This window comes from Serinus canaria, chromosome 2 (genome assembly GCF_022539315.1).
Source record: "Serinus canaria isolate serCan28SL12 chromosome 2, serCan2020, whole genome shotgun sequence".
In the NCBI taxonomy this organism is placed as follows: Eukaryota; Metazoa; Chordata; class Aves; order Passeriformes; family Fringillidae; genus Serinus; species Serinus canaria.
Genome location: NC_066315.1, coordinates 124,944,578 through 125,016,666, shown reverse-complemented (window position 1 = coordinate 125,016,666; position 72,089 = coordinate 124,944,578). Strand labels below are relative to the sequence as shown.

At 40.6% G+C, this 72,089-nt stretch overlaps 1 protein-coding gene and 1 long non-coding RNA gene across 2 annotated transcripts in view; one reads left to right on the top strand and one right to left on the bottom strand.

The window, feature by feature from the left end:
• Positions 1-1,745, top strand: part of LOC127059291 (uncharacterized) — a 12,581-nt gene extending 10,836 nt beyond the window's left edge. Inside the window, exons 2-3 of the long non-coding RNA XR_007776953.1 lie at positions 729-987; positions 1,398-1,745. This is a non-coding gene — a long non-coding RNA (uncharacterized LOC127059291). The remainder of the gene's footprint in view (positions 1-728; positions 988-1,397) is intronic.
• A 19,536-nt stretch (positions 1,746-21,281) lies between these two features.
• LOC103813316 (carbonic anhydrase 2) lies at positions 21,282-38,227 on the bottom strand. The gene is made up of 7 exons (XM_009086571.4): positions 38,056-38,227; positions 37,354-37,551; positions 27,901-28,019; positions 26,416-26,508; positions 25,582-25,644; positions 24,388-24,543; positions 21,282-22,131 (listed from the first exon to the last, which is right to left on the bottom strand). Exons 1-7 carry the CDS (start codon positions 38,087-38,089, stop codon positions 22,012-22,014), a joined length of 783 nt encoding a protein of 260 aa, XP_009084819.1. The 5' UTR covers positions 38,090-38,227; the 3' UTR covers positions 21,282-22,011.
• Positions 38,228-72,089: the final 33,862 nt, after the last annotated feature.

Below are 72,089 nucleotides of genomic sequence, written 5' to 3'. Positions count from 1 at the left end.
CTGGAATGTCACTGCAATGCTGAGCATAAGGAAGATTAAGGACTCAGGACCCTCTGTCTGAAAAGCAAAATAGAAATTAACTGGGACTTTGGCTTTAGCTAGTTAAGCATTCAAAATGCAACCCTTCGCTTTGCCTTATTTTAGAGTTGTCCAAGTCTGCAGTCTTATGTTCTCACTAGCAAAATCTCTAAAGTTTTACTCCTAAGTATGTTGGAAATGCCTCATATGCCATTCTAAGGACCCAGATGATGCATAGCTCACTCAGGCTTTGCAGGGGAGGTTCTTTCTATCTCTCTTGCTCAACTCAGAAACAGTTTAGACCACATCTATTAGAAAAGGATGTGCACAAGATATAGAGGCTGCTGGTGGTTACAGTACCTCAGATCTAATGACCTGTAATGGTTAAGGCATTCACAGAAGGGGGAACAAGGCCCCCAGTACATTTTCTAAGAGAGAACCTGATAGTAGACTGGAGGGGAATTTTCTCAACTTCCACTTTCCAGGGAATAATTAAATATTTACTAGGTCAGAGGAAGGAAAGAAGAGTAATATGAGAACACTAAGGGGCTTAGCCACAGGCTTCTTGTGGAAAAGAGTACTTCTTTTCAAATATTTAAATTTTGAATTGGAAGAGAGTGCAGAAAGTGAGATTCTTCTCTTCTCCCAGATGAAAATCATAAGAAAACATTGAGCTATAGTGACGTGTTCACTCATGTCTTTTTTTCTAGGGCACAGTGAATATTTAATGCAATACAAGGATGGATATAACTTCTGCAACAGTGACTGAAAAGAATCTTTTCTACCTGAGTACCATTGGTAAAGTAATTTGGGTGTGGAAAACATAGATTCAACCTCCTACAGCACAGGAATGAATCGATTCTAGATGTACTTTATTGTATAAATATCCAGCCAAGCCCACAATTGGAACAGAGCCACTGTTTAGGCCATACTTGATGAGAAGGTCTGGCAGAAGGGACTCACAACCAGGTAAAATCTGGTGTTTGAAACCAGTACCAGAGCAGGGGACTCCACACAGGCTAGAGATGTGGTCTAAACCTCATCAGTTTCTGCTGGCTAACATGTGCCACCTGTCCAGCTTGCTGAATTTGGGGATATTTTATGTCTAGAGCCTACATTTTTCCATGTATTGCACATCTAGCAACTCAGGGCTGAGGTAGCCTAACAACTGGGTCTTTTTACAGTGAGTGAGAACTTCCCTGTAAACCTAGGTCTGGATTTTGCATTTTCAGTCTGCTCTGCAAATGGCTGTATTTCAGGAAGGAAAGACAGAATAATTGTTGCTATTTTATACTGTTGCTAAGAAGCCAAGTTTTCTGGACATCTTCCAGAGGTGAGTGGGCCAGCTGCCAAGAAAACTTTGCTTCTTGCACATCCAGGTTTTACTCCTGTGTTTCATGGTGTTGCTGTTCCAATGGATGGAGCTGTCAAGAGAGATTATGGCCAGACTTTCACTGCCCTTCAGGTACCATGAATCCACAAGGCCTGCAATCTTCAACAGGAGCTGGTATTTAAAATCCAGTAAAATAGGAGTTAGGCACCAATGAAGTTCCAGCTGAGCCCTCTCAGTGGATGTTACATGCAACTAAAGGGTTAACCATTCAAGGTGGTGACTTCAGGGTTATATATAGAAGACTTTTCTCAGCAGTTGCAAAATGGTGTGGCCACAAATGGACCACAAGCCCACACTGGAGGCAACTGTCTGCAATCATGCACATGAAATGAACTCTTTCCTCACTGTGAGTCTTTGAGTATTTAGACAAATGGCTAGACAATTTCACTGTTTAGTCAGCTTTTCAGAAGAGAGAAACTGGTCACTGTAAAAACTAAAAAAAAAAAAAAAAAAACAAAAACCCACAAAAAAAAATTTCTATTTTTAAAAAGACTCTTTAGAAAATGAGCTTGAACAAAACATTTCAGCTCTTTGCAACCGTGAGTGATTCAGTTCCATAGGAAGATATTGTATCAAAGAGAAGAATATTATCTTTAACTGCTCCTCCACCCTGCCATTCCTGACTCCTCTCCTGACTTTGAGAAGCAGTCGGCATCAGCAGGGTGAATCATCCCTGCTGCACACAGCCCTGCTTGGCAAACTGCAGACAGCCATCCCCTGGGACTCTGCTCCAGTTTGCACGTTTATCCCCACTGGAGGCCCTAGCTAAAATAAGGAACACCACATCTGCAATGTGCATTTATGCTGCTTCCTGACAAAATAAGTGTAGATGGACATAAAATAATCTTTGTGAGGTTGAAGGTAGGATGTTTGGGGAATGGGGATATCTGAAGAATCTTTTAAACTTTGTGAAGTCTGGTAAAGAGCATAGGGTAAAAGTGTGGTCAGCAGAGGAGTTTGTTTGGAAGCTTGTTGGAGTATTTGCAGGAAACACAAAAGGGTTTATATATTTGCAGTCAAAGGTTACATTAAAGTTGAACATACTCTAGCAATGTTTATTTCTCACTTCTAATTTGGGAAGTTTACTCAGTTCTCATGTATGTCAAATAAGAAAGTTTATCCACACTTCATTTTTTATTATTCAGTTCTTTGCAGAGTCAATAACTTTTCATTGTTTCTTTCTTAAGGATATAGAACTTATCCCATGACTAGAAGCTGACATTCTAGGAGTTTTATAGTATAAAATATGCCAGCCTCTGAGTGAGGTAACTGTAGTGGAAAATATGTTTTCTAAGAGTTTGTGGAGCAGTATGCAGCTACATCTGGCAAAGAAGTGAATGCTTGCATTTTCCATTGATGTCAGCTCTCGGGACATCATCTTGAAAATGGGAAGCTGACTGAAGAAGTATTGCAGTCTGACAGTGAGTGGGTAGATTTAAAACAGATTAAGAATTGGTGACATAAGAAAACATAGCCTGAAAGGATGGTGGTTTTAATGCATCTTGGTATTTGCTGTGTATTCAGAGCTACTCTCGTAAGTGTTTTGAATGGTTTTGCCACATTTATAACGAAAATGCTCTGCTTCACCAATCCTACATCCCAGAATTATTTTAATTGTGCTGTTAGGCAGGTATTTTTGAGGGGCTTTTTCCCTTTAAAAGTCCTCACAAATGGATAGTCAATGCCAGCCCATCTCTAATCACTCTTCCGTGACTATCTGAGATTATTTTATCGGCCGTCCTGTACCTAAAGGCTGTGTGGTGATAGGAAAGGGGGGAAGATTTCAAACTGAAAAAGGGTAGGTTTAGATCAGATATTAGGAAGAAATTCTTTACTGTGGAGTGGTGAGGCACAGGAACAGGGTGCCCAGAGAAGGTGTGGGAGCCCCCTCCCTGGAAGTGTTCAACACCAGGTTGGATAATGTCCTGGTCTAGAGGAAGGTGCCTGTGACAGGAGCATTAGAACTGGATGATTTTTAGGTCTCTTCCAACCCAAACTATTCTATGATTCCCTGATCTAAAGAGATGGAATGATATTAATTCTGTTGCTTCCAAGGGTGTCTTACTGGATCACACTATTCTCTTCTTGACATGTTGCTTTCTATACCCCCTACAACTGAAGACACTTCACTTTGAACTGCCAAATCTATCTAAAATCACATGTTTTTTTTTTTTTTTTTCTGTTATGTGGAATCAGTTCATTCACTAACCAAAAGTCACCTTGAAATGCTCTGAATGTCCTTGATTCCCTCAAATGTGCATTTGATTCCCTGGTTCAGTGATCATTGCTTGTAAAAGCATCAAGGGAAATACACAAAAAGAAAAAAAGTGTTAATGATGGCTCACAAGAGGAGGTTTCCAGCAGCAGTTTGATCAAAAGGATCCAAGTCAGATCCCATTTAAGAGCAGGAATAAATTGTGGAGCTCTTTTTAGCTATTCCATCCTGTGACTCACTGTGCAAAGCAGTGTTGCTTCTAAGATATCTTTCTGTTTCACCCAGCAGTAGAACTAGATCAGGAAGTAAAGAGCAGCAGGATGCAGGGAATTAACAGCTATGTAAAATCTCACCATTTATGAAACTTTTTAAAATAATAAACTGAACCACTTAAATGGCAAAGTTTTCACTTTTGTCATCTTTTAAGAGGCTTCTGGTGTTCCTTAATTTCTTATCCAAATGAAATTCATTGCAGAAAATAAAGCCATTTTTCAGTTTGTTGTAGGCTGACAAAAATGTGCTTACTTATTCACCGCTTTGCCTTAGTGCTCCTTTTCTTTCATTCTGTAGAGGGCTCAGACATTTCATTCCCCAAAGGAAGGATTCTGGATCAGCTGGGACGAGATGTTCTCATGGAAATATTCAAATATGCAATTATTATCTGATATGTCCTCACATGTTCTTAAAGCTCACTAAGTCATATGATAGTCTGTTCTCCTGTGGAAAAGCCAGCCTACAATCTTCCCTTTCCCACTTTCGTGGGAGATTCTAAAAAGTGGTCGGGGTGTAATGTCAGCTCAGCTGGTTAGAGCAGAGCAGTAACACCAGGGCTGTGGATTTGACCCCCATATGGTCCATTCACTTAATGGTCGGACTCAATGATCCTTGTGGATCCCATCCAACGCAGAATATTCTGGGAAATCTGTGTGGGTGAGGTGGATGGCCTCACTCGAGCAGAGGGGTACATTGTTGCTGTTTCTAAAAGCCCCATGACTTTCTGTAAGAAGAGACTTTAGGTTTTTTCATCAGTGCTGATGACTTTTTAAACCACCTCCTAAGGGCATAGGAGCAGGAAATTCCCAAATGTCAGCAATCAAGCAGGAAAGGCAGAACAGGAATCTTCTCTTGAAAATAAGGCAAAAAGGAAAGAAGTACCTCAGTGGATATGGGAAGAACACAGAGAGGTTGCTTGCCACTGTAGGGATAAAATTCATGTGGCCAGAGCTCAGCTGGAGATAAAGCCGGTCAGAAATGTGGGGGACAATAAAAATATTTTTTCAAATATATAAATGGCAAAAGGCAGAATAAAAACAACATCAGCCCATTACAGGGTGAGGATGGCCACCTCAAAAACAGGAACAGACAAAGCAGAGTGTTTAACTCATTCTTTATCTCTGCCTTCAACAAAGATGACAGAACAAGGGAGTCTCAATGCCTGACCTGAAGGACCATGACTGCAAAAATTATCAACTTCCCTTCAATCCTGATGCTGCTGCTCCACCTAGATCCCTACAATCCATGGGGCCTGATGGCATTTATCTGAGAATCTCCAAAGAGCTGGCTGATGTCATTACAAAACCTCTCTTGATAATTTTTGAGAGGTCTTGGGAATCCAGAGAGGTCCCACCTGACTGGAAGCTGACTAACCTTGCACAAGTTTTCGACGAGGGCAAGAAGGAGAACCCTGGACACTACAGGTTTGTCAGTCTCCCTTCAGTGCCTGGTAAAGTTATGGAGAAGATTATTCTGGGTGGTATTAAAATACACATGAAATAGAATGCAATTATTGGTCACAACCAGCACAGCTTCATGAGAGGACAATCCTGCTTGTCAAACTTTATTTCCCTTTTTAACAAGGTAACCCATCGGGTTGACAAAGGGAAGTCAGTTGATGTGATCTTTCTGGATCTTAGTAGAGTTTTTGATAAGGTCATAAAATTCTTCGGGACAAAATCTCCAGCTCACAGCTGGATAAACCCATCCTGTGATGGGTGAGCAGCTGGTTCACGGGTCAGGCACAAAGGGTTGCAGGGAATGGGGTGACATCAGACTGGGGACCTGTCACTAGGGGGGTTCCAAGGGCTCCACCTTAGGCTCGGTGCTCTTTAATATCTTCATGAATGATCTGGATGCAGGACTGGAAGGGACACTGAGCAAGTTTCCAGATACAAAAATGGGAGGAGCTGTTGACTCCCTCAAAGCCAGGGAGGCCCTGCAGAGACCTCGATAAATCAGAGAACTGGGTAATCACCAACCATATGAGGTTAAACAAGGGAAAAGTGCCAGATTCTGCACCAGCATGGGGCAGCCCAGGATGTACAGATGGAGTGGGGAATGAGAGGCTGGAAAGCAGTGCAGGGGAAAGGGACCTGGGGGTCCTGGTCAAGGGAAAGCTGAACACGAGTCAGCAGTGCCCTGGCAGCCAGGAGGGCCAACCCTGTCCTGGGAGATATCAGGCACAGCAACTGGTCAGGCCCTTGAAAGGAACAAGTTTTCAGAATCCCTGAAACCTTTGTCTTTATGTGAGAGCAGGAGGGAGAAGAGGCTCCTGGAGGTCGGCTGCAAGTGTATGAGTGCATCCCTCTTCTCTACTGTGAAAAACATTCACCAAGAGCTTCCTATTCCCAGAAACACAAGGACTGAACAACTGTCTGACCCCTTCACCTGTCAAATCAGAAACAATTCTGCCTCTTGTGTGTTACTGACAGGACTCCCTCATGTCATTCTTCCCTAAATTTCAAACCTCTGGAATATTCTGTCAGTGTAATTGCTTTCTTTAGATCTCTGTGCTGTAAAAGTGAAAGGAAAATGGCCACGACAGAAAGTCTGAGCTGGTCTTTCTGAATTCCTCAAGGTTTTGCCATGTTTTACCAATGATATATTGTATCCTTTGTTTCGTTTTACAGCTTAAAAAAGTGGCCACTGAATCTATATAATTTTTTTTCCAAAATACATAATTCAAAGTTGACCATATAAACTGAAAATATATTAAGATTAAAGTGGCCTAATCTAAGCATTAATTCTAGAAATATCCCATGCTTTAGTCCCTAATTTGAGTCTTCTGGTTTGTACAATGAATAACTGAAAATGCAACAGATCACATTGATTATCACTAGACTCTTAAACCCAAGAGGATTTCTGCCACAGGACTGACAACCAAGAAATTTCAACAAGAAAACTTTTCCAAGCAAATGTTATGCAGATATCTCATGAAGGACTATCAATCCAGAAGGATAATCCCATGTTGTCAACAAACTTTGAGCTGGGAGCTGTTATCCAGACTGCGCAGAGAACACATTAACTAGGAAAACTAATTTTGATGGGTTTGCACCACAAGTTCCTGACAGATGCATGATAACAGAACTCTTTATAAACCCTCTTATTAACTGCTTCATGAAGCTAGTGGTAGTATTTCAGTATATATTTATTTTATTTCACACCACCTGTCCTCTAAGGGTTTTTTTTTCAAGACAGGGAAAAACCCCCAAAGAACTCAGAGAAATGTATGTGAAAAGTAGTTTCTAATCTTGCTTCTTAAGTGCATTCTTAAATCCCACTGAATACAGACAGATATGAGCAGAGTATCTTTTTGTTTGTTTGTAAAATGTCCATGGAGATATGCACAGTGAGTGTAACATGAGAGACAGGCCAATAGCTTTATTCTGCTGAAAGAATTGACTTGGAGTTTTAAGTGGCTATCAGGGAAAAATCTGATTTAAAGTACTTGTAAAAGTCTCTTTTACAATGGAAGTATTTTTCGGTTTCTACTGAAGAAGAAATAATATATCTCCAGCAATGCTTGTCGAAAAGTTGTTACTATGAAGCTTCACAGGCCTAGAAGCAAATTAAAATCTCTTTGGCTTGGCTTACAGAGCCACACAAGGCAAAAGAATGTACAAGGCACACTTTTCCCCTCTGCATTGCCTGTGCCTCTCTGAGGTGACAGCCCAAAGTAAAAGAGGCTTCTTAGGAGTCACACTCAAAAGGAGCAAGAATACTGTTGGCCCTTGACTGCAATCATCCCCACTACCCCATGGCCAAGCTGAAGTGGTTATCATACACTGGTAGGAGCTGGCCTGGGGAAAAAACTCACCTCAGATGGCTCAGCAATACTGGGATTTGGTAAACACTTCTCTGCAATCGTGTCCATGATGTACATGATGCTCCCAGAGGTGAGTACAGTGGGTCAGGGATTTGGAAGGGGCTTGGTACTGGGGCAGTGGCTCAGCAGGGAAGAGTGAAGACAGGTCTGCACTGAGAGGAGGGAGGGTGAATGTCCTCCAGTGTGGATATTCCTACTCTACATCTGATGCTCTTCCTGTTGGAAAGTCCACCAACTTCCAGTGGGTTAGGTATGACCTACAGATTGGTTTAATACTCTGCCTTGAAGGTGAACTTTCTGGTCATTAAAAATGCATTTTTAGGAGAGTGTAAAATCAGATAGAATGAGAAGGTTCATCTGTATTAGACAGTGTGCCTTGAGGTTGTTCACACAATGGGAGAGCACTTAGAGGAGTTAGACCACACAAGAATTCACCTTCACCATGAATTCTCGGTGATCTATCTCTGTATTAGAGGTGTTCCTCAATGAAACTGATTATCAAAGTGGATTTTTGTAAAATATAAAGTTTATTTGGTCTTTTTCTGAAACATAAACACGCTTTTGTCTTGGAAATCCCTATTAATTGCTTATCCTAAACATATGTGCCTCTCTCAGGGATACTGGTCCCCTCCCCCGTATCAGACTGTGAACTTTCGTTAACCCAGCCCTTCCCATTCCCTAAAATGTCTCTTTGACCTGAGCTGTAAAGCAGTTGACCTTCCCACCTCCAGCTCCCTCATTCATATGCGCTTCCTCCAAGATATCTACATGACACAGGCCATCTTTATGGGCAAACATAAAGAGCAGTCAGACTTAAGTACCTAATAACAATGCCTATGTTTTAAAAGCCCCCAGCGTCTGAAAAGTATCGCTGTAGCCTGTGTAATACATGACATTGCAGAGCACCTCTGACTCTCCACATGAGGAGGCTTACAGGGAGCTGGGACAGCCATTCTCATCTCTGGATAGGTGAAAACTTTGGAGTGAAGATGTGCAGAATTGTCACAAATATTCCCCCTAAAGAAGCTTACTTAAAAAACCCCAGAAGGTAGGCAAAGCATCCTCTGTACTTGTATTCTGAAAGCTTTGTCCTTTGGTACAATAAAGAAACCCAGGAGTCTATAGTTACATTTATTTTCCTCACAGTGTCTCCAGATGGAGAGGTATGGACACGGTGCAAACCTGTCTTCTGAGCAGCAGGCACATCTTGCAGTTTTAGGTCTTGACAAGTTTAATGGACCTCTAATATTTCCTGCTGCTTTTGAAAGACTTTTGGAAAGGGATTTATTCCTTCACCGTCATATAACCCTTAGACAAACACTCACTACTTCAAAAAAAAATCTCAAAATATCTGTTTTGTGAGTGAAATACACTTGCTTGGCACAGATATAAATAGGAGCAAATATACAATAGGAGAGAAGACACTACTTAAATACATTTTATTTTGAGCAATAATAAATTTGTTGCTATCAGCTATCCATAAAATATGTATGTTTCACATGCCTCACATAGAAAAAATTATGACATGAAATAGGCCAGCAAATAGCATTAGTTCTTCTTTTGGCATCTGATATTTGGTGCCACCATATGTCTATCCTGCACGCTGAGATTTGTTTCCTTCATCTAATATTACCATTTTTCCCCACAGCTGGTTTTGTAGAAGATAAGGAATCTTAATGCAATGGCTGCTTGCATTTGTCCTGCCAGGCTTTGCTTGCTGCAATGGAATCATTATACATCTCATTAAATGGTCAAGGTCAAACCAGCAGCTAAGATCTCTTGTATGTGGTTCTCTGTGGGTGGCTAAATGAATGAAGATTTCAATAAATATTTGATGTCTTCTGAGAGATGAGAAGTAGCTTTCTTTGTTCATACAGAAGGTCCTTGGCTAGAACTGATTTTTAAGGGAACAGCCAGCCTGTAATATATGTTGAAAGGCAATTTTCTTGGATCCCGAAGCTAAAATATTGGCAGACCTTCGTGTAAGGATAATGCCTTTGCTCATATGATTTATAGTGCCTGATGCATGAATTCGGCTGGCATGGCTGAGCATCAGTTCCTGTTAGAGCTTGTATCTAAGAATCACAGATAACCTGCTAGAGCTTGAATCTGACTAATACTTGCTAAGAGCAGCAGACCTCTCTCCAATTAAATCCTTCAAAGACACGTTGATGGTCATGACATTCCTTTTCTGTCCTCTAGGGTCCCTAGAGGACCGACCAATCAGTTATTTGTGAAATCCCTTGAGGGAATTCTCAGATGGCAGAGACATGGGAGATTCATCTCTTTGCAGCCAGTGACACATTTTTCTCTGAGTAGGAGCCACTGTGGCCATACCTGAGAAGTGATTCTGCCTGGAGTCCTGTCATATATTAAGGTTTCTTGTTATATTTCCCAGAAGGATTAATTGTTGGGTGACAAAAACCTGGAGCTATTTGGGACTGTCTGGATGTAGGTGCTGAGTCAAGCACGGGCCAAGGAAGTGAACTGTCAGTAACAGAGTGACCTGGATTTTTTTCATGGGGTGTTCCTCCATTTCCCCCCAAAATGCTTTGTCAGGTCTCACAGAGTCTCGCCGATCTCAGAAATCAGCACGTTTTAACCATGCCAAAGCATGGCCCTGGTCCAGGATCTGGATCAGCGATCAGTTTATCTTATATTGTGTGATCAGTTGTGCAACAAAACTGTCAGACCTCTGCTTCTGTTCTGCCTGGTAGCCAATGGAAAGCTGTGGCTCTTACTGTGCCTGTGAGAGGCTCAGGTAGAATAAGTCTGGGAAGGAATAACCTCTCTTTCACCCTTCACAACCCCCTGTGACAATGGCTGTAGAGAATCTGTTCACTGGAAGATTAGCTCAGGATAGCTGTCTTTAGGATGTAAATGTTCTGCATTTCAAAACAGGACAAAAGAACTTCAGTTGATTGCGAGGCTGAACTTTGTAGAGACTGCCTGAAGAAGATAATAGGCTTCCGGAGATCAATAAAAAGAATTAAAACTAGGGACTGGGACCCCAAAAGCATAGCTCATGATCTAATACACATGACAAAATATCAAAATATCTGAGTCATATTTATATGAATGCCCATTACATCAGGATCCTAAAAAAAAAATTGTAATGAGCAACACTAGAAAAACTTGTACTTATTTAATGCCCTTTCTCTGTTCAAGCTGAAGTCTGTAGGGCTGTTAATTTCTTTCCTTGATTATCACATTTCTAGAAGTAAAACAGTTGAATTTTGTACTGATTTACATAAGATTTACAATTATATGGTGAGCAGCTGAAGACAGGATGGGCCTGTACCTCTTCTTTTATGTGCTAAGTCAAAGAAGAAAAGTTGCATTGACAGTATCACGAAATGTGGGTATGCAGTAATTGTCAGTTTTGGTAAAAGAATAGAATACTATGAGTGTTATTCTCTTGCAAATTGCAATAGCAGTTTTGTTTCATACTGAAGCTGAATAGAATCCCTGTCATTAAAACACTGCAGATCTCTCTCACTCCTGATACTAGGAGAAGTTTTTCACTCCAACAAACATGGAGTCAGTGTCTCAGTCCCCACTCTGGCATATCCCACATTAGCTTCTGAAAATATTACATGTCTGGACATCCATTTGGCAAAACCAGAATGAAATATTAGCACAATCAAACAAATAGGTACTTCCAGAATGTTATGGATGAATGTATTCCAGTAAAGTCACAGTAATCCATCAACTGATACTTTTGTTTATAACCAGACCAAAAAGGCTCCAAGTGTTTCGTATTCATTTATTTTGCTCAAAGTCAGACAAACTTCCTTGTCTGAAGCATCCAGAGAACATATTTTGTTCTTGTTCTTAAAACAGGTGAAAGCATTGTGACCATTACAGATCTGATCACCTGGACTGGTAAAATGTCCTACACATTTTGCCCCTACGTAATGGCTTCTGTATTGGAATTTTACTTGCAGAAATATTAACAGAGAAAAAGAGAAACTTTAAATTAAGTTTCATTTACTACTACATTATGCTACTGTCAGTAAAGCTGCTGTACTTTAAGAGAGTTAGTAAGGTCTTATCTTCACGGTTGTGGTTTCTAGAGTTACTAGTTCGAAAAATCATTTTCACTAGTGCTGCATGTGAAAGATAAACAGAGAGTAATACAGGCAAATGCAGGCTGGTTGACTTTGTATTACTTGGTTGGGAACTGACTTTGTGGTTTTGGGTAATTTTTGTAGCAAAATGAAGCAAATCCTTGGTGATATACCTGAGATTTTTTTTATGATTTCTGCAGTAATACATTCCAGAGAAATGCCACTAGACTCCATGTCCCAGAGATTGAGTGAATTGAAGTTGTTCCACCCCCTCCCTGGTGTGTAGGCTGGAAGAAAACCTGTCTGCAGAAAGGAGGCTGAATCACAAGTAGTACCAGGCAGCCTGCAGCAGACCTTTAAAAACGAGACGTCTTGTACCATTTGCCAAAGAGTGGGGAAAGCGTGAAGATGACTGAGATGATTCAAAGCCCTTTTAAAAGCCCTCACATGCCTCATCATGTTCAGTTTCACAGAGAGTAATTTACTCCCACCACAACATTTTGCTACATTTGGATGAAAACCTGGAAACTGGTGTTAGGTTAGTGTAGTACTAGTGGAAGGCACTAGACCTCATCTTAGAGAGCTTCACTCTCTGCAGAGTCTGAATGGGATTCTGGGGGAAAGGGTGGTGTAAGGAATTGATTTTATGTGCATTGCAAGAAAGGAGGAGTTAAACCTCTCTCCCTGTTCATGCAGGATGAGGACATGAGCCTATTTACGCTAATGAATTCCTGACTGGAATCTCAGGCCTCATCCCAGCTCAGGCCACCATAGACCTGAATTAATGTTGAATGCTATTATAGATATTGGTCTGCCGTGATAATAAAGGCGAGACAGTAAGATGCGGGGGGGAAGAATTTTATTGTCTGTTTGGGTATCAAATATTTTTTCCCACCTTAGTCTTTATATATTTTTGTTGCATTTAAGTTAGTTAATTTCAGCACAGGCTCCACTGTTCTTGACCAAACTCCAGGGCAGCAGTTATTCCTGCTCATGCATTTTTAAAAAGATAAGACCAAGAACCACAGAAAAAAGAAGGTCCTTTCAATACTGAATTACCAATTTTGTTATCAGCTCAATACAGTGGGCAATGTACTGCTATGTGGTTTTAGAAGAGATTTTCTACTTGAGCCTATGGCCACCTCTTAAAAAAGTGATAGCATTTTAACTTCATTTGTGTCTTCATTTTTGATTTTGGGTATAAATACCTTCAAGTAGTGGGAAACTGTTGAAAAGTTAGTGTCCTGATAGTGTTTTATCTTTATGGCCAAAAAGAATAATCTCAGTGTAGAAAAAATACAGTCAGTTACCATGAGAAAGAAATGCTCTTACTGATGTCTTTTTTTCTCTAGTTTGCTCCTCTGTGCATAGTTTGCTGTATACAAGAGCTTTCATGCTACAGCTGACATATTTAGATATTTCTATTATTTCTATTTGTCTCTTTTTAATGTGTGCTGCTTTTTTTTCTTTCTGTGTGGTGATGATGAAACGATGACCTAGCCCATAATAAATTCAGGTAAGGAACATTGAACTAAAAAGAAAAAAGACATAATATGCATATTATCCCTTTAAAATTTATAAATGCCAAGCTTTCTTCAACACGTGTTTAAAGATGAACATTTTTAATATTTTTGGCATTAGAAACTGATTGACCCTGCAATAGAGTCCCAATCAGAACAAGCCATTCGCTTTGAACAGATAAAATATGAATGACTGAATTTTCATTGGGTGTCACTGTTGAAAAAAGCTTGAGTTTTATCCAAATAGAGGGATAAAGAGCATGACTTGTGACATTTCATTTCTGTGAAATGAAACAAAGGGCACATAAACAGTGACAGAAGACTTGCTGGTGCACAGTTACAGCTGCTGGTGTCCACAGTGTGCAGCATTTAACAGAGGCCGTGGCTGCTTCAGTTTCAAAGTCTGTCTTGATACAAGTGATTACAAAGTCAACCATCACCTTATTGCACAGCACCTGATTTTGTGCTTGTCCTGGTCACCCTAGGACAGTGCCACAACAGAAAAAGTGATTCCTGCGCTTGCACCATCTGGGTGATGCTTTTCTCATGGTTATTTTGTCATCAGTGAACTTTCCACAGATATTCTCTATCCAGAACAAGAACAAAATCTCAGGTAAGTATACTCCTACCTGTCATCCCCTTGGGAAACAGGCTTGAACTACCTCCAGAATAGATGGTTTTCCCTTTTTCTTCTTGATGCTGTGGTTATAGGGGGAGATTAAACCAAGTTGTCTGGATGTAAGCCTCACAGATGACCAGAAAAAACAGGTGGAAAAAATCTCAAGAAAAAATGTTGCCAGACATTGTTGACAGCACAGCTCCTATCAGAGCACCAGAAGGATTCAGAGTGGTCACAGAGCCACAGCCATGAAATGGATTTGAAGGCGCATAAATTTCCAGGACCACCTTTTTAAGATCAGACTCACCGAAGGCCACTAATGGCTGTCTGTGAAGAAACTCTGTGGCACTGATTTAGTTTATGGTCATGAGAAAAAGCCTAGCTTTTGTGTTTAAAAAAACCCTGCAGAACTGGGGGAAGGGCTAAATAAAGGACCTTTGATTGAGACATGGGAACAGAGGTAGACAGGCTCTAATTTGGTTGTAGCATTTTTATCTGGTGAAATTCCATTACTACAAAATCTCATGGTATGCCAGTTTTTGCTGTTCAATCTATTTTTATTAACGTGGAAAATGAATTAATTTCAAGGCTCTGGAGTAATCTGCCCAGTGTTTCACATACACGTGCAATATTTTCAGTTTTGCTGAAAGAAAAATATTATGAAAAATAGTGTGTGCTTATCTGGAACGTTTTCTTGCCTAGCTCCGTCCTGCAGTGATTAATTATTGTTGCATTTCAGTCCCTTGGAACAGAGGATTTACAAGAGAAATACTGCAGAGTGTGCCACTTTTTTCAGCTCTGCACATCCAGACTGGGCTTGTTGCAGCAGGTTTTGCATACATCTTGAAATGCCTTGCAAGAGCTGAAGCTCTTGAGGATATTTTCAACCTTATAAGTCTGCGGAAATCTTGCGTCACAGTCTTCACGAGGCTGGTGGGATGTACAGCAGCCTGCAGGAGGAAAGCTCTGTGGTGCAAAGCTGTTTGAGCACAGGCTGCATGGCCGGTGGTGCCACTGTCTAACCCAGATTCCCCTGACTGCTTCAAAGGGCTGAGAGCCCTCATTCTCTCAAGCACATCTCTATTGCTCTTCCAATCAGTGGCTCATTTCTTACTGCTGGGAAGTAAAAATAGTCTTGTTATTTAATGTATGAACCTTGGGCTTTTTTTTCTGATTGTACAGAGAATGACTTTGTAGATCACTTTTATTTCTGTGTTTGCTTTTATTTCATCCATTGTGAAATGCAGGTAATAGTTCAAAATGTCTTTGCTTTTAGCCACACCGCTGTCTAAAGCTCTACAGAAATTCAGTTGGACACAAAACCAGAAAACCACAGGAGAAACCTAATCTGCTAACCACAAGAAAGGAACCAGTGGCCATAGCTCAGCCACTCAGTAGGTTATCAGTATATTATTTTGGTAGCAACTTTTTTCTTTGTCAGTGTGACACTGTTTCACAGTGCCCTGGTTATCCCAGGCTCTGTATTTTTAAGACACGGAACATAAAATGGGAATCTACACTCAGAGCACGTGATAGTCTAGACCACTGTGTTGTGGTCCTAGCTAGGGAAGGAGGTAGGTGATGGAGACTGTGGGAGTAGAGAAAGTGAGGGTTGTGTGATGCCTGAGGTAAGGTGCAGGGAGGCATTCATCAGTGGCACTTGCTGAATGAATTCTGAACATACATGTCAGTGACTGAAGGACCAAGGCATTCAGAAAGGCCTGAAAAGGGTGGTGTCTCTCTGTCTCCTGAACACAACACCTCCCTGCTGGAACCCTGGCACACATAGCTTCAGATGTGCCTCAGCAGGTTTTCCCTGCTGGAGCAAAAGGAGCATGCTGAAGGGTTTTTAGACTTCAGGAATCAATGGTGTTGCTGGAGGTTGTGCTTATCAATATAGTTTTCCCTTTGTGACATTTTGCAATGCTGCCAACATTCACAAATGATTTAGTTTTGAAAAATATTTCATCTAAAAACCACTTCTTAAAAGTAAATTGTCATTCTTCCCTATCTTAAATAAAATATTATTAGGATTAAAAAGAATGATGTCCTAATCTTCTTTTTATATTTGATCAGTTTTCTTTGTTTGCATTTGCTTTTATATTTTCATCACTCAGACCAATATAGGTCAAAATCCTCTTACGGATCTCTGTGAATACACACATTCTGGGGCTCCATGGAGGCATAAATATCTGTCTGCCTACACTGCACTGCAGAAATATCAGGTTTAGTCAGTTTTCCTTTTTCTTTATTATTTTCTAGCTCCTGCTCCTGCTTTCATGGCAGCATAAGTTTTAACAAAATGCTAGATCTTAGCTGGCAGAATAAATAGACAACAAATTATGAAACTGGATGGAAGAAGTGTAATAACTGTTCTAAAAACCCATAATTAGCTAGGTCACAAGATAGGCACAGAGCATGTACCTAATTCTGTCAGCACCCTGCTACCATAAAGTTAGGCTCTTAAAGTTATTCCTGAATCATTCATTAAATGCAGATTAGACCTGCTGTCTTACCTAATCAAGCTTGCAGGCACTGAATTTCCTGAGAGTCTGGTGTCATTAGCTCTGCAGTCACCAGGAATGCAATGACTGGGAGTGATGGCTGCCTATGTCAGACCTACTTCTTTCTTTTCTCTCTATCCCTCTTGGGCAATTAGTTTCATTAGAGTCCTTGAAACAGCTTTTAATGAAGCTTCTTTTCACCCCTAGTGGGAATCTCTAGTTTCTTTAAGCAACCATAAGCAGATCTGTGGTGTCTGAAACACACATTATGTTTTACTGGAGCAGACATACGACCCAGTTTTTCCTTATTATGGATAGTGAACACTTCAAAAGGTGCAGTTTTGATCAAAGTGCAAAGGGTTGAAATCAAAGATAAAGCGACTACTTCCCAAGTACTAAATACTTGATTGGCTTGATGAGGAATATTTGTTTTGGGTGATAATTGCTATATTGTTCTTCTATTTCATATCCACTCTAAGAAAAATGTCTCTAAATGACAAAAATAAACAGTTTTTCAAAGGTTTATATTACTGAGAACATAACATCTTATCCCCTTTCCACTATTCCTCAGGAAACATCCCTAAACTGAAACTGAAAGGAACAGGACACATGACCTTTCAAGTAAGCACCCTCCTACCTCTACTACTCATGGAAGGAGAATGGCCCTTCCTGTGCAATGTGTGTGGGAAACCAATTAAACTTTGGTTAATGGATAGGATTACTCATGTAAGTGATTAGTCACATCAGAGTTTTCATGATCAGGCCTTAACTTCTGGTGTTTCTCCCCCCGTACACTCGATGATGCAACGAGTTCTTCTCCAGGGAGAGAGAACCTTAGGAGATGCAGAGCAGAAGGTGACATTTAAGAACTCTCAGCAGGGGAATTTTACTCATTCTGGGACTGGTGCATTTTGTATCTGTAGGCATTATCTTTAATTGAACACTTGTTTATGTCTCTAAAAATAATTTAAAATACTTTGATTTCAAAATGCAGTCTGGGTATGACTCTATTACTAATCAGAAAGTATTTAAGAGGGCCTGAGAGTAGGAGGAAATTATGTTTACCACCCTCTTTTAAGCTGATCTGCAAAATGCTGTCCTTTTAAATGTCTCCCATGAACAGATTTGGAGTGAGGATGGTATATTTTCAAGCCTTGTTTATCTCTTTTGTTCCAGCCAAATGCTGCTTTTGTTTTTTTTCTACTTCTACCTTCCTTCTTGAAGTGTGACTATTAACCACTAAAACAACAGAAACACATGCTCAGTGCTAGTATCTAGAAGCATTTAAATATTGATTTTGATTCAAGGAATTTATTATTCAACACTGTCATTTGAGAATAAAACAATTAGCCTATTTATAGTAAGTTCTGATATGACTTTTTATACTGCTAATAAAGGGGTAAAGAGATGCACCATCCAAATTACAGTATCCTGCATCACCTGATGTGTCAGCCTATTAAATATGCTCATGTTCCTTTTCTTGAATCAAGCTCAAGTCAGCTGATTGAAGAGGGATTTAAGCCTGGGAAAGAGGAAGCTCTTCCCTGACCTTTGAGTAATTCCAACAAAGTATTTTGCTGCTACACAGTTTCACAAACCCAGGATCATTGGATATCCCTCCTCCTTTGCTTTGGAAAGGGTTCTCCATTTCCCTGCTTGGGTGCACTGGACTCCTGAAGACCCAGCTGTGGAGCAGAAAGGGAGAGAATATCCCGTGAGTCATTACACCAGCCTGCTTTTTCCTCTGTAAGGTAGGGTGGCACAAGGTGGGCAAAGAGGATCCTTCAATGCTCAAGGGCTCCAGTTTTTACACTGATAAACCCTGCAGGTTCACTGGAGTGAAGGTCCTTTCACTTTGGGCTTCCCAAGACAGAAGGAATTTTCCAGCAGCGAATTTTCCAGGTCTTTGACCACTGATTATTATTACAAGCCTCATTAAACCCTCTTCCTTGGGAAAACAATGTAGTTAATAAGCACCTGTTACTTGTTTATTGCATATGGTATCAATGCATTTTTCCACTCTTTCAGTGCGTGAGTTCACACTGAGCGAAAAAGAGCAGGGACTGCCTCTATACATACATAGGATACCTTACCCCATGCAAGATTATAAAAACAAGGCTTATGTATTGCCTTTTTCCAAATGACCTGAGGGTATCTTTTTACTGTTTAATACACTGGAGTGCACTGACATCCTCACTGGACAAAACTGACTATTTTAGGATTTTTAGGTTAGGAGCAGCGCAGCTACTCCATGTTAGCAGTGAGCTTGCTGAGCATCTGGGTGCATCAGCTCAGGCAACAGAGCTGTGTTGCTTTGAGCTCTGAACAAAGTAAGCATTCTGGAGAGATCCTCGTTAGCTCTCCAGAATGAGAGAATGTCAGAATCACTGCACTGTAACCCACAATGGGCTGGGGACATACCCAAACCAAATGGCTTTGGTTTGCAGCTTGGATAAAAAACAAGAGTGAAACGTGGTCTAAAATTAGTTAAGGATTCCTGAAAAACTTTGTGCATCTTCCTCTAGGATGTTGGTGGCTGGGGAGCCTCATGGCTTGAGTGAGCCGTTGATGGCATCAAGGCAGCACAGCTGTTTGCCATCACACAGAAAGAGGAAGTGCACAGCAGTGAAATGTCCAGTTCCCAAACAGACTTAAAATATACCAAACACTCCGTGCAAGCAACTGTCACCAAGTGCTACATGAATGTATGGGGTGCTGCGGTTTGGAAGAGGAAGTGGTGGATGTTAGAGGGTCCATGGGAGTTTTTCAATAAAGCTACTGCTTGTACTTTCAGCACTCCTTGTTTCTATGGTACTAGATTTGACACAGCTGTTGCTTGCACGGCTTTCCTTTGGAGAGTCAGAAAATCCTAAAGCTGTCATTTAGTGAGTGATACTCTTCTATAAACTATCTGGACTTCTATAAATATTGCTGACTGTATGCAGGGCATCATTAATCTTATATTCCAGGGAACATCTCTAATCACAGTTCTACCCGCCCATGTCAATCTAGGACACATCCAAGCCTTAGAAATAGCAGTGGAAAAATCATAAAATGTTCTAACACATGGAGTTGGCAGACAAGTGCCAGACAAGATCACAAACTGTGCAAAATGAACAGTTTGCAAGTGAATGTGCTTCCCTCTTTCCCCCATCCAAGTGCTGGCTGACTATCCTAGGGTGATATCAAATTAATGCACTAGCCCTTATTATTTTTCCTACTAAGTGAATTTCCCTTTAATCAGAGCTGCCTACTCCACAGTAACACACTTATATGTGCTGGAACATCTTTGGTTCCATGACCAAAGTGATCTCTTAATTTACATTATGAATTTAGCAACAGTTTTCCAGTTAAAACAGGATGATGTTAGAATAGGTGTTAAGTCTGCTGTGTAACAACAGCAAGACCTAATGACAAATTCTTTATATGAGCAGTTAGTAAATAAGGTCAGAAAGAAGAGCTGAATGCTTCTGTTCACCATTATCTTAACTGAACTCACAGTTCAGGAAACAAATCATGACTGCCAAGGAAATTGCTTTCTTTATTTCCAGGTTGGACTTAATAGATGTCTCCCTTGGAACAGGTTATCTATCCATTGCACTCAATCAAACCGCAAAGTGTGAATTTGTGGTAAGTTCATGTATGATTTTATTCTGAAGAGGGCTGGAAAGGGTTTATTTTTGGTAAGGATTTTGAGGTGTTGTTCTATGGTTCTGGCTTACTTCCAGAAAAAGAAAAAAGACCAGTGCTGCCTGGTAGACCACACAGGTAGGACAGAATACATGCTCTTCCTGAACCCAAATATGTGACCTAGGAACACCAGCTTGCACTGTCTGGCTGAATACAGAAGTACTTCATCCTCAGCAAAGGCAAACATATGGCACTGGCAACATTCCAGGTAAACAGACTTGCACAAACAAGATGATAAATATATGGCTGATGTTGATTATCTTCGCTGTTAGCTATAATTTATGGAGCAACCTTGAAGTGTGATGAAATATAAGATATGAAACTCTTTATTGCAGCTGTGGCTGGAACCTCAAGGGCATTTCCAGGTTTATACCCCAGCCATTAGTTCACATTCTCTATCATGTTCTAGCCTGGATAATTTTTCAGCTGTTTGTGTACCAATGAGATTACCACTCCTCAGGCAGTCTTACTGCCTTGAATTCAGGTTATCATAGTTGTCAAGGTATGGGATTAGAGTTTTAAAATCCATATTTTGGTTGTGGGTTTGTTTTTTAGGGTTTTTTTTTTTGGTTTTTGTTTTGTTTTGTTTTTTGTTTTTTGGGTTTTTTTTGTGGGGATAGGATGGTGGGCATTTTACATGCAGAAGCTTCTCAAAGGTTGAGATTTGACACATTTTTTCTGAAGCTCTTTGTATGCACTTCAAGATATCTTCATTTCCATCACACACATTTCAAGATCCAGGTGCTTCAGAACATAGCCTGCCCAACTGATACCTTATAAATTACGAAGTGATTCCTGATGGGGTAGAAAACTCATAATAAATTAATTTAAAAGCTAGCAACAAAATCTAATGAGCCCATTCTTCAGTAGAATTTTGTACAAAAGTTTTGTGAGAGCATCTTTCATTATACATTCAATTTTGAAGATAATTTATAGTGATTGCTCAAAACTAACACTTCCTTCCTCTATCAGAGACAAGATACCTAATTAGAGAAAATTTCTTAACATATCCATATAGTCTTGCATTCATGTTCAGTGTCACTGAAGCCAATTCTCAAGGTATATGTTTAGTAATTATGTTTAATATGCAATGATGTAAACAGATTAGTGACTCCTTAGCAGAATTAAAATAACAGCAGGGAAGCAAAAATAGAAGTATAGATTTATTAGAGAAGTTATCTAAAATACAATATTATTTTCCTTTTTAAATTAGAACATATATTATTTCAATGAAAAGATATTTTGTATTATTTCTATGGTAATAACAACTTTTAAAGATAACATTTAATTTAGAACATTTTTAATTAAAAAACCCAACACTACCATTAAGACATAACTAAGGCTGTTGACAGCACGGGTAAAAATGCAAAATATTCTCAAAAATATTTACATGTCAGTTTCTTAAAATCTAAGAAGTCTAATTCTAAATATTCATTTTGCTTAACTTTCTCAAAATACCTTTTTTTCCTCTAAATTATAGCTAGATTCTGTATTCCTGTGCTTCTTACAAAGCTTCAAGTTATGGTTAGTTACGTGTACTATCACACCAGTAGATGAGGTTTCTTAAAAATGGCTTATTTTGCTACCACCATATCCTCTCCCAAGTGGCCAACTTACTGTTATGTCAGTGGCAGTAATAGTCACCAAAATGCACACAAGCCACCCACCCCCTGCCTCCCCCAACCCCACAGCTTAAGAACCCTTCCCCATTCAGCCAAGAGCCTTTCACATTCCAATAGCCGGCATTTCAGATGCAGAGCAAAAGAAAGAATGGATCTGGGAGACAAGATGTTGCCTGGGCACACATGGCAAGGGTTGATCTGGGCTTAGCAAAAGGGGCTCCTCACACACAGCAATTCCTAACATTCTCGGCACTGAGGTTACTGGAAGGAGGCTCTGACTTCTCTGCTCTTCAAAGGCTGGCACGGGCGCCAGTTGTCCACCATATGGCACACGGGCTCGTTCTCAGCGTTGAAGCAAAGGCCACGGAGTTTGCACATCTGTGGGAAAAGGCACAAATATCCTCAAATGCATCCTCTCATTTCAGCAGGACTATTTGAAACTACACATCTTGGGCCTGAAGCAGAGCTCTGACCCAAAGTTTTGCCAGTACTAGTAGGCGAGAGATGGCATCAGCACCCACGGGTCTGCATTTCATCCACACCATTTCCAACCTTGACACAGCCTCTCCTGTCCACAAAATATCCTGGCAAGAACTGTGAAAGTACAAAAAACAAGGACATAGATGCACATTTTCTGAACTCCACAAGCAAAGAGCTGTTTGTCCTTGATCCAGATATGAATTGAAATACTTTCAGAATCCTCTGCAAGTTATACAGTTTTGGCTGGTTTTTTAAAGTCCACTTGAAATAATAACAATTAAAAATGGCTTTACCCTTGGGTCAAAATAAAGCTGTTGAATGAATTCAAATTATCCTGATTTTCAAATGCTGCTAGAGGGGAAAACTGCTTTACATCAACAGGAGCATACAGTATAGTTATGATACTTGTTCTTAAAGTACAGCTGGTGTTTGCACAATCTGATGTAACAAAAGCACCTTCATGTCTAAATAGGAATCTCCAAATCTCACAAAAAGATTGTGCCAAAATAATAACCCATGCCAAACATAGTCTCACACAGATGGGTAAAAGTGCTGATGAATGTATGTAGGTGTGACACAGGATTTCCTACAAATCAGGTTCTAGGCCAGGTTTTTCCACATTCAGGACCAAGCAGAACAAAGTTCAGAGCTCAGCCTCTGCCAGGAACTGCTGTGTCACAACAAGTGATAGCAGGCTTGCTATCCCCTACTGTTATTCAGCTTCTTTTCAGCTTTGGAAAACCTAACCACCTTAAACCTTGAATCAATACTCTTATTTATGTCTTCTTGTTTTGTTCAGTATGGGAATGAAAAAGCAAACTGCCACACAGTGTGGAAATATTGATGATAACATGGAGGGATGTGTAAGGCAGAAATAAGTGGTAACTTTTACCACTTGTAGGTGGTTGGAGTAGGTAGAGTAGAAAAAACCCACTACTTTGGTGGTGTGCTCCTGCCTTGTAATAAAACCATATTTGCAAACTTTGGATTATCAACAGTAATAGGAATAGTTTGGAGTAGTGTCAATTTTAATGCTCCCTTGCAGTTTACTAAAGACAATCAAACACTGCTATAGTTATTACTTCCAATAGATCTTCCTCATCACATGTTCTATCTTTTATTATGTTAACTTCTAAAACAGCTCAGCTGCATTTTCTTTCCTGTCAGAAACCCCCTAGAATTAGGTGCAGGTTGTTAGCATATCTACCATCAATAGAAGATACTTAGGAACTTGAAGGTTAAACTAAAGCCCTTCAGGGCTGTTTTGTATTTATAGGCTCTAGATTCTATTTATATCTCTCAAGCACACAGATCTGAACCCAAAAATGGAATCTTGCCTGTACATAATTTCATTAATGGATAGTACAGAAAGCTGGGGCCAAGAGTGATTTAATCCTCACAAGCTTCTTCCTACTAGGAAGACTATCCTTCTCAGGCTGGTCAACAGAGTATTTTCTTAGGTAGCAGACTTGTGGGATCTGCAAATTTTGCCTCTTCCAAACAATGGGAGCTTTGTTAGAATCTTCACAAAGCTGCGTAGGATTTCCCAGTCTGTTCTGTGACAAATAACTTGCAAAAAGAGCTCAGTGTCCTGGAAATGCTGGAAAATCAACAGACCAACTACAGCTCTACTGTACACTCTACAGCTACTACTCACAGGGTGAGACTGTGGATGCAGCACACATGGTCCCCAGGTGCTTTGTAAACCTGGCCTTTTCAGGGCAAGCACACCCAGAGAGGTAATTGCATGTACAGCAAACCTGCTGATGCACACAATACATGCTGGACTAACTCTGCATGTGCAAATGGTCCTTTCATGCATGCCTCAATTTTCCAGATTTTTACCACATGACAGCTCTAACCATGCATCTGGAAAATACCTGATAATTCTTTAGCTTCCCCCCCCACCTTCCCTGGAGTGCTCAAATAGAAGACAACCTTACATTCTACAGCAAACTGCATCCACAGGCAGAAGCAGAGTCCTGTCAGAAGAGGATCACCCCTTCAGACAGATATTTTTGACATGTGGTGCTAGCTAATACCCTGCACAGCTCTGCACTAACACTGACACTTCATAGATCACCTGGTGGGCTGAACTGAAGCCATCACTGCAAGTCCAGGACACATCTACTGGCACATCCATTGGAAACCTACCTGCTCAGGGCTCACAGTGATGGGCTCCTTCAGAACGTGCCAGATCACACATTCAAGCAATGGTGGTGTTGTCAGTGAGCCAGGGTAGGTCCAGTAGTCTCTGCATGCAGGAAGGAGTCCAGTGGGGTCAAAATTTGTAAAGGAAGCTTGCTTTCCCTACAATAAAGTAAGCAGATGGGTTGATGTCAGGGAGAGAACACATACACACACTAGGACTGCAGCAGTGAGGTTTCCTAGGAAAGCTCCACGTTTGTAGGAAGGCAGAAATGGAATTTGGCATCAAGTGTTGGATGCCAACTATAGTATCTTTTGGATTAAATACATTTAATCCAACTCAGCAATACATTTCTTACAAGATTTTCAAGATATTGCTTCTCATATCAGATGTTGCATTTATGTTCCTTGGTCTTAGAGACAAGATTTAACCCTGCCTGAAAAGCAATGAGATTGCAGGTGCCACGTACACTGATTGCATGGGAAACACAGAAGCTGTGAGACCTGCTGGAGAGCCCATTGCAGTGAGCAGCATCATCCCTTTTCCACAAAGGGCACCTGATGAGAAATATGACAGCACAGTCTCATTTTTTACCTTTCCTGTCCACATTTCTCGTTGGCCTTTACCCACTATGAAGGTGCCTAATTACTCACTAAGTACTTTTAGTTTCTCATTACTCAGCACACTAAAATCACACACACTGCACACAATATTTAAGATACAGCAAGACTTTTTTTCCCCTAACTTATATATCCTGATCAAACTGTTTATCTGAACTCTCTCTAGAAATAGCCAAGAGAAGCATGCCCTCTTGGAAAAAGGAAATTTAACCCACAGATGCACAGATGAGAGGAAATGCCTTTTCCATCTTTTATCACAGACTAGAAAGGGCATCTAGGAATGTAGTTTAGAAGGATGAATTCTGTCCTATAGGTTTAAATACAGTTAAAAAAACAGAGAAATGTAGTCACAAAGATAGGAAATAATCACTGTTTCTACTACTCCATGCTCTCTACCTCAACTTCATTCCAATCTGGTTTGCTTTTAGAATTATAGGAGCTCCTGTGCTGATAGCAGGAAAGTTCATTTTACTTTCATATATGCAGAAGGCTGGGAAGAAGTAAAAAACTTGACTTTCCAAAGAAGATAACATAGCACAGTTGTGATGAGTGTCCATCAGCACAGACAGCAAGTATTACCTTGGTTTGAATGGAGCTCAGAGCATCCACAACCTTCTGCATCTCTGGCTTGGCATTTCCCACCTGTAACACAAACCATAAGAAAATTAAAATCACCATGCATCCTCATGACACCTTAAGTTTTCTGTTACAGTTCTCAAGGAACTGTTTAGTTTTCTGTTACAGTTCTCAAGGAAACTTTTTTCCAGCTGCATTTCATTACATAATAGGAGTAGTACAGTGACTTAAACAGGCTCTAAAATCCTGCCAGTTGACAGTGAGCACAAACGGGTCAGCCAAGGACATTGGACACAATGAAGCTATTTTCATTTACAGTGTGTGGATTTATTTTTGGACCTAAGCTGTTCTTCTTTTATGGAAGTCACCCTCCTAATAAAATAGTCACCCTCAGTGAGGCCAGGATGGAATACTACATACTGCTGGAGCAGACAGCTCCTCCAGCTAGATGTCAAGACAATTCAACTAACACAAAACACTCTGGCATTTAACAGTGACAAGAAAATGAAAGTAGGTGTTATTTAGGCTGGTCACACTGCAGATTCACACATACTTGGTCAGTTATGCACGTCACCTTTTACTGGTAAGGGAGCATCACTCTCTTGATGAAGGCAAGAATGATGCCACAGGGCTGCCACAGTGATGGATGGCAGTCATACTCCATAGCCAGTGTCAAATTTTTATAGATAAAGGAAGATAAGAATTTGGAGCACCACCTAGTTTGCTACAGATTTGGACACTACAGGACAATGCTGCCTTATTCTCTATTGTCTGTTCTTAGGCTCTCCCCACAACACAATGAATGTGCTGGACAAATAATAAAAAAGTTTAACAAACCTTCATGAAGATTCCCACCACAACTAAACCATCAGGATGCTTCACAGCTTCAGCAAATTTACCATATTTTGTATTCCAGTGAACAATATGGAGCTGGGAGCAAGAAAAAAAGAAGTACTGTAAAGATGATATTCCATCCAGAATTCTTCACAAATAAAGATGCAGGGAAGTAATTTATTAAGAGCAAGATGGTGTTTTGCTGCTGAGGTTTGAAAGCTTTTGTGTACAGTTAAGAATTTGTTGAATTATTTATCTACTTTAAAGTTTCATTTATTCAAAGCGATTTCTGTAATGTGTTTTATTTTGCTCCTCACTCCTAGTCCCTGGTGAGTTTTAAAGGCAAGCTGTGGCTGTATCATTCTGCTTTTCATGTGGTGAAACTCCTGTTATCTTCAGCATAAGTTTTTTCCCACATACAGCCCACAGGATTTCGATGTAGTATTTTAATGCTATATATTCTGGAGTTCTTACCACACTGACATATATTGCCAGTGTCAGAATAAGCAGAGGAGACATATCAACTACAGATTTGACTCACAATTTGGAAGGTTTTTTTTTTAAAAAAAACAGTCCTGTCCTTTACTGGAAACACTTGGAAAAGAATATGAAATTAATCTCCTGGTCATGTTAACCAGGATGTTACTTTCTTTTTATTTTCCAAGTTATTTCTAATTTAAGTTCATCAGGCTGTTTCCCCACATCTGCAAATCAAGTTAAACAAGCAATTATGGTACTATGAAAGACAGAAGGCAATTGAAAGTTTCTCAGATATGACAAAAGCTACTTCCCTCATGAAAAAGCAGCAGAGCCAATGAATTTGGGGGCAATTTCTTGTATCTGTCAATGCAAATCACAGGTATGTTCCACAAATGTGTACTTGTTAATATATTTTAGAAGTCAGTCACAGAAACCAGAGGTAGATTTCTAAACAGGGGACGAGGAAAGGCAGGATGCAAGGTACTAAAGTCACTCAGTTTCTGTATCAGACTGTACTATGGAGTTTTAAGTGGTCTCAGGGGTATCACAAAGAGTGCCAGACAGAAAGATTGCACTTCACTGTCTGCCCTCTTTACAGCTACCCTTGATTCTTTGCTACCAAAATATGAAAATATCTGCCCCAAAATTATTCTGCTGCTTTTATAAATACCTCTGATGTTAAAAATTAAAGCTAGGAAAAGGGGATGTGCATGTACAGATGTGCTGCAATTCTCTTTTTCATAATTTCCAAGAGTCACTGAGAAAGCAGGGGAAAAACCAGGTATTATTAATGTGAGGATTTCTGTTTCTCTTTGACATGAAGTAGCTGAGAAAAATTACAAGTCTAATGTCGTGCTCTTGCAAGGACTATGTTCTAAGGTGGCATCATACCAAAATTGTCTACAGTAACCATCTCCTATGAAGATCTGTAGTGAAAGTGCTACTGTGGTGGAATACTTAAAAAAAACCCCTCATTATACAAAGAAGATTGGAGAAGGTAAAGCCTACCTCTGCATCATACTTCACACCATCCACAGTGTGCTCAGATCCCTGGCCATCACAGGATCCCCAGTGAATGTGAAACTGCACCAGCCTGTAGACTCCATCCATTGCTCCTCCTTGCACCACTGCAAAGAAAAGACCTTTTATTAGTGACTCACATAATTTTTGTTATCAAGCCTCCCTTCGAACTGAAACAGCTATCTCAAGTCTTTTATGTGATTTACAGTTCATTGCATGCTGCCATGCTACTCCAGATTCATCCTCAATGGTACATTACTGCAATACACCAAAATCGATAATAAATGCATAAAAACATAAGTGACTTTACAGTGTGCATCTCATCAGCAACTTAACAGGCATGCTAGTACTACAGGTGATGAGGGAAGATGTAACTTTTCTGTCACCAAATATATTAAAAAAGCCCTTTGTGAGAGGCCCACATAGAATCATTCTAAGGAAGTACATTTGAAGACTGAATCGTCTTCCATGTACTAATGTAGTCTGTCCTTTCATTTTAGACACTTCATCCATTTAAGCCTTAATCCTGCAAATCCTGTGGCAGATTGGATTGAGTAAAATGTTTTTGGTTCCAATTTAAACCTGAACACCTGTTAGCCATGGGTTAGCCTTCTTGCAGGAAGGTAAAGCACTAGGCACAGGACAAGACAGCACAGAGATGTGAATTCAAATCTCTTGTCCTTCTCACTGTGGTAAAAAATGGCAGTGCCTACACAGATGGACTTTTTGGAAATGAGTTGTTTATTTATGCTCTCCATTATCTGGCATTACTTGTGCTATGGGACTGCTCTGAGTGAAGTTCCCAGCCACACTTTGAATTATACAAGAGCAAGCTCCCTTATTCTGCTTGTTAGTTTTACCCTTCTACTGCAATTGTGACCAATCACCACTATGATATGCAGGATGAAGTCACACCATTAAAAAATGCTCAGGGCACAGACAATGTCTCCTCTAGAGCTGCATAAAGCACAGAATAATAACAAATAGTTCTACTAAATAGAGCTATTGATCTAAGTTATCAGAGCAAGGTTTCACACCAGTTTTGTGGTTTGGTTGGGGATTTTTTTCTTTTTTTTTGCCCCCAAGCATCTCAAATCCAAATTCAAAATTAAATCTTTAAGTTGTTGATATTTAAAAATTTAAAAACAAAAAGCAATTTGAAGTGTTAGATATTTTAAGAGACCAATTTCTCTCTCTCTCTCTATATATATATATATATGCAATAAAGTGACAGAAGAGTGCTGACATCAGATATTGCATGTAAGTGTGCTCTGTGTATGTGCCACAAAATGATTCTGTGGAGTAAAGATGCTCTCCTCTCAGTCTGTAGTTAGTCTAGACACTAACACAATGCGTGCATGTGTGAAAACATGGATCAAATGCTGATTGGAAAAGGTGGCTGCAGGTTTGAAAAAGTCCCATTATGTACAAGCATGGACAACACCAGCCATGGATATAAACAACAAGGTGAGAAAGATTTCACTAAAAATTTGCAATACATGAAAATTAAGTAAGATTTCTAAAAAATACATCAACTTCCACCAGTGTTCCCTATGCATGCAAAATTTGGGTTGAGTGGACAAATCTAGCATTTGCTGGGGGCTCCTTTGGTAAATATATTTAGAAGTCTCCCAACACATATCTTTATTTGAAAAACATGAATAGATGTTCCACTGCAACCTATGTAATTTCCAATACTGTAGCCAACAGACCAGGACTTGCCCTACCTATTTCCAAGCCATGTGATCAAAAGGAGAATGTCTACTTAAAGTAATCACACAGGAACTTATCTTATTCTACTTTTACATCTCTGCATGTGCTATTTGCCAAGAAGCATAACTGTTTCAAGCACAGGGCTACAAATCTGACTACTTGTTTCAGAACAGCAGCTGTAGAAGGGCATCAGTTCCTTTTGGAAATGAAGCAACTGGTTGCTGTGTCTTTACAGATACAAAATAATTTAATGTATACGATATCATGTTTCATTTAAAATGATGCCATGGAGTTACAATGTTTCGGTCCCTTCAGCTCAGGGTCTTGCTGGCTGTTGCAGGTACAAATGGACTGAGGTTCCACCACTCCTTGGCCTCAGAAAGCACTAGCACAGCCCAGGTTAATCTGCCATTATTAATCAATGGAAAGCATGCTGAAAAGCAGAACCATGCAATGGTCTTGAGTTCATTTGCAGTGTTATTTCTCCACACAAAGTTTGCTATAGTCTCAAAACCCCAAAAGATGCAGAAAAATCCCTTTGCAGATTTTGCTTACTTTTCTCATTCTGTGGTTCTCAAATCCAGCACTAGCTTATTTTGACTCACAGCAGAGCATTCAAAGAAAGTAATAATTAGATTAGTGTGAATGAATACAAATCCAGCAGGCTTAATTACAGAATGGCCCTCTTGTTCTAGCCTATGTTAAGCAGTTATTTTATTTTTAATACTTCTCAGTCTTTCCAAGAAAGTAAAACTAAACTTAAAAGGCAAAGTAGGAATGATAAAACTGCTTTTTTTCTTCAGAACAAGCTTTTGAAACCATAGATAAATGCTACCAGTTTTTGAAATATGAGAGTTCACAGAGAATCAGAACAACATTGATATCAGCAACTTCCCTGTCTTTGTTCCATCTGATAGGACTATCAGCTTGAGGCCATGTTGAAAAAAAGTCCAACCTTTCCATCCCCTCTTAAAAAAGAATGGAGGTGTTCTGATCCATATTGGAGCATTTCATCATTAGCTCCCTTACTTTTGAAATCAGTATTAGTGAAAACCATCCTGAAAACACCTATGTAGCTGTGATCCTGTCTGTTTTATATCACAGCTTCAGATGCAACGCTGTCTGAAGTGTTTTTCAGCACAAGATGAGCTGGAAAAACATTTTTTCACAGATTGCATTTACTCAAGACAGTTTACATCATAACCTGGTCATGGGCCCAAGAGGTGACAGTTTGACAGTGCCCTTTCTTCTTTTCCACGTTTGGACACTTACTAGACAAATTTTGAGCTACTTTCCTTAGATTAAGAAATGGTAATTTTTTTCCTATTACCATTCTATCTTCTACCCTTTACTGGAAAAGTTATACTAGTAACATCCAGTAATTATACTTCACTGATAACTTATCTCATAACATAGTCTAAATTAAGTGAACACAAGTATTAGCAGCACATATTCAGGAAAGCCAAATAAGCACACAAACTCTTCCATTTATGTGACTCATACCAACTGTGGGATACAGAAGGTGAAGCTGATTTGACTCCATTACGCTTTCTTGGGATGTCTGAAAACACACAGAAATGAAAGGGTGTTTATGCTGTACCTGGTACAGCTGTTTACTGAGGCTACACACCTCCAGCATTCTATTTAAAGGCACGCTGGTAAACAGTTATCCTTCCAATGCAAAACAGAACAGCCTTGTAAAAAAATACTGTGGACCACTTCATACCTTTCTTCAGGAAGTGGCAGCATCCACTTCTAAATTTTTGCAGGAATACAGCGGGAATTCCTGTTATTTAGTTAACTCCTATGGAATGTTCTCTTTATACAGAGCAGATACAGAATGCATCTCAGAAAGCCAATAAACATGTCAAAGGACTAATCAAAATGGAGGAGCCACAAGAGTGCTTAATAAGTTAGACTGAATTCCTTCCTGTCCTATAAATTAGTGTGACAAGAAAAAATGCTACTGTAAAGTCTGTCAATCTGAGAAAAATGCAGAATGAGAAAATGTTCTACAAAGGAGAATCACTAATTACTTTCTCCTTCCAGAAATAATGGGTCCACTAGAGTACAGTAGATGTCCAAAAGCTCCAGACTTGGAGAATTAATTCTAATTGAGATTTTACCAAACAAAAACCCAGCAGCAGGGTATTTCAAGCATCTACCTTTGAGAACAGCCCTCTCACACACACACTGCTTTAGCACAAAGAAAACCTTGATTTTGTATCAGCCTACTGTAGACGTCTAAATAATATTCTAGGCATATGTTTATGTAAACATGTGTATAGTACATGCATTAGTGCTAATATTTGGTGAGCTTTTGTGTGTACACAGACATCTGTACAATGGAAAACAGGACGAAGAGACAAAGCAAATGAAGCATTACTTGAGGCAAGAAAGAAAACCTACTTGAGCACCATGTACTATTAATGACATGAAAGAGGCTCTTATGAGGATGCTCAGGAATTAGCCTTGTGTTCTTATGCAAGGATGGGCTTCCCATCTGACAGCCTAGAGTTCAGTTAGGGTGAGCTGTCACTTCTGTGAAATGTGGAGTACAGAGTCACATTTTGTGAGATGTTTCCTTCTTTATGTTATCTCTTTCAGACATTCCTCCTAGGACATTGTATCATGACAAGCAACAAGAGCATCTGACTGTAGGGCTCATATTTGCAGAAAACATCTGTAATGGTTTTCACTATGAGAAAAAAAAAAAAAAAAAGGTATATCATAAGGAAAAAAACCCTACTTTCGACCTTGCTAGAAACTTAGCCTGATAAGGCTACAAGGATGTTCCACAGAGATAGACCAGAATGAAAGAGCTGCCAAAACACAGCAAGTCTGAAGACGTGTATCTGCAGCAGGTCACTGGTTCCAATTCACCTCAGTTGAACTATTTCATCCAGACTGGGCAGCAGCCAGGAAGACTCTGACCTGCTTCAGGATACAGTCATTTAGGTTCTTAACATTCCTCCAGCTCCCTGGGACCAGCAGAGCTTATTTCTCATGCAGTGTCTTAAACAGGAATTCTCTGAGAATCCCAAGATGCTGTACTGAGTCTCTGACCAGGCTTCCACCCTCACATTTCACACTATATAGGCTTACAACAACTTCCAAGCTGGAAGCCTTAAAATTCTCTGGAAAGTATCAACTAATTTAATTTCTAATAGTAATACTTTAATACTACTGCAGTGGCTGCTCACTGTACTGAAAATTGTGTATTGGACAGTGTTCATACTAGGCTCAGATCTAATGAAGGACTAGAAAACTCAAGGTGTGAGCATTGCCTCTAAGTAGGCAGCAGTCCCTCATGCCTGTAAGTAAATAAACAAATTATCAGCTGAGAAGAGTGGTAATCGTGACATCTGGCACACAGCTTCATTACAGCTTAAAAATAAACTTTTCCGAGTGGCCCCAGCTGATAACAGCTGACTAGTTTCTCCTGGTTTTGCATTAAAAGGGCCTCTAGAGGAGGGATTAGCAAAAGGGAAAGAAGGAAGTTTCCATGATTGGTAAATTCAAAATCCAAGTCAAATTTCTGCCCAGAAATTGCATGTTAACATTAAAAAATCAAAACAACGCCCACCAACAAACCAACTCCACCCCAGTGTAAACGAAGAAGGACACTTTTCTGAAAAGAAACAAAGATCTGAAACATGCAGGACTAATATCTTGCCCTCTCATCTTCCTTTCCAGTTCCTGGAAATACTGGAACTACTCAAGTCACTTGTTTATACAGACTTTGCAGCTTCTGGTGATCCCAATTCACAGGAAAAATTATTTAAAGATCACATGCCCTTGAAACCTCTGACTGTTTAGTCAAGCCATGCACAAGATTACTTGTGACATAAGCAGGTGTCTGAATACAGTCCCCTAAATCTAAGATCAGTCAGTTCTCTGATTTCTGATTCCAAAGGATCAACACATTCATTGCTTAAGAAATGTGGACCTTCAATGCATGACCCTATACTGATGACATACAATATTATTCTGGCATGGTTAATATTGTATCTTTAGATCTGGGAAGCCCAAAAATAGACCAGTAGCAGTGACTTAGATTAAGAGATGTGCCTTAAGCAGACCTACATGTTTCTTCTTCCATTAACCAGCTGAGGTGGAAGTGTAGAAGAATAACAGTGGCCCTATTTTCAAAGAAACTCACTGCCAACTGAGCAGTGCTAATGCACTGGCTCTTCAATCACCACTGTGACAAAATAGATTAGTTTATTTACAGTGAGTCATAATTCAAGACAGCTGAAGTGCATGCATTAATATTTACAATTATAGAAAGAGTCAGGTAATATATTGGATTACAACTACTTAAAGACTCTCAAGGGGAATACAGTATTTTCATTTTCAAGGTATTCTCATAATTTTTAAGTTCTACTATGACTTAATATTTGCAAAAGTGTCAGATTTACTTGGGACACTGACTTGAATTTCAATACTCTAGCTCAGCAGCAAGGAGAAGGAAACAATTAAGAGACTCAGCCACAAGCATAAATTACCAGCACATTTCATCAAGTCTCTAGAGTTTGACACCATGGTTGCAATTCACTTCTGTCAGATTCTACAACTAAAATATGATATTTTCATATTCTTGTTATAGAATAAATTCATGGCTGATTGACTTCTTTTATAAGCTCATCAAACACTTGATCAGAAAATACAAAACACGGAGTCTACGTTGTGAACATCTCGCTTGAATTTGAGAACTTCGATAAATTCTCAAAGACTCTGGAAAAACTCACACAGAAAACACACTTTAGGCATGTTACAAAATCTTTCAGGCTCTTGAGTGTTTTTTGAGCAGAGTCACATCCTGTGGTTTTATGCCTCTGACAGGTCACTGTTTACTTCTGTCTTTTAAAGTGGGAGAAGTGATACACAAGTCCTTACAGAAGACTGGAATATGTAAAATATGTTTAAAATATGATAAAAGAAGTACTCTTAGTGAGACTCCTTTGTTGTAAAGTTCCTGTATTATAGTAGCACATTTTAAGAATTATCATCAGTTGCTTCACTCATACATGGAGGGTCTGGTTCCATCATGAGAGTGGATGAACCTGAATTCAAAGTTTTATTCCTAGTGACGCTTTTATCATAATGACTTCTTGCTGTCAAAATGAAGAATAAATTTTTGAAATTAAAGAACTTAAAAGATGAATGCCTACAAATACTTTATGTTCCACTACTATTAAAAGACAGTGGACATGAAAATTAAGAAATCAACTGCAAGAACTGAAGGCAAAGACTAAGTAACAACTGAATGGGGAAGCTCAGAGTTCAGTTTCTACATACAAACCCAAGAAAGCATTCCAAAAGGCTCCAAGCATACAAAACAGAAAATACCTCTTTCCATTATGCTATTACTACTTGGTTGGAGTTTTTAAAATTGCAATTGTATATTTTTCATGGTATTATTTATTACCTTATTATTAAATATTATTTATTATATTTTAAATTGCATTTTGTATATTCAGAAGAGCAGGAGTGATCAAACAGACACTAAGACCTAGAGCTGCTGTTCAGTTTGCTGTTAGTTATGAGACTGAAGGTTCTTAATGAAATGGATCTACTTTGCATGCAGTTACTCATCTTGAAGATTACTCAAAAACAATGATCTTATTACTTCATTTTGCGCCTACTACTACAGATGATTCGTTAACACACATGGGACAGCTCATAGAAACAAGCAATACAGCCTGTGGGAAGTATTTACAGGATATTATTCCATTGTCTTCTGTAAAACATACCAGCACATCACATAACCTCACACAGCTTCTCCTTGTGATTGTTGTGTGATGTCTAAGCAAGAGCTGGGTATTCACATTTGAGTCTCAAATTCAGAATCAAGCAGATACAAGTCAAAGACAGCTCTATTTTGTGTAAGGAAAGTAGGTTACCTAGTTAACCGCATACAAATGAAGCCATTAAGTGTGCTGCCAGGTAGATTCCATGCACTGTAAATTTCAATAGGAAGTCTAGTAGTGAATGATCCACCCTTACCCAGCTTCACAGAAATCTGTTTAGTGGTTTTTGTTTCTAAAGAATAATAATTTTTTGCTTCACTAATAGAGACACTGAGAATATTTCTACTTGCATCTCCTATCCTCCCACTCTGAAAGCTGTGTCACTGCATATTTGTCAAAGGATCCCTGTCACAGATGTTCTGGTTCTGCACTGACTTCTCATAAAGAGCATTCTTCCTGCAGACAGTTCTTTAAATTATTTTATGTTCCTGCCATTTTTTCCTCACAACCTGATTTTCACAGTTCTTTCCAGACTTAGGTACACACCAAGTGAACACAACAGTTTTTCTACACTGTGGAGATCTGAACCTGATTCCTTTGGGCTCAGTGAGAGCAGGAGTAGACTTGCATGTATCTGGGAAGAAAATCGTTTTTTGTACTCTGGATCATTTACCTTATTCTCCATGACACCGTTAGATTGAACACGATGCAGCTCCTTTAGCTACCCAGTGTTTCAAACAAATAAACAGAGGTCAGAATACCTTTTTCCTCTCCTTTTCAAAATGGTTCAAATATCAACACTGACACTTTTTGTAAATTATATATGGACCTATGTGTATTTATACAACAGTTAACAGTTATATCTGACCACTCAATATTGTCCAGCATAAAAACTATAGTTAAAATACAAAGTCAAATTCTTAGAGCACTGCTGAATATCTGTTATACTGCTGTATTACATTAGTTACAAAAACCTCTTATTTTTAGTAGGCACAGATCATTTGCTTTCAGCACCATTCCCTAAATGACATGCCCAACAAAACACTTAGGAAAAACAGGACACTTGCTCAAGCAAGTTAAATCAGGCAGTGTATAAAGAAGGCAGTGACTTACAACAGGATTGTTTTTGTTGTCCAAATTAAAAAATAAAGGCACATTCATTGTGGCAGGGTGATGACTTTTGCAAATGCAGCCATATGAAAAACTACAACCAATGACAGCATACAAAAGCCTTGTTGCAAGGACAGCTTGGATTCAGCCTGCCCATCAGAAAGGCTGTTCCTTTCAGTAAGGATTACTAAGGTTTTGCAGGATTTTGTGCTTAATTTCACCACAGAGCACACGGTGGACCCGACTGCCTGCTAGCAAACTTTGTTGGAACGCGTCAGAGTCAGACACTTTAGGTAGAAAGACCAGCATCAAGAAGCACCAGGTATAATGCTTTTTTTGAATTACAAAAGGACAAAGAGGTATTTCCTAATCATTCCTCTGATTCTGTACTAACCTGGGAGCATACTGGCTTCAGAAATATGAAATAATATTTTGATAACCAAAGAAACTATTTCCACTTCAAGTTAACTGTAATCCTTTGCTATTCTAAGGCCATTTTCCCCCTACAATGTATTTTGCCTCTTCTTTTAACCATTTGATCAGTAGCTTATGATAACCTATGCCTAAAATTATTCCTGCCAAATATTTTACATTTTTTTCTTACCACAGCCAAGCCCTTATCCAGATCCTTCTGATTTATACAAAAATAAACGAATTCACCTCTCTGAAGTTTAGCTGCCTAGACAGCCTTAGTTTTCTTCTAACGGGATCGGTTTCCTGTTTGCTGAATCCTCACCTTACAGAAGCCAGAATATTTTGGTATGTTTTCATCCTTAAAAAACCCTTATCGATATAGTATACATCTTAGTAAGTTTTAGTAGCAATTTCTGCCATTCCCCTCCTGCACACCAAGATGAGGTCTCACCTGACTTGTCAGAAGAATCATCAAACTCCACGTTGAAGGAGTGCCCGTTGTTGACGATGTTTCTGGCCGTGCTGGCATCATAACTGAAGCTAAGAGGCTTCAGAGAGGAGTCGTACTTGGCGGACTTGCGGCAGATGTCAATGGGCGACTGGCGCTCTCCATTGGCGATGGGAAAGTGCTCATGCCAGTGAGCGGGTCCTGCGAGACAGCGGAAAGCAACTCAGTGGGAAAAGACACAAAGTTCGGGGGAGAAAAGCAATAACCCTCCCTCTGGAAATCGGGATGTTCGGACACCAGCATCAGCCTTTAACTGCGTACCACTTGTGAGGGCTGGCGGTAGCGGCAGCAGGGGCGAGCGGAGATCCCACCTGGGCACCGAGGCACCCGCAGCCGCACAGCCTCGGCGGCTGAGGCGGGGGCTGTACCGGGGAGTCCTCGGGGACACCCCGTCCTGTGGAGCAGCGCCCGCGTTCCCTTCCCGAAGTAAAGGAATGTGAGCAGGGAAGCAGGAGATGCTCCGGCACAGCGTGCGGAGCGCCGGACACGCTGCCCGGGCGCAGGTGCATTTCAAGGTTACGAGAAAAAAGCGCCACCGAGCTCACTGCCGCTCCAGGCAAGGGCTCCGCGGGGCAGCAGCGGGCACGTCCCGGGCGCGGTTCCCGGGGACCTGCCGGCAGGTGTCCTGCACCGCCGGGCACTCACCGTCGTGGCTGCCGTATCCCCAGTGGTGGGACATGGTGCGCGGCCCTTCTCTGCCCGTAGAGGCTGTCACAGCACCGTGGCCTCAGAGCGCTCTCAAGGGCTTTTATAGGCTCCCGCCAACTCCATGCCCTTCTCTGCGGCCAGAGGAGGGGTGGGGAGTGCGGACGAGGGCGGAGGGAGACTCCGCTGGGGGCGGAGAGAGCGGTCCCTTTATAATCCGCCATCGGCCGCGGAGCTGTTGCGGGCCCGGCGAAGAGCGCCCCCAGCAGGAAGGCGGGCGGGCGGTGCGGCCGCAGGCAGGGAGAGGTGCCGGGCCCGCGGCGTCCCCTCCGCGTTCCCCTCCGCGCTCCCTCCGCCCTCCTTCCGCGCATCGCGCACCTGCGGGCGCTTCGCTGCGTGGGCGCTGAGGGGCGCCGTGACCTTGGGAGGTGCAGGCGGCTGGGCCGAGCAGCGCGCCGGGAGCCGGAGCGGGCGGCGGGTGCGAGAGTGCGGTGTGAGAGAGGGAGCGGGTGTGCGTCCGTGTGTCCCTCGGTCTGTGTCTGTGTGTGTCTGTGTGTACGTGCGGGTGCGCGGCGCAGCAGGGCGGTCGGGTGCTGCTCCCTGCCGGGAGCGGAGGGAAAAGAGGAAAGAGGGCAGCCCGGCAGGGCAGTTCGGCAGTGCCAGAGGGTCCTGCAGCCAGGGTTTGTCATAGGTGCCAGGTTTTGGAGGCGGAGATCGGCGGAGTTGGGGAGGGGTGCTGTGGTGAGGCTTCGGGAGATCGGGGACGTCACCGCTTATTGCTCCGTAGTGCGTTTTTTCTGATCGCCTCCGGAGAAGCTGCAGGTCGAGCTGCGTTTACGTGTAATTCTTATCATAGAGGTATTACACACTTAACTGTGAGTGCGGCTCAACTACCGCTCTCGAGGCTGGATTAGCGAGAACAAAACTGTGCAGTACATATTTTAGATGTTTTCCCATTGCGCAACGCTCCGGTGTTCTGTGGCAGGACAGGAGGGATCGGACCTTGGCAGCCCTTCCAGCGGCGGCTCCGTTCCGTGCAGTGCCGCCTCCCTCGGCCCGGCGCTGCGGTGGGGCGGGCTGGCCCCGAGGGGCAGCTCCTGCCCGAGTGCGCTTGCAGATGGTCCTGTTCGAAGTCTGCCTTTTTCTGCTCGGAGCAGTTTTTGGTATGAAAATGACGTTGTAACTTAACCCCATTTTCTTATTAAGATGGTTCATTCAAATCTGGTTTTAATATTGTTCTGTTGTGGTTTAACCACGGGGGTCTAGGTTTTGTTTTCAGTGAGGTCATTGTAAATCTAGAATAACAACGCCAGAATGACTTAATCATTTACATTCAGCATTGTAAAATCTGTGTCTTTTGTTTGTATTTGTAAGAGGAGGGAGAAAAGTCTATTTGTGTAATGGGTACTATTGGTAACAGCAAACGGAACCAGCTGGAAACTGCTTACAAAAATTACAGGCATTTCTCAGACCCTTTCAAGTATAAGCAGAAAATATTTAAAGCTTATTAGTGATCAACACAGTGTGTATCCTCACATTGGCATGCTTCATATGGTTTAGTAACCACAAAATGGAAATGTGATGGCAAAACTGTATACACAGAAGTTATTTAGAAATGCCTGGGATGTAGGGCAACAAATGGAAATGCATGTTACACATTTATTAGTCATTCCTTGTTTGATCATTATAGATACTTTGTATCAATCACTTTCCAGTCTGCCAGGCATGCTATCCAGTATATCAACAGTCAGTAAATGCAGGGATACACAAACCCCTAAAGGTTAGAATCCTTGAAGAAAAAAGCAAAAACCATTCCTTTATGTTGTAAGAAGGAATAAGATTTTGGTACCTTTCAGAAGGTTTCCTTCCATTCAATTTTACTATTGGAAAAATCCATTCAGCCTGATTCTTCTGTACTCTCACAAGTCAAGTTTCCACTGACGTCAACCAGGAGTACCATATAAAGGACAAGTAACAGGATTAAACACGACACAATGTTTGGCATGGTAGGCTTCCTAAAAGATCTTAGGGCTCTTACCAGGGAAATTAAGTCACCAGCATCACCAAGAGACTGGGATTTTTAATTACTTGAATCTTCCTTTTCTTTTCATAAATAAAATAAATGTGGTGCATGCTAAGCACACAGACATAACACCCACAAATAAAAAGTCCAGTGCTCTTAAAATTAAATACCTATTTTTCTTGATCATTCAGCAGTACTTGCAGGCTTGAGCCCATGCCAAGGGACTAATGAGAGCCTGGCATTGACTCGGGCTTGTTGATTCCAGCCTCTTTCTTTTCTGTCTGCCACCAGCATCAGACTCCTAATCTGTGACTGTGGCTTTATGGCAGAATCAGTGCCTCAGGCAGAGCCATAAACCAGCCCCGAGAGGAAGGTGGGTACTAGAAATGGTGCAATCCATAACACTGCACATGGGTCAAGCTGCAAGGCGTGTTAGGCACAGCAAAAGGACACAATACACATCAGCTCAGTGTCTGCAGTTCAGGCTTCTCACAGAAATCCAAACTGTGCTCCAGGAGGCTGCTCCTCCCTGCCACAGTTGTGATGAGGTCGGTGGAATGACGCACACCAGTGAGGCCTGCTTGCACGTACAGAATGTGTAGGAGCAGCTCCTAAAGCACATGTTCACAAATCCTGTGGCAACAGAAGCATTGTAAATACATCTCAAGCAATACAAATACAGGGAACAGATAAGATAATTACTGTGGCCATTTGATTACTCATGATTGACATTAACATTCTGGGTAGAAAAGATGCCAGTGCAATCTTGTCTCCCTTTTCTGTCACTACCAGCACCACATACTGTGAAGGTTGTTAGAAACTAATAAAACCAGATGCTATTCTTCATCTCTCCTCAATTTCTTCGAGTCAGATCACATTCAAATGTGGTAAACAAATTGGTGTTTCTAGATTTGATGGTACTTTTGAATCATATTAAATACAAACAGAAGCAGCATCAATAGCTTCAGTAAGTGCAAACTCTTCACTCACTCAGATACCTCCATGCTATTTATGGTACTCATTCACAGGCAAAGGACAGTACAAAGCCTGTACATCACTTAGGCCCCAGTTGAATTCTGTTTTGAAATTTCACGTCACAGAACAGTTGTTGACTCTGTGCACAGGAAGGGCACATCCTGTTTGTGTATGCTTTATGAAATTTCCTGAAATATATTTTTATTGTGATTATTATTACTTGTAAAGCACAGAAAATGTCAGTACAAATGGAAAATGGCACAGATGCTTCCATATCAAAGTCTTTTTTTCCTTAGTAAATTTCCAACTTCTAGTAATACTCTGGCTGCAGGAGTGATGACATTCTGCACAGGCTGTAACCTGCTAGACATTTTCAGCAGAAATGCATTCAATGATTATGCTGTAAATCTACCTTTTCATTTTCATGGTAGATTTTCAACTCTATTTGCAGTCTTTTTTTAACATTAACAGTCTTCTTACTGTTCAGTGCTGAGCAAGATGCAGAAGAACCTCGTAGTGTTCTGGTTCATTCTAACAATTCTGTGAAAGTTAAATGCAATTATGAAAATAAAAGTAATTACAAAAATGTATTACAAAAATGATGGTTTACTACTAATTTCTAATGAGAGACTAATGCAAGTACTAGCAAGGCAAGCTTCATGGCATGTCAGTGCAGTGAAAATAGCCTGTCTCTTGCTGAGTTCTAACTATTGCTGATACAAGCCACTTCAATGCATTTTGAAATATACATATACACTTTGAAATATACTATAATTAAGTAATCTCTGCTGTAGAAATGAACAAGCTTGACTACATGAATAAACTTTAATTTCCAGACCAAAGCTATTTGTCACGATTCATTGAAATTACACCCATGTGATAGAGCCCTGTGCAGTGTAAAATTAATGTCAATAAGGACATTTTAGTTAAGTCCTGCATCCTGCATCTTCTCATACCAGGCTAATGTATTGGTTCACTAGCTGCCATGATGTTTTGAACTGTCTCACAACCTGGCCTTTAGGTGTCTGGTCTTTAGAATTTCAGGCACTATTTCCTTGTGCATGTGATAGTGTGCCTTCCTCCTCACATGAATGTGTCTGTGATCATCATCCTGACTTCTCACTATGCAACTTTCTGCAAATACACCCCATAATGTTTTGAAAACCTCTGCCTCCTGCAACTGGCATTGTGCCATGTGGTAAACTCACATCACCTCCCACTGGAAATCTATTACCAGGATGCACACAAGAGTATTGCAAGGCAACGGTGGCGGCGGCAGCTCACCAGTCTGACACAGTACAACACTGCATATGTAAAGGATTTAAAACTGGTTTATAAAATAATCAAAGCCATCAGCTTCCAGCTGGTCACAGGGAAGCCACTCACTATTCCTCTGCCAAGAGGTGCCATCACCATGTGGAAGATTGAGAAGATAATGTTAACTCAAGAGTTCCTGCCCACCAAGGTCAGCAAGTTATAGATTCTTCTTTTAAAAAGTTACTAGCATCCAAAGGTTTGTTGCTTCTGATATCCTCAGTAACTTCTGGAAGCCAAAAGTTACATTTGGATAGAACATAAAACATTTTTATTGTACTGGTACACTTACTGATGAAAATGAAAGTGTTTCCTCTGCTGTGGTGAAAAATAGTTGATGTACCACAGACTCATATTTGGACTCACCAAATATTGCCACTTTAGAAACACTAAAATGAGTGTAGTGTGAGTGAGAAGGGAAATCCCAAAAGATGGAACAGAAAGTTCCAAAGTAAACCTCTGTATCTTTCCAAAAACTAAAGAAAAGGTAGGAAATCAGTTTGTGAAATTGAACTAAAGAAGAGAGAAATGGAAACAAAAAAAGAGGAGTGCCTAATTACACATGCTAAGAGATAGCTATGGGAAAAGGATTGAACCCTACCTCTAAGTACAGCTGAAAGAAATAACAGAAAATAGATTTGTGAGAAAATTCAGTATTTACCTTGGTGTCAACACCAAGGTGTATTACCATACAAATGTTCATATACGTAAATAATTGTATGTGTGTAATTCTGTTGGGTTCTCTGATGAGTTTATTAATGCCATCTTGCCTGCTAAGTGTAGATCAATTAAATCACCTGAACTCAAAAAACACAGCAAAATCCAACAGCCATATTGCTTTCACCTCAATTGCAGGTAAAAAGGTAAAATTTAGGAAGAAATGAGATTTGAACTTCTGTGACAACTTTTTAATTTCAAATTAAACAAAACAAGCAAAACCACACAGCACACTGTGAGGTATTATATTTTTGTTATTAGAGACCATGCCATGCTCTGCTGTTTGCTGAATGGGTAAATTGAAGGCACTGAAAATAGTATTCAATCAGATACCCCTGTAATGGGCATTCTGAGATTTACTTTACATGAGATCCTACACAAAGCTCTTACTTTGAACACAGAAATGTTGCTTCTCAGGGTAGAAGAGAATGGTGACAAGCTCCTCTTTTACCCTTTGAAAGAAGTTTCTACTCCAGCTACAGACAATGTAATGAAAATTCTCATGGGTTGGGAAAAGCAGTGCTAAACACCGAGGGACCATGAGCTGTGTGCAGAGCAGTGACCTAGGAGAGCTTCCACAGGAGCTCTTAGTTGCCCCCAGGATGGGAGTTAGATGGTGGCTGAACACCAATGACTGCACTGTGCAGATCATCCAAGTGTTTCACATCCAAATGAGCTGGAAAAAGCAGAACAAGCCCTCTTAGTAACAAAAGACCTTTATCTAGCTTTGCCCATAAGCCCTTCACATGAATCTGTGTCTTTTGCCATCGATGGGTGTAAAGAAGAAGGATGGATACAAACCTTAACCTTTGATCCAAAGGCTACACCTGAGGCCTCTGGTTTTAATGAAATACTGCAAGTTGAACTGGACAGCCCTAGCAGCTCTGTGAACCTGTCACTGAATTGGAAGTAGTTTAAAAGAAGCAATGAAAACTGTCAAGGTTTGCAAATACTTACTAAATCAATGAAATAGTCACATAATGCATATCTCTTTTTTGGTTCCTGGGAAAAGAGTTGAGTTGTATTTTTACAAAATATCTATTGATTTGTTTACATTTCTGTCTAGGAAATACTTACAGTAAGATACTAAGAAATCTCTTTTGTGATACATTTTTACATCAAGCTGCCACTAAATGAAAAGTTCTGCATTCCCTATGAAATTCTGTGATAGGCTGAGATATTGGGCAAAGGACCTTCAGATTTCCTGGGGTTAAGTATAATTCTGAATTGTAACAGGCTTGTGTCACAGAACTAATGTTTCTTTCTCTACACTATTAACTGCTCACTCATTCTTTTCTACCTGGGTAAAAAATTAACATTATTGTCCTACTTGTGTCAGCATTAGATGCCTTACTCAGTGATAAGGAAACAACCTTGTGACTTCAGAAAGAATGCTTTGGAACTTTTCCTATTATATGCATATACTGATTTATCGATTTTAAAGGCTACAGAAACCAACGGGAAGTGCACACACTATCGCAGGCTGGTTTTGTTTACATTTCTTTTCATCTACTTTATCTTCCTTTCTCCTATTCCAGAGGCGTATCAGACATGCACACACATACACAAAGACATAATTTTTCAGATTTTTTGCATGATTCCTATGTTAGGCTTTTTTAAACTTTGTTTTAGGGAGGAGAGAGCTGACCTGCATTCAGCAGTGATGAACAGTAACTTCACTCATGAAAAATGAAAATAAACTCACCAGCTTTATTTTTTAGGTTGTTTTTTGGTTTTGTGGTTTTTGGTTTTTTTTTTTTTTGTAAGATACTTCAGTATCTGGCAATGGAAAATTTGGTATTGGAAAATCTGGCAGTAAAATATTGTTGATTTAAAAATAATTTCTATTCACAGAAATTGAAAGAGGAAAGCTCATTATGGGTACTATGTGTGGTTAAGGCTTTGTATTTACTCAGCCAAGGTTTAAGCCCAAATTGGTGGGTTTAACCAGCTTAGTAGAACAGCTGCTATCCATCTCACAAAGTTCAAATCAGTTCAACCTTTTCACTGACATATGTAATCAAAGCAAACTGCAAAGCCAGCCTTGTAGGACTAGCTAAACTGTTTTCAATACAGACTGAAAAATGAAAGAAAAGGTTCTTTTATGTCAGTTTTCTGAATGTTGACCTGTGGAGCTGCTGATAGCTTCCTCGCTCCTTGACACAAGGTACCAGGGTAACTATTTCAGATATGTTATCTTGCAAAGAGTCTAAACTGGGGATAATACTTCATCTCCAACTCATGACAGAGCTTGACCCCAGAATGTCCTCTGCAGATTAAAGCCTGAGGTGATGTGAAAAGGAAAAGCAGTACAGAGCTGGCTAAACCAGTTTTTAGTCAGAAAGTCATTGAAAACTTCAGCCTGTGTCAGTGGATAACATCACTGGTTATCCCAGCCATGTTTAAGGCTTTGTGTTGGAACACATAATGTCTGGTCTCCACTCTATTCCTTTCTGTCAAAATCTGCTACATGTCTTTCCATCCGAGAGTGGATTTCATGGAATATCTCTTCTACTTGCTTAGGATGCAACACCTTGAAAACAACCAGGCTAGCTGACAATATTAGTGTCACCCTGCAACACTCCCTACAAATTACTAAAACATATCAGTGACAGAATTTAGCTTTGCCATAGATTTTCTTTGGAAAAGATGACTTTAGGTAAAGTAAAATTGGCTAGCTACTGCTATTAGAGGAAAATGGTAGTTATCTTTAGAAACAAGCAGCGGGGTGACAGTATCTTCAAACAGCATAGGACAATCTAGAAAAAATCACAGTTCATGACTTTTTATGTTTTTAGCATTTTTAAGATGCTTACTTTGGGCATGTGTGTTAGCACCCATTAAAAATAAAGATTAGTGTGAGAAGTTCATCAGAGTTTTAGACACTTTACAAAGTCATGGAATGCAAAATGCTTCTACAGAGTTCCTTTTGTTTTCCAAGCTGTACATTTTTCTTTTTCAGGAGAAGTAGAAAATGGAGGAAAGTTAAGAATCCAAATTCATGTTCACTTTACAGCTAGAGGAAGACCCTACTTGCAGGTGGAATGCAGGACTTGGTCTTCAACAAGAATGAATACAAAGTAGATGCTTTGAATTTTGATTGCTCTAAATGAATCAAAATTTAAAATTGCAATGTTACCTGAATACTTCTAATTTATCAGATTCTGATGTATAGCATAGCTCACAAAATTGACTTTTCAACTCAGAAAGCAAAGTTCAGAAATGTAACTACTATTTTCATATTTCTTCATTTTTTGTGGTGTTTCTTGCATGCAACTCTGAAAACCTCTATTCAGTAAGCATTAGCATTAGTCACCCTTCTTAAGGATTCTGATTGGATTAGCATTTTCCCAGGACTGATACAACACACAAAACTGGTTTGATTATGCAGCTCATTGTAAAAAGCCTTTCAAAAGCTACAAATAATTGTGCATTGTGTACCAAATTGTCTGCTATTACAGGTAACAACTGCAAATAATGATGAGCAGCTACCACCTCTTTTATATCAAAGCATTACAGAAATTATGTTGGCCTATAAATTCTAAATGGCTTTCTATATTGGACTGGCAGAAGGATATAATCCCTTTCCCACCACTTGTTTTGAGCTGAATATTCTTTGAAGAATGGAACTCAGACTGAACTTAGTCATAGAAATTAATTACATCTCATTGTAAAAGTTTAAAGGAGAAAGAGTGGCTTTCAAAAGCTGATTTTACCAAGAACATGATTTTGGTAGTCATGATTTTGTCTGTCAGCAATTCCCTGGGAAACAGGCTTGGCTGACCAGTTTTTTTACGTGGGTTTGTCAGAATGCATAGCTGACATTTTTTGAATAAGTTTAATTTTAACATGCAAATTGTGGGTTACAAAAATGGTGAAAACCTGAAAACCCCTAAATAATAAGTTCACAGAAGTGGAGACACTTAGCACAGTGATGTATTGACCCAGAAAAAGATCCATGATGGTGCTGTATAAGCTGTTACAGCTCTTTCAGTGTCAGTGATGTGTTGCAGTTGCCAATGCTGGGGACAAATCCTGTAGAAAGAGATGCAGGCAGAAGAGTGGTAATGTGAGGATAAAGCTGTGTACAGCCAGCCTAGAATACAGAGTGCTGTAAATAAAATTAATAAAAAGGCAACAGCACTCTTCTGTGTTTGTCCAGATAACTTGCAATTGGGAAGTAAGACTACTTGGTAAACTTCTAAAAATTGCATGTTTTCCTGAAAGGCATCATATCCTGTGTCTGCTGAATACTTTTTCTTTTTTGCTGTGGTCAATACCAAGCATTACTGGAATCAGTTACAGCTACCATCTGAAATTTCTATGCACAGAGGAGAAAATTATGAAACCTCCTTCTTGAATGCAAAGTAACACTGAAGGGCAATGGGCATAGCTGCTGTGCTGAATAAAAATAGCTAGTGAGGTTGACTGTGCAAAGTCATAGAGACTGTGCTTTATTTGAAGAAATAGCTCAGATGGGGCTTGTCATTTGACACAGGGATGGTTTGACAGTATGAATTGAAAGCATTCAAACTGATTTGCCAGTAGTAATAAGGCCAGTCAGCTTCTGCTTGAAGGAAGCAAACACTTCTCAGACTTGTTATCTTGGTCAGACATATCTGCTGACAAACTGGATTAAAGGCTGTTTGTCACTGAATCCAGATCAAGTTGTATGACATTAAAGACTTCTATGGTAGAGCATCAGTGTTAACAGTATTCATACACTGCCAGTTCTTATTTTAAGAAATCAAAAAGCAGTTTTCAGGCAAACAATAGAAAATTTTTTATAGCATTTATCACCATAGAAAGACAGGAAAAGGAAGAAGTAAAACTTAAGACATTTACATCACTTAAATGAGTTTATTAAAACCTTTGATGCAATCAGAAACCCAGACTTTGAAGATTCCTGGAAAATCTCTCCTGTCCTAGAGTAGTTCTTTATTCTGAAGTATCTCCATGATGAGAAGCAAGGTAGAGTAAAGGTCAATCAAGCCTTTTCCAGCACTTTGTTTTTACAAGGAACATTAAAACAGGATGCATCTTGAAGCACATCCTGCTTGTCTTGCTTTGGCCATGAGGCATGATGATCTGTACCCCCCAAAATAAGTCCTCAGACTCAATTTAGATTGCAAAAGTCAGAGTTTTTTTCATACACCTTTGTAGAGGGATTAATAGGAACCATTCATGCTAATTATTTACTCACTGAACACCTCTGAACAAGTTGCTAAGGCTGTTTCTCAGAAAGCTCTGGAAAAAAGTGTAACTTTCATTTTGTATCCATCAATAGAACCAAGTTTTAAGTCATTAATGAGCTTGCTTAATTTAGAAGCACCTTTTCATTAGAGACACACAAGTGACCTCCTAGAAAAGGAAAGAACCATCATTTCGGGTGAATTTTCACAGTGACTATATGGTGAACACAGAATCAAGCTCTCTGCTAGAGTAGAGTTGTACCAAGCTCTTGTACCTACCTCTCTGCCAGACCAGGCTATTTAACAGAAGATGACTTCTCACAACCAAGATGGGCTAATTTATAAGGTGATATAGCAAGCTGCTCTGGGATGAAGCCTTGCAGCACACTGACTGCGTTGTCGTCGAGACATTATTGATAATAATTCCACCATGAAGGGCAGAACTCACAACACAGTTTGAGGTGTGAAGGACTAAGCAGCTCTAGACAGGGAAACATGGAACATGAAAAGAAGACCTGTAGCCAATAAGAGTGAGAGTCAGGACCTGGTGAGCCACATCCCAAGGCTTCATTTGACTGGTGATGACACAAGTACCAGCTCTGCTGAGAAGCTGAGGAAAGGAAGTTCACACATGACAGCAGCTTCCCACTGTGAGCAGAGCGGGCTGTGCTTGCTGCGTGTACACCACGTGCTGGTGTGACTAGCTGGAATCATGAGCTTGCTCCAGCTCACTTCTTCCTGCAGCTAGGGGCTACTCCTGAGATCCTACACTAGCACAGAGCTCCTGTCAGTCAAATGGCATACTCCTTCTAGGGTGGGAGCTGTACCTGAATATGTGACAAGTTACAAATTACAGCCATTGCTATCCCAAAAGACAGTTGACTAGGTGTGGTTAACATCAATTCATATCAGTTATTTCTGCACAGAATAGTGGAGACTGGGATAAGACAAAAGCCCCTCTGGGCAGGAATTGCTTTGTTTTGGACTGGAGTGCACACAAGGCCAAGGACTGATCAATAGTGTGGCCAGAAACAGCAGCTACAGACGGAAGAGCTCTGAACACCACTGCAAGTTGGGCAATACAGGGCGTTTGTTGCATACAGGCTGGCACAGTCAGCTGTACACTCCCTGACCTCGTTAACTCCCCCTCTCTGCCTCATGACTGGTCTTTACAAGTGATGTACAACAACAGCCTGACATTTTCCCACAATATGAGCTCTGGGGAAAAGGTTACACAGGATTCACCTGTAGCAGGACTATTCCAGACCCAAGAAGTTACCACAAAACTGAAAGTTACTCTGGACGGCAGCTAATGGAACTTCACTAGCAAATTACTATTTTTTCAATTATATAATTTGTCCAGTTACAGTAACATTTCAGAGGCAGCCACAGACACACACCAATAATCAGCACTCTTTAGAAGAATCTGTAATTGTTCCTAGCAAAAATTTGCAATAGAGCCAAGTTCAAAATCCGTGGATTTTTGAATATGACTATTACATAATGAAAACTTGGTCTAAACTTTATTAAATACAGTGACATTTCAAAATTTAAACAGTCTTATAAGTAAGGTGTTTTAACAGACTTCTTAAAATAGTTTTATCAGAATAAACCTAAATTTAAATGTGACTTAATTCAACATTTTTTGGACTTTCTGCTTGATGATATTTTTATGCATTAGCTGTATAGTTTTTGCCAATAAACTTCTTTAACTTATAAACAAACTGAATCTTCTCTGAAAAATATCATCCATCTCCTTTCCAGGTAAACAACCAACATCACTCTTAAATCTCTCCCACTTCTCTTGTCTGACTTTACCTTACAAAAGAATAAGGATAAGTGTGGATAGCTCAGAATTATGTATATGGGAAAAATCATATCTTGATATTTGTTAAAATTCTAAGTACTAATGGTGACAGAATTAAAAAATAGATTTAATTCTATGGCTTCAGTGTAGGTCTTTCATATAAATTTGTGTCCTCTAGCTTGGCAGTATTGGTAAAAATAGAGACAAAACTTAGGAAAGGAATTTTTATTATCAAATCCTATTGTCTCTACCTGCTCTACAGCCTGCATATTAATATATCCATGCTAGCATCAAACCTCCTTAAATGCTATGCTGTATTTATCCATCATTATATACCAGGAAAAGTCTATATAATAGCAGCAGCACATGACTGCAATGACCTAATTAAAAAGGAATTATTTTCCCTTGAGAAGATAGATAAGAGATGACAGGGTATCCTTTAGTGTTAATAAAACACAAAATAACTTGACCGCATGGGATTTGCTTTGAAACAAACTAAATATTTTGTTTGATTACAAGGTATTTAATGGCTTGTGGATGTGGTATTGATCTGATACATCTATTTTATGCTAATACTTGTAGAGGAGATGAACAGGTTTTTCTAGCTTAAGTGCTCTTAACATCAAAGTCAGGCTGATTAAGGCATAGACATGCAATGTAACATTAAGGTATAGACACACAATGTAACATTTTTTACCTCTTCTCCTAACTGGCCCCTACTTTATTTTCCAGGAATTATGCTGGTGTTATTAGTATGTAATTTTCTTATGAGTATTATTCTTTAGTTCAAGTTTCTTCTTCACTATTTTCCCCCCAATACATCCACATTTCTTTTGAAGCATCTCGGTCTCTGTCTTGGTCCACTCTTGAGTCAATCTTTCTGATGTGCCTTATCTTAATTCCACTATCCAGAAGGGCCAGTTTTGGAGCTGACATTTTCCCTTCCCCACATTCTCCACTATAATGTTATCTCTGTCTCCCTTTCTCACTCTGAGTCTACTTCTGTGGCTAATTCAGGGAAATTATCCAGGCTTTTTCTCTCTTTTTTCTGCAAATATATCTTGCTCTGTTTTTCATTGTGATTTGATGGATTTCTGACAATATAAGTTCATGCTTTATTTTTCAAGTATCTTAGCTTGTCTTTTGATCTTCCTGACTGCTTCCTGAAGAGCTCTGTTCAAACTAAATGTGCCATTTCTACCTTTTCTGTCCCTTACATCTTCCATAGTGCCCATGCAGTATTTGACTCTTCTGGAGGACATCTAAACTCTTCCAATAAAAGACTTGTCTGCATCACAAGCCCTTGTATTGTTAATGACATCTATACTCCAACCCCACAATTAAGATTTTAACAGCTTTATATGTCTGCAAATGATAGCAGCCTGAGCGAGCAGACTTATCCTTATGGGATAGTAAGACCTGAATTAGAAGAATAATCTTATGAGAATATAACTGTGTTAGAAAACTAAATTTTACCTTCTTTTTCTCCCATAATTTCTAAGGTAAAGTGTAGTAGAGAAAGAAGGAATCTGGACCAGAGAGGCTATTCAGATTTCTGTGTCTTCTAGTGCTTCGACATACCAGGTATTTATTTACCCCTGCACTCCTGTTTTCTGAAAACTGCATAGACTTATGACACTGCTGATAATCTTTTTTTTCTCCAAAGACTTTCATCATTAATATTAATTCTTGTCCTCTCAAATCAAGGAACAGCCCCTGAAACTCCTTGATGGTGGAAGCAGACTAGATTTCTCAGAGGCTGATGGATGGCCCTGGAAAGGTGACATTAGCAGAACTTCTAGGCATTATTGTGTGATGGTCCTGCAGCATCAGGTGCAGCTGGGTATCTACAGGCTGCTCTCTCAATGACCTTAGCAGATCAGCCTGCAGCATGGTGAGGCTAAGAATGTCACTCAAAAGTGCATCTCTTATAGGCATCATGAGCCCCTTTGACAGCTTTTTCAGTATGGTCATCCAAAGCATGGAACCTTAAACTCCCTCATAATCAGTATCTGGAAAATCTGATTTCGAGAAGAGGATGTTTCTGAACAGCAGCATCCAATCACGTGAGATCATTATGCATCTACATTTACTTTTTTCCAACATTATGCTCCAAAATAGACAATTTTTGGAGGGCAGGACTGAAATTTGAGATGATCTGGGAGAGGAAGAACCACAAGACTGTGAAAGTTCCCTAAGGCATAGAGTTAATAGAGTCAACTTCCCTGCTTTCACAAGATGTGTCTATATTTCTGTACAAAAAGTTTTGATGCCAGAGATGACAACATAGTTAATGGCTATTGTCATGAAAGTTACTGCTTGCCAAATGGAACACTTAATGTAACCATGAGGAAAAGACAGCTAAGTACCTTCCCATGCTGCTTTTCCTTTCCTAACACCACTGATGTCCCTCTAATATACATACTTTTCTACCAGAAAAGGAAAAAAATCAGCAGCCAAGCCCTTCCTGCATTATCCTGCCACTGCATTATAACACCGCTGTTGCAATTGTACATGAATAAGCCCTGTGTAGGTGAAGGCAATAATTTTTTAAAACTGGTGAGAGACAGTGGATGCAGAAAACCTCAGACCATGGCAAGTCTATTTAATATCTCAGTTTTCATTCCTACAGTTATCAGGGATCACAGTCTTGTGTTGCATGGATAATGTCTGGGAAGACAAGATACATAGAAGCAACTCAGAGTTGATAAGTGGTTCCAAATTCATAAATCACCATGGCTGAAATGCTCCCTGTCCCCTCTTGTGAAATGACCCACTCTTACGAAACTCAGGTACTACAGTCTGCAGGTTTCACTCCTAGATTTTTCTGCTTTCGGGGGTTTTTTGTGTGGTTTTTTTTTTTCTCTCTTTTTTCTTTTCTTTTTTTTTCAAGTTAAAGTACAATGACTTTTCAGCCCTAAACCCAATCCAGGCCATACAGACATTATTGCATAGTGCAAAGGGCAGGATTTGGACGCCCCTGGGGTTGCTGGGGAACCAGAAATTCCAGGCATCTAGGAAAGAGAGGTATAAACAGCAAAACAATAAGCTCATGTGGTCAAGCCCCTGCAGCATGGTACAAGGTGTGCTCAACATTTTATCAGGGGGGAGAAGGGGGGTAAGAAGGGCTCTGCAGAAAAGCAACAAATTATTGCTATTATATAACTGCTATTAGGCAGGCTGCCTGCAAGCCTTTGTTGAACATCAGTTTCATGGACTTAGGGTTAATTATTTCACTATGTCCTGCTGTACTTGTCTTATTTTGCTGGCTGCCTTTCCCCTATTTATTCAATATCTTTTGTTTTCTTCCAAACTTTTAAGTTTACAAGGAAATAAATATCAATACTTGAGCATAAAAGTTTTGTGAAAATTCAAGGAAACATCAATGCCTCAGAATATAAACCTAGTTTTATTAACACAAAATCTGCAAGAGAATTCAACACAAACTGGTGCTAGCAGAAGAAAAACCCACAACAATATGCAGACACAAAAAGAAAGTATTTTCTCCATAAAATGCCAACGACAGTGCCAAGAATGGAAAGACATACCTAGTCACAGTTACAGCAGCCCCACTTTCTAGGCCTCCTACAGAACTTGGGAACTAACCAACACATGGACAAAATAATGCATCAGATGACCAGTGTCAACACAAACACACATGTGTTCGTATTCAGTCACTCAGACTTCACCTTGACTTCAACAAGTATTAATTATCTTGGGTGCACTTTCAAAAACTGTCGGTGCACAGAGCAGATCGGACCAGATAATCCAAGCATAACATAGCATACTTTCTATTTTGATAAACAAAGAAAGGAGAAACAGTAATAACAAACCCACTGAGGCGCAAAATCACAGATTTAAGGGAGGTAGGGAAGACATTGTACAGGGTAAAAAGTCATGCAAGAAATCAGGCTAAATAATTGTCATTAAATGTGACAGTTCTAGAAAAAATCTCCAACTCTTGAATTCTATGGGCAATGTTAATGTTTACCTCTGATGACAGTGAAAAATAGTGGCTTGGCCAGTGCCAGGTGCATCCTAGCTCTCTCTGGTTTTCTTCTTGCTCATCCTGAGGGACCTGGCAAATGCAAGTAGGTTGGAATGTTTCTTCTGTGGCTGCGCTGAGGTCCTGTGAAGAAAACTACAACCACCTGCCACTTCTGCTGGGGTCTTCCAGGGAGAAACTGGAGAGAAGCACTTCCTACAGCTTTACTAGGACCGCTCCTCAGGTCAGATAAATTTTAAACCAATCTGTATTGTGGCAATGGGATGTTGACTCAGAATTATTCCCAAAATTAGAGAAAATATGACTTATCTAATAGAAATAATTCCTCTATTGTTTGGGGTTCATCTTTATTCCCTTTTTCTTTCCTCAGATAAAAGGATTTAAATATGTGTGACAGATAAAACTGTCTCTCATTTACTCACTGATACACAGCAGAGAACATGCCATACCAGATCTGGCAGCCTGGCCCCACTGGACCTTAAGCAGGAGTTTCAGAACCACAATTTCATGCCTTTTTGGTCCTTCAGCCTGTAGGAGAAAAACCTTGCAAGCTCTTCTGCTGATTCAGGCTTTGCATTTTAAACCCTGATTCAGGCTTTGCATTTTAAACCCTGCCATCTAACACCAGTGAGTCTTTCTTCTGCCTCTGACAAGGCTTACAAGGTTTGTTTCTGTTTGCATCATGGAAATTTAACTACTTCAATACAGTGTGCCTAGCACAGGGCGTACCAAGGAGGAGAGGGCATCTGAAGGACTACAGGAAAATGGCATAATAGGGCTGACCCAAGAAGATCCCTAAAATAACGGAGCTGAAAATCACAGCATATCCAGAAGGCACAATTTCAGCAGGATTTGCCTGTGTCTGCCTGCATTATTACTGTCGTTCAGATATGCATATAAATGCAGTTTATATTCTGTCTCTATTGCCCTGGGTCTTGTGACTGCATGGAGCTGTACCAGTGACAACACCTCCATAGTGATGAGAAGTTCCTCTGTAGGGCGAAGGCAAAGTTCTACCTCTGTGCTATTGAATCCAACGTGTATATGTGGGGGAGGAAAGCTTATACCACACACAAACACACTGCAAACGCCTGAACACGTCCCCTCCAATTCCTTCCGCAGGGAGTTCAAATCCGCATTAATCTGCTCCCGGCTTGCAGCTCACAGCCCGATTATATCTCCCCGTGCCCCACATCTCAGCCCACACGCTTGGCTGTGCCATGGGGTATGCTCAGCCCAGTACGACATGGGCTACCCAGGCTGCTCCCCAAATTCCAGACTGCTCCCAAATCTCAGGCTGGGCCGGTGGGAGAGGGCAGAGCCTGCGCCTCGTCATTACCCCTGGTTCAGCGGCACAGTTCGCAGCGGGTAACCCGGGACGTGCAGCGAGATCCGATAGAGCGAGACACGAGCTGACAGTGCCTCGCCGCTGACGGTGCCTTCACACATGCCCGCATTCGCTCCTCCGTACGACGCGCTGCCCTGTGGCAGCCTGCGGCCGGTGCTGTTCACTCACCGCCGGGAGCGCTGCCCGCCGGGCTGGCACTGGCGATCCCGGCAGCTCCCACCTTCAGACTGCCCGTGAGCAGACAGGAATGTGGCGCCAGCAGAGCGGACCGCCGCAGCGGGCAGCCAGCACGGCCCAGCCCGGCCCGGCCCGGCCCTGCTCGGCCCGGCCCAGGCGATCCCTGCCCAGCCGCTCCCGGCCCAGCGCGGAGCAGCCTCAGCCCCGGGGCGCTGCTGCCGCTCGGCGGGCGGAGCGCGGCGCTGCCCGGCGATGCGGGCTCGTCCCGTCCGGGGTCCTGTCGAGCCGCGTGGCGGCATCGGCACAAACAGGACGCGACACGAATCGTCCCCCTTTTTTATCTCGTTCTGTGGAAAGCGCGGGCTGCCCAGCGCCAATTCGTGCGTGACTGTGCTGTGAGCTCAGTCTGTGGCAAGTTCTGCCTCTGTCTGGTGCCCACGGTAGGAACTGCAAGGCCTGATCAGAAGCTCAAATCGTCAGCACAAAAAACAAGCAGAAATTAACTGCCACAAACGGCTTCACAAATCAAAGGACTTGCTCAAAGCTGTCCTGCCCATCTGTGTAAAACAGCAATTCTCATGAAGAAAATTATTCTGCATGGCAGTGCTGGTTTAAGACACAGCTGGAAAATCAAGTCCCACTTAAGTTGCATTCTTCCCCCACCCCCTCCTGGTGAGAGGGACGCTAAAAGCAGAAGTTCTGAGTTGAGATAAGAGTGGTTGCGTTGAAAGAGTTGCAGTCAATGACAAGTAATGGGGAGAAACATTAATCCAGCAACCCAACTGCTGTCAAATGAAGTTAACTCTCCTCGCTACCAAAAGCCTGGTGCTTAACACACAGCAATTTAGGTCAATCTTAAAGGGCATTCCCTCTCTCCATAGATCGTGGTAGCAATAATAAAATTGCTGACACTTTGATAAATTCAGCTTCTGGCAATTGTTTTTCTATTCAGATAAAGTTTTTGCGTTAGTGCTACATAAGTGCTCAAAATTTAAGTACTCTGTGTAGTATAATCGGAATGTAAACTTCCATTTCTTTCAGTTGGTTGTAATATGTAGTTTTGTAGGATCACTAACAAAACTCCCTATGTTTCATGATAATTAATGGGTACTGTACAACTGAAATAAGGTCAGTATTTTTGCTCAGGTTAGTTTTCCGTACAAATATGCCTGCTTTTTTATTTTTAAATGGATGACCATGACTTCACTTGAGTGCAAATATGATGTGAACCAAAGTCTTAGGCTAAAGACAAGCTTCTGTACTGCTGTGTTTAAATGCTAGTATTGACCAGCTCATTTGAATGTAGAGCTGCCTGGAAGGAATTTCTCAATTTTTTCTTTGTGATACTAAAGTTATTTGATATTTTGAAACTTGTCCTTGCATGCTGGCGTGATCTCATCAGCTTCTGGCTGCAAAATAGAGATCCTTATTTCTGACTCAGCTATCTACGTTGCATAGCATCAGCTACAGATTTATCTGTGCCTCAGATGAAAGCAGAATCATTACTGAGTCACTGTTCCCTAGGGGACAAAAATGCCAAGATCCTGTTATTTTGCCCACCTGAGTATATTCATTTTAGTATGAAATTAATTTAAAAGATAAGTGCTGTCTCACTGGTCCATTTTTTGTAGCATGTTTTTCATCTCAGCTGGGATTCATGTTCTTTTTTCAGAATTATCATCACTAGCTTTGAAAGAGGAATGGATCATTCATCTGATAGCTGGACAGATCTGTGCATACTGTTCCGAAGAACACTTGGCCTGGTACAAGAGGAAAATTACTGATTTGGTGGACATTTAATTAATCTGGCAGTGTCACATTGATTTGGGGTTTCCTTATTCCAGAGATAATTTTTTGCCACTCATAAACTCACCTACATGTATGGTGTCTACATGTTCAATCATGAGACATTACCCAGCCATAGCAGGTACTTAGGTACTGCAGACACAGGAAATAAATACACAGCCCTTGTCCTCAGAGGACTTGCAACCTAATGCCAGGCCTGATTGATTTTAAGTAGCAGACATTCTACTAAAATTTTAAGTACTCAGGACTTTGCCTTAGAGAGTAAAACAATACCCTCCCTTTTGTAGGGCCATTGGGGCATATTTTCAGGACTGTACTATCGCCGGCCGGGGGTTTATATACAAACCAGAATTGGGACGGGACTGCTGTGGAACGTGCCTTGAGCTGTTTTATTTTCCAGCATCAGTCTCATTACATGGTTATGACAATGGGAAGATGCCATCAGCTCACATCCCAGGCAGCAGACCAATAACTTAGTGTAAAAACTTACTTTATAAGTTTTTTGACCAATCACACAAAGCAAAGGCAAATTGACAGTAGTTCCATCCAACCACTATAAGCACACGTACCTTTGGTTAAATCAATGCCTGTTTATTTCAAATACAATGCCTGCTTGTAAGCCTTAAAACACAATGCACAGAGCTCCATTATTAAGCTTCAAACTTCCTAATATCTTGCTAGATAAACTTTCCTACAGCTTAGGGAGTTATCCTAGTAAAGCGTTAATACACAGACCATTGTTCTATTCATCCTTGATTTTCTACTTTTTAAATAATTTTTCTGCTGACCTATCTCATGGCTACTGCTTAGCTCCAATCACAGTTCTGTTGTTTCTGAGGCCTGCCTTTTGCAGCTTTCCAAAACCCTCTGATTTTGTGGATTCCCACATGCATAACAGGCACCAGCCATGGAATCATGTCTTCACATCAACTGGTGGGTCAGTGCCACACAGTAACACAACCTTCAGGCTGGCTTTGCAATTCCACCTCTGAGTGTGTCATTGATGGCAATGGCAGGTGCACACACTCATGGATACAGGGACGTGTGGCTGCAGGTAGGTAAAACAGGCATGAACCTCACTGAAAATCAGGCTTGATAAAAACACTACAACAATCTTAAGAGACAGATGCAAAATGCTACCTGTGGCTTACATCATACCAGGGAGAGAATTTTAACCTGTCTTATAACAATGAAATAAACTGGTATCACTGTTTATAACTGCTCAAAGGGTGGATCCAATAATCATTTTGCTTTAATGCTGTAGTCAGTAATCATGGATATATGTGCTACCTTGTAGTACAAAAATTTTCTGTCTTTGCTCACCACTGAAGTGAAGGACTTGCTAGGTAATGGCCTTATCTCTTCTCTTGTGGGAACATTGATTTTTGTCTTCTCCCATTTCCTTACATCTTGGGTTTGGGTAGGGAAAGCATACCGCTAAGACAGTTCTGCCAATTCTATCTTTCGTTTCAGAGATATGAGCCCTAACTGAGTCATTAAGGCATGTGTATTCCAAGGATGTTCTCTAACAGATTTGTGTTCTCTGGGACGTCAGCAAGGCTGATCGCACATTGTATTTTTATCCCAATTTCTGGGACCAATAATTATTCTTTCGCAAATCATGAATTTTCAGGGAGATGTGACTACAGTCTCTGGGCCACTTTTAATCACAAAATTTCATCTGTTTGAAAATTACATCTTGGTCAGGGATTAATAAAGGGCCAGAAAGGACCTGAAGATTATTCCTCCTGGTTTTTAATATTATGTTGGTTTAACTTAGGTAGACAATGCAAAGTAGTCTTGTAAATTGGCATCTGTGTACAACAAATTGTACAACATGGGAGACCTTGAAACACTCCATCCTGCATGTATTTTTAGGTATTCTCAGATTAATGGCTGTTACAATTCAATGTTAAAATCCTTTGCCCAAGTTAAGGTACAAGTGAGACCAAATGGTGGTTCAATAATACCAGCTTTATTTTGTAAAATTGTTTGTATAGGGAAACAGGAGAAAAAACCAGAAAAAGTGAAAGAAAGGGAGTAGGAGACAGACACTATAAGCAGAAGATAATCACCACTGTGGATTCAGTACCATCCCATTGGTCCTTCAGTGTCCTGGGCTCCCTGCTGGGGTCCTACCCATTTCATTCCCTGAGTTTCTTTATACAGTCCCTCATTAGCATGAGAGGTGAGAGAATGTGTGTATTTTACCATTGCACTTGCTCGGGTCTCAATTCAGTGGTTGGGGGGGTCTACACTGAGGGTCCCCAGGGAAGGTTGTGATGAAAAACTCCAGTTTTGGTCCTGCCTTGGCAAGGCCAGGTCTAAGACTTTGTTCCGCTTGCAGCTTGTGCTGCAAGTGGGTATCATGGGTAGGCACCCATGATATTTTATGCAACAGATTTCACCACCTGGTGCTTGTTTAAGGCATAAAATGCAAAGGTCATTAACCCTTTACTTAAAATGTCCCCCATCATACACTGGTGCAGAGGGTTGTTCCTTCCCAGGTGCAGCACTTCATACTTCTCCTTGTTGAACTTCATGACATTCCTATTAGCCCTTTTCTCCAACTTGCCAGTGTCCCTCTGGATGGCAGCACAACCCTCAGGTGTTTCAGTCACTCCTCCCAGTTTTGAGTCATCAGCACAATTGCTGTTGGTACACTGCCCATCATCCAGATCATTAATGAAGATGTCAAATGGGACTAAACACAGTATTGACTCACAGCATACACCAGTAGTTACTGGCTTCCAGCTAGGTGCCATGCTTCTCAAGACCCTCTGGACTTGGCCATTCACCCAGTTTTTGGTTCACCTCAAGGTCTGCTCATCCAGCCTGCATATCAACAACTTTTCTATGAGGATCTTGCAGGAGACATTGTCAAAGGCCTCACTGAAATCCAGGTACACAACATCTGCTGCGCTTTCCTCACCTGTCAGGTCACTCAAGTCATTGTAGAACTTTAGCAAGTTGGTCAAGCCCTTCCTTGGTCAAGTCTTCCCCTTGGTGAAGATATGCTGACTACTCCTGATTATTTTCTTTTCCTTAATGTGCCTAGAAATGGCTTTCAGAATTTATTGCTTCAGGAATAGTCAGAAGCTGATGAGATCACACCAGCAATGCAAGGACAGTGCAAGTTGTTTTCTGAGCATCTGGAGGAAGCGCTTGAGGTAGCAGAAAATAATGTTCCCAAAAGAAGGATTTATTAAGGTGAAACAACAAAGACAGGATTCCCTATTGGCCTTCTATATTGAGTGTTCAGCCACAGTAGAAGGATGTCGGGCAGACTTGAAAAACAGTGTCTGTCCTTATGAGAAAGTATTAAAACTCCCAGCAGACACCAGTTCTGCAGGCTGGAGTGATAACTCACAGTTTGAAACAAACATCCCAATTATTCAATGTTTTAAATGTTGTCTTTGTGCTGTTCCATATGAAAAAGAAGTTGTGGAATTAAAAAATTTATTCAGCACAATTGAACTGTAGAAATGAGAAAGCTTTTGTCTCACTATAATCCTGTTGTAATAATGATCACAGAGCAGGCACTTTGTCTCACAAAGTTATTATCAAAATTTGATAGTAAAGATAAAGTAACGAGAAAAGTCAGAAGAGCAAATGCAATTCTACATGTTTGCTCTGGTTCAGTATGGCTCTGGCTGGACTGGGATCATCAGTAACCAAAGCAGGAGCACATGAGCATAATACACCATTCCATTGAAATGAACACATGACCTTGTGTCCTCTGGTAATGGGGTAATTTTTTGCCACTGACCATATGCAGGCAATTCTAGCTATGATAAAAAGTGCAAAGAATAATACAAATTATTTATGTGTTTTATCATCTTGCATATGTGTTTACTCCCTCCTCATGGGCACCTATTTACTTTGTTTTCAGAGAAAAGCAATATAGGTTTACTGAGGACTTTGTGACCTGTTTTTGAGATTATTGCTTTTCTTAGCTGTAAACAACAAAAAATCCTTATTGCAAGCTTGACTTTGGTGTAATGTTGTATAATATTATAGCTTTATAGTGATTGTTCCATAGGTTATTACACTGCATACAGATTCAAATAGTTCAAACTGATGTGCTCAAGAGGCAGCACTGGAAATTGTTTGTGTCTCACCAAAACACTGGTGATACATCAAACTTGTCATCATATCCCTAGATGTGCCCAATGTCTAACATATGAGGGCGGAAAAAGAAAAAAATATAATATCTATTCAACAAGATCCAGTAGTCTGGTCTACTGGTTGTATCCATCTATTCTGGAGGGTTTTGGGTTTTATTTTTTTTTTTCTGAAGAAAAAACATATGATCACTCCTGCCTCAGCATAGAATCATAAGGCTGAAGAGCCACATCCTTCTATAGTGATTTCAACTCTGGCCCATGAGGAAGATACTGCAGCCATCAATGATGAAAATATCTCATTAATTAAACCCACAATTAAAAGAAAAAAAACACCCCCTATCCCCCCCAAAAAAAACCCCAACAAAAAATCCCCAAACAACAACAGCAAAAAGAACCAAACAACAACAACAACAACAAAACCCCAAAACACCCAAATAAATTATTCTAGTTCCCAAAGGCACAATGTTGATTTTCTCCACTAAAATTCTTGATCGTAGGTATGTCTTTAGTACAAAGCTCAAAAGAAACCAGGCAGTCAAGAAAAGACATTAGAAGCTTCCTCATACTTCACCAAGTCTAAAGCTAAAAGGAGTGTCTCAAAAATATACAAGCATGCACAACAAGTCAAAGGCATCTACAAATATACAAATGCTGCTGATAGATTTTTTTCAAGCAACTGGAGTTAGAGAACTGTTTTTAATAGATGTTGATACATTTAGCCATGCTTAAGCCCAGGAAGACCAGACTCGTTTGGGTTGGATGTGGGCTCTACATCTAGGCTCCCTGCTGAAGCAGTACAAGGCAGCGCAGGTTGTCCCGCACCACGTCCGCTCGGATTTTCCAATGACTTCAAGGATGGAGACTCCGCAGTCCTCCTGGGCCAGGGCTCACAGCAGTGCACCCCGGGCTCTGCTGCCAGGCTTCCCGATGTTTCTGGCTCCCTGTCCCTGCGCAGAGCCCCGGGGAGTGTGTGCCCCAGCGGAGAGGGAGGCACAGCAGCCCCCGGCCGGCACTAGAGGGCAGGACAGGCTGCGGGAAAGGGGCAGCGAGCGAGGGCAGCCGGGCTGGGCAGGCACCGAGGGATTCACCGTCACGGAAACACTCAGGACACGGCCTGGGCTCCCTTCGGGCGCTACACTTGACTCTTTTTCAAGGTCTGGTCATATTCCTGAAGTGAGGCCCCTTCAGAAGAAGGTGATGGGTGTCTGTCGTTGCTGAAGTCACAGAAAGTGAGGTGGAAAATGAGCATTTACAGCGACGGAAGGAGGCGCTGAATGGCCCAAACTTGTGCCTTCAGATCACAAAGATGACAGAAGAGTATGGGCTGGGAAATCCGAGTGCAATGTTAATAAAACATGGGCCAGAAGCAGTCAGTCCTTTGCAGAGACAGTGCTTTGCTCTTGTGTTAAGGACTGACTTGATTCTTGCTGACCAAACAGGGCCCTCGGTCTGCAGCTCTGCAGGGCTTCAGAGTAAGGCTCCTGCAGGTTTGCCTCTGCACTCTGTTCCATAGCCCCATTAGAGCTGTCCTGTTCACAGCTGCCCACTTCAGAAACATGGAGCTGAAATCCTACTTCACCACAGCTTCAGGAAGTCTGCTCTGGGACAGAGGACTGTGCAAAATGACAATAATGAAACCAGTCCAAGTGATCTGCTTGGTAGGAATTTGGCAAGCAGAATCATACTTCTTCAGAGAGGTATTTGCCACCGGCTAATTTTTATATTTTCCTTTTAAATCCCTGTAACTTTTGCCTTGGGTCACTGCAGAAAGTATGGCAGACTCCCTCACATGTCTTGAACTGAATTACTTATCAGCAGAAAGAGGGTAAAATGAACAGCTTTGACTAAAATAAGAAGTAATTGAGATTTACCATGGCTTTATGTATCTAAGAATACTGTTCAAAGGCCTGCAGGCTCTTTTCAGAAAGGTGGAAACCACGGAAACAGAAAGATAAAACAGACATGTGAAGAGGGGACTGAATAGAAACCTGGGAAACAAAGAGGGGAAAAAAAGAGAAAATCCCTTTCAGGGATCAGCAGTCAAAATTGAAAGGGCAAAATGATCATGCTTATTCCTGCCTTTATGGTTCCATTGGTGCTTTGTGACTCTTATCACTGTAAGTGCCAGTTTATTTTTTGGCTGGATTTCCTGCTGGCCTGTAACTCCTGGGCTACCAGGGACATGATGTGGACCAGGCATCTCTTTTGGCAGAAGTGAGGAAAGGTGAGGTGTCCATGACCTGCTGCTCTTGCCAGCAGATTTCACTCTCACAAGACTGAGGTGGAATGATTAAGGGCACCCCTGGCCACAGCAGCAGGGAACTTCTGCCACTCTGGGGCAGCCCAGGCTGGCCTCAGATCCACCCATGTGCAAGTGAAAAAAGTTCCTCATTCAGCATTAATGAGTGAAGCACTGAAGCCTGTGCTGCTGGTACTAGGTGTGCCAAGGGGGGCAAAACTCATCCCAGCCCTGGCAGGAGGCTCAGCAGGCTGAAGCATCAACTCCATGAGCCGGTGAGAGATGGCTCAATGACTGAACTGCAGCTTCCCAAAGTCCAGGTTAATAATGCCCTACCAATGATAGCATGCTTACCTCACCATCATTTTTCAACATAAAAATAAAAGAGAGGAAATACTAAGAAATACAATTTGTACTAAGAATACTAATGAAGAAACCTTTCCATAAGGTAATAGGAATTTCTCCAGTATCTATCAAGGCCTGCAAACTACTTTTTCTTGTGCTAAACTATTTTCTCATTAATCTTATTATAAGAAAAGTAACAAATTAAGGATTTATTTGGTGTTTTTTATGTACTTTTCTTAAAACCAGGCAAAAAGGAAATCTGGTACTTGTTCTGTTTCTACAGTAGCACTTTGTTTGACAGCTTGGCATGAGAGCAGACATGAGAGTGTAAGTCATTCATCTGTGTATAAGGTACTCATTGTAAAGGCTGAAAGAACAATTTTATTTTCCAAATTATCAAGCACGGTCCAATTGGCCAGCATTGATCTTGTGTCTAAAAACAGCTTGGAAATGCTGTGCTTGTAACAGGGCAGCATTTTTTCCCCTGGAATCTACTTCTAAATGTTTTTTATTACCTAGCTGTTTGTTTTGTGTTTTGTTTTGTTTTGTTTTGTTTTGTTTTGTTTTACAGCTTGTTTAATGAATCTTTGAAAACTCTTAATCCTCAGATTCTATCTCCCGACAACGATTTCTGGAACAGTGACTTAGGAAAAGCAATAAAGCTTTTAAGCAAGCTGAAGTCCCTGAAAAGTAAGTGCTTTGTGGGTGTATCTCACAACCTTGTAGCCGGGTATTTAGACAGATTGTTGGGAGCAGTGAGTGGGCAGTGGCCTGTGAGGTTTCTGGAACACCTCTGCATATCCCCATAGCCCCATGGACCAGGTGAAGGGCTGGGAGGGGCTGCATGCTCTGGCATTCAAGTTGGATCATTCAGACATTTATAAGATCTGTGAAATACCTTTCTGAATTCAGTGAGATAACTTAGGACAATTAATATGTTTTAACTTGGGATGACAATATTCAAAACCTTGTGAACATTGTGGTGAACAAAGAGGTTTTTTTCATCATCTCTTCCCAGATATGCACCAGAAGAAAAATCCCAAGTGTAGATACTAGGCCATAAAAGGATCATAAAAGTGCTGCAGTGTCAATGAATTTATTAAAAAGCAACTCTGATATTCTGACAAAAATTTCACTGATTGTATTTTGCTGTTTTATCTGAAATCTCTAAAGTTTTTAAATGTTTCAGATGTCAGGCACTAGGTAGGTTTCCTGGAGCCCCAGAATAAAATATCAAATTGTCAGATTTCTTCATCTCATGTTTGCAGAAGGGTCTATTTCCCAGCTGATCTCCACCAGTTCCTTTGATTTCTTTGGTTTGAGCTCCTTTACTTTGAATCCTGTGGAGTCTTTCTCTAGTTCTGTAGTATGGTAACAAATTATTTAGGGGTTTTGCTTTTTTATTGAATTTATCAAGGGGATACTACCCCTGCAACTGTAGGGTTTTTCCCTGATGACCCAGCACACTGCTGACGTCCCAGACAGTCTCTGTGTGTTGCCCACTCCTGGCGCCTTGCCCCCCTGTGCCAGACACTCCTGCCTGCCAGGGGCAGGGAAAAGGCTGTCCCACCCTGCATGGTCATGGCACCTTCTCCCCACCACCAGCTCCCCCAGCTCACAGCAGCCTCGTGCCTGGCTCTGTGGGAATGTGTCTGGGTAGATGTGTGCGAGTGAGAAGAGACAGAGAGACTGGGGGTGCAGAAAATGGAAAATACTGCACAAACTAATGAGCTGTTGCCACAAGTGAATCACCAAAGGAGCTTATCACAGAGTGGGATCTGTATTCCATTGGGGAGCTATTTGAAGTGTAATGTCTAAACTTTTGCAGTGAGGTCCCTAGGCCAGCCTTGTGTTGTCCTGTACCAGTCTGCTTGTCTCCTCCAGGCAGCTCTGTGGAAAAGTGTGATCATCAGGGAAGTTGTGCACAGCCCTCGGGCTTGATCCAAATTTTTCTGAAGTTGGTGAGAGACACTCCATGAACCTGCCTGGCCACATACCCCTGGGACATACCCCTGGGACAACAGGGGTCCCAATGGACTGCTTATGTGATACTCATGGCAGTACCAACTGCTTTTCTGTTGCTACTAATTTTTAGTGCAAAGGATTCTGAGAGAAACTACCAGCCTCTCTGGATTTCTCTAGGCCTGCAACAGTACTTTTTAAATGGCAGTTCCCTCCCTGAGTATGGACAAGAGCAATAGCATTGACATTACCTTATGATTTCGTTTCCCATTCAGCAGTGGGATTTTCTGTTTTGAAATACAATGATTTTGTGTCAGAGAAATGAGAGAAAATGAGAGATGGCATAAACCTAACCAAAATACTGGGGGCAGGCAGTCATGAAAGTTGCCTCCTGGATCCAAGTGTTGAAGACCTCTGGTAAGCCCACCTATTGCAGAAACAGATGTGAGTAATTAATAACCAACTCAAACTAGCTGACTCATCCTAGATAAAATGCTTGAAGATTAATCACAATCTGAATCACTTTTTTGTTTTTACATGACCTGTAGTGAGATTTCCAATGCATGTGGCAGGAATATGAGGACTGTGATGTACAAAGAAACGACATGGTGGGGATAGCTTAGTGACTGAAGGGTTTGGTGCTGGGACTGGTAATGATGAGGGCTCAAAGTGGTGCAACAACAAAGCTGTGAACATAAAAAAGGAGCTGCAAAGCAACAGATTTCAGACTAGCAGCTAAGTACCTGGTAAGCCCAGTGGTTCCCTCTGTTTCCATGTGTAAAGAAGAAACACTGGACCCCATCTGCACAAGTGTCTTCCAGCCAGCTCAGACAGCTGAACCTTCTCTGCTGGATTTTTGTTATGAGTTTTGAATATAATGGGGAAATGAAAACCATTATTCTTTATTTTTTGTACTCTGTTTTCTGATCCAGCTACACCAGATCCTTGAAAATCATCCAAGAGAGGATTCAATCCTTCAGCTTACATGTTGTTATAATTATCTGAGTTTGAATCTCCTTGCCTCCCTCCATCTCTTCTTCTTTCTCTGGATATGGGATCTATAAATTAGAAAGAAAGGCAGGTGTAACTGTTGCTCAATAGTTTGCTGTGACCTTAAGCAAGTAAATAAAATTATTATAAAAGATACTAGAGACTTATTTTTTAAAAATTATGGATTTCAATGAGACTACCTATGTGCTTTAATATGCATGTTTGTATTTATATATATGTGTGTATTAACTTTTTTAATTGCAATCTGAGATGATAAATGTTGCCATCCCAATGTGGCAATTCTGCTGGCAATAACATGATCTCTCATTGCTATGTTGATAAGTGTCTGAGAAGAAAATTTATGTTTAGGGTTTGTTATGGCATGCACTACATAAATCACTGTATATGTCAGTACCAGGTAACCCTCCCAAAGACCCAAATTGTAGTTAAACATTTCTTCAATTTCATTCTCTTCCATGGGGGTCATTGACCTCCAACCTTTCTATAAAAAAGTTTTGCACTCCAGTTCTAATTGCTTCCTTTAAAACAAAAGCATGCAGGGCTCGTGCATAGTACATGCTCTCTTTCCTTAGGTGATTATTGCCATGCTTTCATATGAACTCACTTGAATGATGTGCTTGCTGAAACTCAAGACTCCAGTCAAGAATGAAAATCTGATCTGATCTGTCTGCACAAATGTACTCTGGCACAGCCTGCTTGGAGTGATCCAGGATTGAAAATTTGACCTAAGCTTACTTACCAACTCCAGACACACTGTGAAATTCCAGCAGATTGGTGAGTCTTCCAAGGCAAAGTTTAAGTTTGACAGATACTGACCTTACCTTGAAGTCTGAAGAGAATATGGAGTCACACTGGAATAGCTCAAATAGGAAATTAAGGATGTAAAGAACTAAGATGAAACTTTAAGGCTAGTAGTGTGAGCAAAGCTATAATATCTTCACAATCCTTACAACCAATTAATTTGTCAGAACAAGAAATCATCAGAAATTTTAACCTGTTTCTATAATTTGCAAATATCCATATTTTCTATCAGGAGGGGTGTAACTGGTAATCTTCAGTGCAAGATCTGTCAGGGGACACACAGAATCTATATGCAAACATAAAAGCAACCTTTTCCAGGAAAGCACACCAATTCCTGAATTTTTTTTTTTTTTTTTTTTTTTTTTTTAAAGTGCAGAAGGCTGTAATGTATCAGATCTCTCAGTCCTGGCCTAGCTGGTAACAAGAAAGTGAATCCACATTCCTTACTTGCTGTGGAAAACCACTCAATGTAATGCACCCCTGAAGAAACAGGAACAGCAAAGCTAAACCCCAGAGTTTCTAGAGGTGAAAATGTCTACTGTTTGTGTTATTGTTACTGAAAAATGATTTTCAACAAATGATCACAGGGTGGACATCCCTGAAATTCATTTCACCTCCAGAACTCACTACTGAAAAGTGCAGCAGGAGAACACTCCTTGAAACCCTGAAACAGCTTTTCTGCTTACACTTTCAGTGGGACTTTGCTCAGGAGAAAGGGGTTGGACCAAAACAATGAGTGCTAATATCTCAACTTTATTCATGAGGTAAACAGTTTTAAATGCACAGCTTGTCTAGACATACAGAACATTAACTAAATATATATTTAATATAATTATAGACTATTAACTAAATATAAACCCATTAACTAAAATCTTGTAATACCTTGAAAAAATACAATTGCAATTCCAGTACATGGGATTATTTGCTATCAGATCAAAGACAAAATTTCTTCTCATATATTTGTTGTTTACAGCTAAAATCCAACAAATCTTAGCCAAATATAGCTGCAGAAGTACAAAAATTAAATTAAAAAATTCTGCAAAGCAAATAGAGAAGCCTTCATATGTGGACCAACAGCTACTCTGGCATCTAATGTTCCAACAGCATGCAAATTAATAAACATACCCTAGGCTCAGAATTTTACTGAATTTCTTGATAGACACAAGAAGCAGCCATACAGTAAGCATTTTTTTTAAAGCCAAACTAATACAAAGTGCAGAACAAAACGTTCTCTAAAGCAGTTTCTGCCACTGTTCTTTAGAAAGTTTTGCTGGGTGGGCACTCTGCATGTGTGAGCCTTGCAGCTGTCTAGCCAAAGAGTGTTCAGACATAAGACTTTTGCCAGCCAAGGTTCATATGTTACTAACTAGGTCCTGGAGATTCTTTGTCCTCCAAAAGTTGAAGCTGGTGAGTTCCTGAAGAAAAATGTAAAATATTTGGGAGTCTAGAGTGAGAGAAGGAGAAAAAAGGATGCTCAGCTCCCTGAGCAGGACAGTTGTGATTTTCACGTGGATGTGAGATCCATCTCCCAGTTCCAGAGACACTGCATTCATTATGTACAGTGATTGCTTATCCTAAGTCATTGCTTGGGTCAAGCACTGGCAGGACTCTACATGCCTTTGCCTAGGACTGGTTTCTGTATTCCAGTGTAAAGATGGAAAGAAGAACCTGCCAAAGGCCATGAAGTACATTAGTGGCTTGAGCCACCGGACTCCAGTCATTGACTGAAAACTTTTGCAAGGCAAGACTAGTACCAGTGTTAGCCTCAGGGCTACATTACACTCCATAACAACACTGTGGGAAACTCATCCTGGCCTGGCTGGACAGAGAAAGACACTGGGGAGACACTGAAGTATTTGAGGTGAAACCCATCAGCATCTCTTCCTAGGTCTGCCAGAACAAACAAAGGGATAGATGTCAGTTATGTGACTTGTATGTAGGGCAAATATACACTTAATCTTCTAGTAAATCACCTTTTTTCACACAAAGATCATCAGTGATCCCTAGAAGAACAGCTGCTCAGACACATTGGGCCCTGGCCTCAGAAACCTCCCACACCAATGTCATGAGTAAAAAGCTATAAAAGAGTTGGTCTGCCAGATTGGAGGGTCAAATAGCAGCCTGGAAAGGCATGTAATGGGAAAGAGTGTAGCTACTGATATTCATTCCTCTTTCTTAATGGCCTTATGCAGATGCAAATAGATTTTTTTTAATGAAAAAGTAAATAGGTGACCCTCACAAAAAATTAATAATTTCAATTTTACTTTCATATTGCTGAAGTATGTGCTTCAGCTAAGAATTTGCACTGATTTTATTTTTTTATTATTAAAATATATCTATATTGGAAAGTATCATCTTCTGATCTAGAAAGATCTGCCTACTATCAATCTCTTCTAAAGAAGATCAGTATTTTTATTTCCTTACAAGAGAACCAGGCAGAAGGGAGATGAGAATGATTCAAAATCTCAGTAAAAAAGACCACAAATTTACTGGTTTCAAACAACCACTAAGCAAAGCAAGCTCACGCTTTATTATATACTATCAATTAAATGCCTTAACTCATGCCCTGTGTTTAGCTTATATCTACAGAAATTGTATTATTACTTGCTTTAATCATAAATTTTAGCAAAACAGTAAGCCACCAGAAACAGTGTCTTTATCATCTTATAAGAGATAGAAAAATATTTGCAATCATGAAATTTCAGATGGGCAGGCTTGTATTTTTCTGTTCTTTATAAAGGCCATTTTGATTTTTAATACCTGACGATTTTGCTTAGCAAAACAAAATTCACTTTTGCACATCTATATGTGCATGTGTCTGGCAGTTGGCCCCTCCATGTTTGAATCTATTGGCAAAATTTGATAAAGTAAGAAGTCGTCTCAAAATTTTCTCTCCTGCAGGTTGCGTGGAGCAGCCAAGAATATGGGAGGAGATCTATCCATGCCCCCTCTGGGGAGGGGCTATGACTTTCCTTGGGTTTGTTGCACAGCCATTTCAAAGAGGACAGAGCAATCACTCCCACTGACAAGTCTCACAGGTCACAGAGGCTTCTGAAATTGGTGTGCCATGGATTTTACCCTGACTCACTGCAAAATGAATTACTTACGGATGGCACAATAGCATTTGTCTTCATTGAAGATGTCCAAAAAGCCAATCAATACCTAAGCAGTGAGGAAGTTTATAAGGGCTGGTTGATCATCATGGGCAGTACTGACAGAGCATTTATCAGTTTGTCTGTCTCTGGTTTTGCCTTTATGATTAAAATGGCAAAATAAAGACATGACACTTTAAATTGTATACACAGGTAGCTACAGTTTTTCTCCTATGGTATCTGTGCAAGTATCTCTTCAGCTACTCTTTCTGAAGCTTATAAATTACTTTGGAACTGCAACCTACTTTACCCAATTTTATAAAGACACTTAGGAATATCATTCTGCATGTCATTTTACTGCAGGAGTTATCATTAGCAGAGAGAACCAAAATAGTCAGTTTAAGTAGAAACTAGATATGTCAAGAGTTCACATCTACTCGAAGCCCTTTGCTTGTTTCAATAAATCCATCAAGGATTTAAAGCAGGAACTTATCTCATAAGGCACCTTGCAGAAGAAACATGATAGCAAAGGTCAGAGCATTTCAAGCAGGAACAGGACCACTGTTGAAAGGTTCATGGACTTTCAATTTAGTAGCTGACTTACCTCCCAGTATTCCTGGTCCAGACACAGTCATTAAAGCAAGAAGATCCTTCTGGACTGACAGTACTTCTATGCCCTTCTCAGCATTTGAATGGGAAGGAAGAAGTAATTTAGAGGTATTTTAAAATCTGGCTAAATGAACTATGTCCCTCTTACACGTAATTTGTGTGGGAATGCAGAAGAAAGCAGTGGAACAGTAAATAAAGGAATACCAAGGATTTCTGCCTTGAACAGAAGATGATGCCTAAGAACATGATTCTGTACAGTAATGCCAAGAAGTAATATCCTAAGAAGTGTAGTTTGAAGGTGTGGTAAGATTTAGTTCTAGAGAATAATAAATCTAATTGAAGGATAGGTTGGAACTGCTACAAGGGAAGCTCAAACTGAAAAAAAACAAAGAACAACCAAGTCAGAAGGGCAGTTCTGAAATTACATGGAGCAAAGAACCAAATACTATTCACAACAGCACTGGTGGTTAGAAAACATTGGGT

Coding starts and splice junctions, on each gene's coding strand:
- LOC103813316 (XM_009086571.4), bottom strand. CDS start 38,089: ATGTCCCACCACTGGGGATACGGCAGCCACGACG. Junction 26,509..27,900: donor GTGTGAAGTATGATGCAGAG/GTAGGCTTTACC, acceptor TCTTGCTCCCAG/CTCCATATTGTTCACTGGAA. Junction 25,645..26,415: donor TGGTGGGAATCTTCATGAAG/GTTTGTTAAACT, acceptor TTTGTGTTACAG/GTGGGAAATGCCAAGCCAGA.